The following is a 72,089-nucleotide window of genomic DNA, read 5'->3' as shown; positions in this document are numbered from 1 at the left end:
ATTCCAAAAAGAAGATTGATTCCTAGATCATCAGAGTTCAGGCTAGCTGACTTCTCGACTGTGGAGAGCTCTTCATCGATGAAGTCACAATCGAGGAACACCTCGAATCCCGGTTCATGGATCCCATTATGGACAAATGGTTCAGGGAATTCATAGCATGGGAAGTCTTCCCCTTCTTTGATGTACTGGCCGTTGAGAGTGAACGGATATGGATCCATGGTCATTTCCGTTTTCGTGATTTGAGCGTTGTTGCGAGCCTTCATTTTCAACGCAGCTTGTTTCAGATCTTCCTTTGTCGGCTCGAATCCTAAGCCGAAAGTATCCTTCTTGAGCGCACCAGGATGGCCCCAAGATTTAGCCATTTTCTTCTTGAGCCCAAGGGTCATTCCAGGGAAGTGACCTTGCTTCTTCAAAATGGCGTTGATACTGGTGTTTGAATAGGGATCGAAGTCAAGATGGCACTTTTCCTCTTCTTCGATCACAAGAACATCATCTAATGAAAACCCCCAAAGATCTTCATCTTCCTCGTTGTGTTCAACATGGACGATGGGAGTATCAATAACTTGAATGCGCATAGGAGAAGCATCGATGGTAATCGGAAACCCTCCAACTATGGCTTTCACTTTCTGATGAAGCGATGAGGGAATCGCCTTTAGCTCATGAAGCCAAGGGCGTCCTAATAACAGATTGAAAGAGGCCTTAATGTCCACCACCTGAAATTTGGTGCGACGTTCAATAGCCCCAGTAGTTATATTCAGTACGATAGTACCCACGGCTTGACGGCGAGTATTATCGTAAGCTCGAATCCCTTGAGTGGAGGGAGTCAACTCTTCATTCTTTATACCCAACTTCCTTGCAGTACGGAGTGGGCACACATTGATTGCAGAGCCATTATCAACCAGGCTCATAGGAACATTCATCTGCCTACACACTACAGTGAGGTGTAAGGCTTTATTATGTTGGTCCCCTTCCGGGGGTAGATCCTTATCAGAAAAGGAAATCAGATTGCTAGTACTCGGCAGCTCGGTAGTGAGAAAGTTGACCAATCCTTGAGGAGTCATGTCATCATCGACTCCTATTTTTACCAGAGCATTCATCACAGCCTTTCGATGCTCGTGGGAAGTGGCCAAAAGCTTCCATACATTCATTTCCACCTTGGTCTTTTGCAGTTGTTTGACCACATCGCTATTCACAGGGTCGATGGGGTCAACTATCGGATTTGATTGTGGTGGAGGTGGAGGTGGGTTAGGTTGTTGCAACCGTCCACTTCTGGTGAGAACCTTGACCTCAAGGTCCCCCCAGACATCTTCACTGGTGCCGAGAGATGATCAGGCTATGTCCTTGAGATAGACGTCTTCATCATCACTATCCCAGATCCCATTCACTTCTTCAGTGCTTGAGATAAATACAACTTCCGGCAGAGGCTCATTCACATATTGAATGAGTATCGACGGATCAAAGGAGACTTCATCTCCCATGATAGCCAGAGCATCAGAAAGAGGACCTGTTTGAATGTTAGGCTTCTTGCCCCCTGGAGGGACAGGAAGTTGGTTAGCATCAATCAGGTCTTGGATTGCGTCTTTCAAACTCCAACACTTCTCAGTGTTATGACCCTTGCCTTGGTGATACTTGCAATAAGCGTTGGGGTCATATTTAGCGGTCCTATTCTCAGGTCGAGGTTCTGGAAATGGTCTGATTGGCATAATCAGTCCCTGACCATGAAGACGGTCATAAGCAGCATCATAAGTCATTCCCAAAGGCGTATAAACCCTCCTTTGCCTTTGGAATCTTTGAGGAGGAGCATTAAGGGCCAGCACATCATTGATGTTGATATTGTTGGTAGCATTATTGGGCTTAGAAGACGAAGAAGAAGGAGTGTCGTTCTTCTTGTTTTTCCAAGTGCTGTTGTTATTGTTGCTACCAACAGACTTCATCAGTTCGTCTTCGATATTGATTCCAATATCGTATACAGCATCAAAGGTACTTAAAGGCAGAAACTTCAGGTGTTGCTTGTACTTATGAGTCAGGTTGGCAATGAACAAGCGAACCATTTCCTTCTCCTTGGGAGGATCCACCAAGAGCGCAGCTGTTTCTCTCCACCTGCTTAGGTAAGTGGTGAAGCCTTCATTCTCTTTCTGTTTGAGAATGGAGAGTTCACGTTCAGAAGTCTTGGCTTGGATATTACACTTGTACCGATTCATAAAGCTTTCAGTAACATCCTCCCAGGTCGCGACATTCTTGGATTCCAGAGAATAGAACCACTGTTGACAGGCATGTTCTAAGGAAAGAGGAAACACCGTAGGGAAGAGTGTCACATCTACTCCCTTAAGATCCATAGTTGCAGAAAAAGCCTTCAAATGGAAAAGTGGATTATCAGTAGGCTTGAACTTGGGAATATCAGCAGTGGAAAACTTCTTAGGAAGCTTCTCTCTTATAGACGAGGAGGTGATAGACTGTTCCACATAAGTGAACTCTTTGGAAATCTTGCTCATCTGTTCCTTAATCTTGTCCATCGCAGCAGTAGTGACACTGTTTTGCTTGTCTTGCTCTACAGTGCTGACTCTAGTAGTGAGTATCTGCATCATGTCAGACAATCTTTCGATTGTCCTGTTGAGGTTCTCGATGTCTTCCTTAGTGGCCATTGGTTGAAAGTAGACTGGAGACGGATCTTGTGGAGATGATTGAGGTGGTTTCCTTGTACGCCTCTTTGGTATAAGAGGTTGTTGAGGTATGGACTCGAACCGTAACAATCTACCCTTGCTTCTTGCCCAAGTGCTGTGACACCGAAACAAACACACCTTTAATGACCAAACTTGACCTTAACCTATCCGGATTAAAAAAAGAAAAAATTATTTTATTTTATTGAACTCTACTTATTAAAAAATAAAACATGGGAGGATACCATCTGACTTCTAAAAAAAAACGACACAAAAAACGAAACTTCCCTAAAATACGGTCAAAAGTGGTGCATGACTAAAAAAAAAAGTGTGTGGACATAATATGTGAGTGATTAGGTGAGGCTATAGACGTGTGTTTTGACCGTATAGCTAGACACAACTCAATACTGGACACAAAAATCGAGAAAAAAGACTGACGGGACACTTTCCTGGGCAACGTGTCACGGTGCAGACTGTCGTGACACGGTGCAGTCTACCGTCAGACGGTAGACATTCCCGTGTCACGGCACTGTTCACCGTGACACGGCAGAACATGTCGTGACACGGTGCGCAGTTCCAGGTCAGTTTTTGTGATTTTTCAGATTTTAATCGATTTTAAGTTCGTACTAATTACTATGTGAGAATAAAAACCCTCGGTCATGGGTTAAACAAAAAGAGCAAACGCATGAGTGTTAGCACCAAATAACCACATAGCATTTAGGCACGATGACGTAAAAAAAGTTCGCAACCTAAAGTCAAGATCTATGTTCAACTATTGGTCAAGCTTTTGGGTGTCAAAAGGGTACCATGGTTAAGAGTTTGGACGCGTTAGCAAGGCAGCCTCCCTTGAGGGTGTATGCCAACGGGCGGCTCCGCGAGTTCGTGATGAAATCGAACTCGACTCCATGGTTTGGGTGGATTTAATGACTCGGATGAACCCTTATTGCCATGAGCGTTTTTGGGTTGATAGAGCTTAAATCCCCCGGGGCTAAGACGCATGTAGAACACATACGTTTTTTAGAAAAATTGAAGGAAGTCGACTGTGAGAAAAGAAAATAAACCACCGGTCAGATTTTAGGACTGCCAAGACACGGCAGACTCTGCTGTGACACGGCAGTCAGAAAATCTGACTGGTGCCCTGTTTGCTTTTGCGCGCAACCGAGTTATCCAATTTTTCCTACGGGACAGACCTGAATGCGACGTTAAAACGTCTATGCAGATGCAAAAATGCCAAATTAATCACAGGAATATTTTTTCAAGAATCTTTCAAGTCTCATCCACTCATCTTAATTAAATACCGATCACTCAAATCGATAAATAATTAAGAATCCTCCCCAGTGGAGTCGCCAAATTGTAGGCGTCGTTCGAAGTGCGCCTACGTTAAAGCATGTTGTGAATATGCTTGGCACTCATAGGAAGTGGGAATTGACATTACGATTAGGGACAACGATTAGGGACAAATAAAGTAGGGAGCTGCCAACAAGTTTTTAAGGAACTTGTAAACCGTTCACGGATCATAAAAGGCAACCACGATAAGGGACAACGATAGGCAACAACGATTGACCCGTGAAGGTTACACCCCATTCATAATCCATGAGATTACTAACTCCATATGGTTCGGAACCACGAAAGGAGGATCGGGGATGATGGTACGAAGTGAGTCATGGAGTCACATTCGCCCGTATTGGCCTCTACTTGATTCTTATATTGAAAAGCATTCCTGTGATCTCAAAAGCATACAAACAATAATTCAATTCGCTCCAAACTATTATTTAGCTAAATTGGTTCAAAATTAATGCACACATAATTCTAAAAATTTGGTGATCACTTCAATTAATAATAATATTAAAAGGATCCTAAACCGGTTGTCCAAATTATCTTATTAGTCGTGATTTTCAATCACATATTCCCATTAAACATGCAATATGGTGATCAAAATAAATAATAGAATCAATATTAATATAAAAACCAATTTAATCATAATTCCAACAACATATAAATCGTTAGAAAAACAATAATAATAAAAAGAGCATGATCCTTACTTTGAATCTGTTTGTTTGCAACTACAAAATAATAAACGAGTTAGTAACTTCAAGGAAATAATAAAACAACAATGAAATTAAATCAAATAAAATATGGTTGGTTTTGGGGCCAAACCCTCAAACGATTCTACCTTTCACGCCTTGGCTTAAGGACAGAACCTCGAGTAAAATATGTACTCCTTTGAGTGCTTGAAGAAGGAATTTTGAAGTGAAAAGGGTAGGCTAGTGTTTAGGTTGAGAGCATAGAAGAGAGAAAATAAGAATAATAGAATTCTGGTTGCCCCGTACATCAGAAATGAGGGGGTATTTATAGGGAAATGTGCTGAGGGAGCACACGGAACCCTAAAATGACAAAAACCCTAAAAAACTATCCCGTGACACGGTCAGACTGTACCGTAACACGGTTAGACTGTACCGTCAGACGGTACACATTCCCGTGACACGGTCAGTTTTGGAGTGACGCGGGAAATTTTCAGAAAACGGAACAGAAAACGCATTAAGGGTTTACGCGGAAAGGACACAGAACATCCCGTGTCACGGCAGACCTCCCGTGTCACGGGAAGTCCCACCGTCAGACGGGAAGGGTTCCCGTGACGCGGTCAGGCTGTACCGTGACACGGTCAGTTCCAGTCCATTTTTCCGTCTAAATTCATTTTTAACCCTAATTTCTTTCGGCTTTTTAAGTGCCGATTGATAATTTCGGGCTTTTTTCTAACTTTTATTATTCGGACTAAAATAATAAAATAAAATAAAATAAAATAAAATGTTTGGGCCAAAAATAAATAATAAAATAATAAGGTTTGGGTTTAAAATTAATTAACAAGCTTGGGCTAAAATTAAAGCTATGCTTTTACCAAACACCAAGACTGATCCATAGACCTTTCAAAAATATGAATTTAGTAAAATACGATTTTTTAAGCACTCTCGAGATTAAATATTAAACCCGACCAACAGTGGCGGTGAAAGGTTATTTATCATCGGGTTTGGTTTTGGGGAGACATTTTTAGGTGTCTACACCTAGATCCTTTTTATATATTATTTTCTCCCTGTTCTTGATCTCCATAGTTTAGTTTATTATTCAAATTCACATAATTGGTTACCTAATAATCTAGATCATATTAGTTAATTAGGAATAGAAAGATCCGTTTCTCTGTGGATTAGACCCTACTTCCCTATCTACATTAGTTAGAGGATTTAGGTATTACTTTTGATTTGGGGATATGACTTTACCCTGTCAAAATTTGGCGCCGTTGCCGGGGAAACAGTTCTATTTTTATTTCTGATTATTTTTGTTGTCTAGGTTATTTTCTCTTTGTCTCAGAGAACGTTAGTTCTCTGAGGCAAATCTCATATTTTCTTCTATTTTTTGTTTATGCTCAGGTGTTCCAGATCAGGGTACATCACATTCGATCCTGAGATCGAACGTTCCTTCCATAGACAGAAAAAACTCTACAAGCAAATTCTGGCGGATTCTGGTGATAATAATAATCACCGCGATCCTCCAACAGGTTCTAGCAATTCAGAGGCATCATCAGACGCAGAATCAGAGATGGCGGTTCCAAAGAAGCTTAGTGATTACTCACAACCCAAGCTTACAGATTTCCCACATCTCACCCCTACTCCGGCTCTTGATGGGGTTCAATTCGAAATTAAACCTCAATTTAAAACGATGATAGAGAGGAAGAAATTCAGTGGAGCCAAGGGTGAAGACCCAAATCTTCACATTGCCGACTATTGTCAATATTGCAACACCATCAAGCAAGCCGGGGTCACTCAAGACTAAATCAGGGAGATTCTCTTTCCCTTCTCTTTAACTGGAAAAGCTAAATTGTGGTTTAATGGCTTAAATAGAACTGCACTTGGTATAACTGACTGGGAAACTCTTGTTTTGAATTTTTATAACAAGTATTATCCTGCAGAGAGAACAGCCGTACTACGGAGTGCGATTCAGAACTTTGCCCAAGAAGCCGATGAATCCTTATATGAGGCTTGGGAGAGGTTCAAGGATCTACAAAGAGACTGCCCCCACCATAATTTAGCACAATGGCAGTTAATCCTAGCCTTTTATAATGGCCTTGGAAATTCTTCTCGAATAATTTTAGATTCTACAGCTAGTGGGAGATTTATGAATCTTGATGTTGAAGATGCAGGTCAGGTTATTGAAGACATGGCGATACACAATTCCCAATATGGGAATCCTAGAGGATTTGCTAACAAGGGGAAACATAGTGTCGACTCTGTATCCTTTTTACAAGCTCAACTGACCTCTATATGCCAAAAACTAGATAATCTGAGCACTGCTAATGTAGCTAAAGTTTCTGCGATTAATAAAAATTCTAATCAGGCTTTCTATGAAAATTGTCTAGGTCATTGGGAGCAAGATTCCAGGAGTTCCGTGGAGCAAGTTAATGCCTTTCAAGCTTATAAGCAGAATAACCCATACTCCAACACCTACAATCCTAGGTATCGGAACCATCCGTACCTTTCCTACCTGAGTACTAATGTTCAAAATCCACCACCACAAGAACCACAAGCGCCACAACAACAACAGCAGAAATATTACCATCCCAATGCTGGCTAGAAGAACTAACCATAACAACCCTCCTCATCTTCTGACCCTTCTCTGATGGAAATTAGAGCAATGTTGGTTAATATGCAAAAGCACATGCAGAGTAGAGATGCGACAATTGATCAAATTCTAGCACATAATAAAATTGTAGATAATCAAATTGCGCAACTTTCCGCTACTCTACAAGCCCGCCAACAGGGAGCTCTGCCGGCACAGCCGACCAGGCCTACGGATCAAGCATATGCAATTACTCTAAGGAGTGGTTCAAACTATGAAGGGCCCCCTATGCTCAGAGTTGATGAACTTGTTTCACTAAATAATGCTAATCTTGATTCCGTTAAACCAAACAATGTAATTAATAGCCCTGTAGGGCTAAAGGATAATACTAACATATCTAATTCTACATTGCAGGGTATGACTCCAGAGAAGGTGGCTACTCCAGATAAGAGCAATAATGCTCCAAAGCCAATTATCAAACTTCCATTCCCCAATCGTCAATTGAAGACAAATTTGGATAAGCAGTTTGGTAAGTTCCTGGAGGTGGTAAAAGATTTGAAGGTAACGGTTCCCTTCACTGAATTAATCACACAAATTCCTTCATATGCAAAATTTATGAAAGAAATATTGACAAGGAAAAGGTCTATTAGTGAGGTAGAGACAGTAGCTTTCACTGCAGAGTGTAGTGCCGTACTTCAAAATAAGTCTCCGCCTAAATTAAAAGATCCGGGTAGTTTCTACATCCCTTTTCATATAGGCAATCTAATGATTGATAATGCATTGTGTGATTTAGGTGCTAGCGTTAGTGTCATGCCGTTATCTGTGTGTTCCAAGTTAAATATGGGTAAATTAAAAGCTACCAATATAATTCTACAAATGGCCAACCGCTCTTTCAAATACCCCTTAGGTGTTTTAGAGGATGTCCCCGTTAGAGTAGGTAAATTTTATATACCTGTTGATTTTGTTGTTCTTGATATGGCTGAGGATGTGCAAACCCCAATTATTTTGGGTAGACCATTCCTTAACACTGCAGGAGCAATCATAGATGTGAGAAGTGGTAAGTTAACACTATCAGTAGGGGATGATAAAGTTATTTTTAATCTTAATAATATCCCTAAAAGCTCCATGACTGAGGAGAAATGTTTTAGTGTTAATGTGGTTGAGAATTATTCTAACAAGCCCCAAGCTCTTGAAAAAGATCCCTTGGAGGCGGTATCTTGTGTTGCATCCCTTTCAGATGAGATAGACAAATGGCAGAAGGAAGTCGATGCAATAGAAAGAGCACTTTACACTGTTGGTCTTGGTTTCGAGGATGAAAAGGTGGAGCCGATCAAGCAAGTTATGCGATTTGAGCCTACGGTAAGTGTTCCGCCAGGTCGAGTTGCAAGTGTTGAATACAATGACAATTTGAAGCAACTTTCGATCAAAGAAGGATCTTTAGTGTGTAGCATTGAAGATCTCCCAGTCCAAGTTAGGGAGGATCCACCTGATAAGGTGATTTGGCGTCCCACAGGGTATGTCAGGAATCCGCGTCGTAGCCTAAACACCGCTAGACCGGGTGAGAAACCACCCGATCAAGCGTTAGGCCAAAGGTCCTAGTTATTGTCCTTGGTAAGAAGGTCGTGCGGGACCTAGATAAACCAGCGCTTTGCGGGAGGCAACCCGTGTTTTTATTGCTTTTTAGACTAGTTTTTCTTTCCTTTTTTCTTATAAGAGGAGAGATGAGGGAATTTAACGAGTTTTATGAGTGTTCGTACAGGTTTGAAGGAAAAGAGTTAGCCAAATTTTAGAGAAAAGAAGAAAATAAAAATTCGATAATTTAGCCTCGGGCCCGACCGGGCGAAGCTCACCCGACCGGGCGCGAGAGCAAGTCTTCAAAATCAAGTACTTTCGCCCGATCGGGCGCGAAACTCGTCGTATACGGACTAAATTGTTCGCCCGATCGGGCGAATCTCGCCCGACCGGGTGCGAGAAGAGGCAAAAATTATCTCATTAGATCGCCTGACCATGCGCGAGTGTTGAGGAAAATCGAGTATCAGATCGCTCGATCGGGCGAAAGGCGCCTGACCGGGGGCGAGAACCTCCGAAAATATAAATACTAGATCGCCCGACCGGGCGATCCACCGCCCGATCGGGCGCGATTGGGTTCCGCGTCCTCTTCTTCTTTCTTTTCTTCTTTCTTCCTTCATTTCTTCTTTCCTCCATTACTTTCTCTCTCTAAAACTCAAATTTTCTCTACCTTCTCTCTAAGATTTCTCCTTCATCCCTTAACCGAATTCAAAACTTTTTACGTATTTGTAATCCTCTCTTCATCCTCTACATTTCCATATAAAAATTTTCAGATTTTATTCAAATAAATTTTCAAACCCATTTTCTAACATGGCTTCAAAGAGGGCTAGGTCCATTTTCGGTAGGAGCTCCAGTTCGAGGGAGGAATACGACCCAGATTTGCAACTTCCATACTGGCCGACGATCCGTATTGCTAGCCGAGAGCAAAAGGAGCGGCTGGAATACTTAATCGGTCGTGAGGTAATTCCTTCTCAGTGGTTACACCGCTCTACTCTAGAATCATTTGGTTCGTATGATTTTGTAAAACGATTTTTAAATGACATTGGCATGAGAAAATTTGTTGATATGCACTATCCTACTTTCCGAGAACTTACTTGTGAATTCCTGTCTTCTTTACATGTTGTTAGTAGTAGAAATGGGCCAAATTTATTTTTTTAGGTTGAACAATAGGAATATTAGTTTAACTTTTGTAGAATTTTGTAAATTATTTGAATTAAATTCTGAACTATCTCACCAATGGCATGCGGACTATAAAATGGGTGACATATATCATGCTTTGACTGGTTTGCCTACTCCTGACCCCCAACATGCTAGTATCAAACCTATTCACCACCCTGTCCCAAAAATCTGGCGAAGATTTGCGGGTTTGTGTTTTTTAGGTAGGAACGAGCCCCATAATGCCCAATCTAACGAACTAGCTGTCATAGGACACTATGTGTATGGGTACGGGAAATTGAACATAGGTAGGTTTATTGTTCACCATTTGAGTAGGCATGCCACGGCTAGCACCACATCAAAAAAACCCCATCCGTTTAGGAGGCCTTATCACTCGGATAGCAGTGAAAAAGGCCAGTTTTGTAGTGGATGGACCCCACCAGCTGACCAACTGTGGACTAGATACCTATATGACTGCTAGGTATTTTGAGGAGTTGGGGTGGGTTCGACCGGATAGCGAGCAGACACCCTTTTGGTGTATTAGGACTGGGAGCGAGCAACCTTTGCCTATTTTTCCCCTACCCAGTCCTGACTTGACCGCTTTTCCCCCAGGGCAACCATCTTACACATATGATGTTTTAGTTGCCAACGCTAGGGGCAGGCACCACCACCACCAGTTCCACCACCCCAGCCTTAGCCCGAGGTGGCATTCTCTCCACCTTGTATGTCTCACTACGTCCCTCATGTTGACTTTGACCCAGTTTGGGACCTTCAGAGTATAGGTAAGGCCTTAGGACGTATCGAGCATTACCATACTGACTTTAGGAGGATGGTAGGCTCCATAGACCATAGGTTAGGGTAACTAGAGATGAACCAGGGTAGAGCTCTCTACCCTATGTATGATGACTATGCTCGTCGGGGCAATATTCCCGACGACGCTATTCACCCTAACTGGTTTCAGCCTCCACCCCAGGGATACGATAGGGATCCCACTGCCCGTGGTATTTACATTGACTATTCTTCCTTCTACGGGTACGGCCAGGACATTCCTTTCGGGGGACCGGCGGGGGGGAGTTTTCATGCTGATTATTTTGGTGGTAGCTCTTCTAGTGCAGGTGGCAGTGGAGGTGCGGGTTTTGTCTCGATGGATGAGGATGATCAGGACTAGCTATGCTGGGCTAGTTCCCGAGCCACTGAGGACATTGTCTGATTCTGGCTTGGGGGAGATTTTGGTTTGGTATCTTTCTTTTTCCTCTTTTCTTTTATTTTTGGTGTGTTTTCTTAGGTTAGATTTCTTGCTTTCTAGGTTAGTTTTATTGCTTTCTTATATATGAAAATACAAAAAAAAAAAAAAAAAAAAATTCAAAAATACGTTCCAATAAATTGTAAATTATGCTTCCCTGTTCCCCTTACTTGAGAAAATTGTTTTGATTCTTGGTATTTGATGATAGGCATTGTGGATTAGTTAATCATGATTTGATGTTTGATTGCCTTGAAACCTTAACATGCGTCAATTTTGTCCAACTACTTGTGAATATAGTGCTTGACTAGTTGATTTGGTTAGGATTGTGTGATAGTTCCATAGTTCCTGGTATGTCAATGAATTTGAGTATTGGTTTGCAACTATTAGTAAGATTTATATGATTCGTTATTATGCACATTGTGGAGGACGAAGGCATTTGTTCTTTTAGGTAGCCTCCAGATATTGTAGATACATTTGTTCCCTTCTTGCTACCCATGTTGTTGCCTTGACTTTTTGTTGTTTTATTAGCCATATTACAAGCCTATTTTGCCCCATTGGTTACTAGTCCCAAGCTTGGCTTGGGGGAGCTATTAGTGAGTGAGGTGAGGGAGTTTGTGGTGTGCCTATTATTTGCACAACTTGGGTGGGCTTTTGAGAAGTTGTTTTGTTGTTGATCATGTTTATTTTTTATGAGTTTGAGAGTTATACTTTCTTGAAAAAAATAAAGCATGATGTTATGAAAAAAAAAAAAGAAAGAGAAGTTCAAGAAAAAAAATGTGAAAAATAAGTGAACTTCAATAAAAAAAAAAATAATAAAAAAAAAAGAAAAAAAAAAGTGTTCAAATGTTCTAGTTTGAGGTTGATCAAAAGAAAAATAATAGAGCTTCAATGAAAAAATTCAAGTTTGGAAATAAAGTTTGTTTATTCACTCCGCTTCTTCATTATTATATTTTTATGAGTGATATGTAAGAGTTGGGATTGTTTATTATGATTGGAGTATATTTGGTTGATGTTAGAGTTGGTTATGTATGAGATGTTGATCATTATTTATTTTGATCATGGGTTTTGATAGGATTTGCTCCCTTAAGAATAGCTTTTCTCTCACTTATTCCCAAATTTATCCTACCCTTTACCCTAGCCTTACATTACAAGCTTTAAAAACCTTCTGACCTTTGTGCATAAAATTGTATGAATGTGAAAGTGTTGTTTATCAATGCAAGTTATGATTTGGCATATTTCGAGTCGACTAGTTGGATTGAGCGTTCATTGTTTTATACACACGAGAGTGTGAGTTGGGAGGGCATTGTTCACATAAAGGGTTGGTTGGAGAGCGATCGAGTACTGTAGACACCCAAATGTGTCTCCCCAAAACCAAACCCAGTGATGAGTGCCTTTCATGTCGAATCATAATCGAATGAAACGAAAGTGTGGAAGGGTCTAGTGTTGCGGAAAGTTTTATTTCTTTTCTTTTCTCTTCTCCCTGTTTTTGAAAACTTTATTTTAAGAAAACAGTCAATCCAGTTTGGTTGGTCCATGATATGGATCCAATAGTGGCGTAGTTGGATGGGGTTTGCAAAGACCTTTCTAACGATATATTATAAGCCCAATTCCGATGAATATTGAGGAATTTATGGCCATTTTACTAAACTGGGCCTGGTTTGAGTTTTAAGTACGGCCCAATGATCTAGGGGAGGGCCTAATATGATTTATCATTCCTAATGTAATTAGGAATGGTTTTGGTCTTCTAGAACATTCTAGAAGGTTTTATCATTCTTAATTCAATTAGGATTCTTCCGAGTTTTAATTAGATCAAATAGCATTTTCGACTGAAATTATATTATTTTATCTTCCAGTACGGGAAATTTATCAGATTTTCGAAAACGCGTTGAAAGCCGGTTTGGCGTCCAACCCCAGGCCTTGGCGCCTGGCGCTAGCCACTGGTCCTGGCGCCAATGAGCCAGGGCTGGCGCCAAGTTAGTTTTGTGGTCTTCAGACTCTGTTTTGATAAATTATCTTTTTTGGATGATTTTCTCTATAAATATCGTATCAAAAACTCCGTTTTCAATCATCAAGGGTCACCAATTCTCTTTATTCTTAAGTTTTGATCAACTATCTTCGTCATCGATCATCAACTCTCTTCATTCCCAAAATTATTCAATTCTTTTCAATAACATTCATTCATTCATGCATTCTTTCTTCTTTGCTTTTTAATACAAAATTCCACATTCACAAGATCTAGAAACACCTAGCCATATTCGAAGTTGCCTTCGCCCTAGACGTGAAAGGTTTAATTTCTGAGGGTTTGGTCCCAAATCTCTCTTTCAATTATTTAATTTAATTGTTTGTTTATTATTTTCCTTGAAGTTACTAACGTGTGTATTTTGTAATTAGAAAGAGGTACGAGGCATCCAAGTAAGTACTTTATTGGTTTTTATTGATATTATGATGTAGATATCATGTTTACATTGTTATTTTGATTCCTAGTATCATGTCTAAGGTAATTTTAATATTAAATATGATTGCTATGGTGCCTTTTATTCTCTTCCTAATATTTATTCTTGTTAGTATCATGCCTAGGATCTTGCTATGCTTTAACATAATTTATTTTTATGATGATATTATCATTATTATAATTATTATTCATGATATTGATTATTTATTATTATGTTGCTTGATATTTATTTATTGCTTGATCACCTTTATTGTGTATTTAAAGGGAATTGGTATTTGCAATCACGCTTAATAAGATAATTAATAATCTTGTTAGGTTAATTATGATTATAATTCAAGTGATCGCCAATAATAGTTTGTTTGTGCATTAAATTCAACCAACATAGATTAAACAGGTTTAGGGTTAATCCTATTGATTGCATGTTAGTCAGAAAGCGCACATGAATACGATCAGAATAAAGTAGAGGCCTATTATTAGGGCAGGTTCAATCTCTTTTAGGTTGGATTTGTACCATCATCCCCGAACCCTTATTTGGTTCATGACCTTATGGAGTTGACGATCTCTTGGATCGTTAAGGGGTGTAACCTTCACCTCGTGAACGGTTTACAAGTTCCTTAAAAACTTGTTGGCGACTCTTTTGCTCTATCTTCTTCCCTTTTGGACGCCACCGTACTTTAGTGTATGATCACAGTGGGGTTCAAGCTAGTGGGATTTTAAAGGCTTGAAAGTATTCCCCACAGTTTTTGGCGACTCCACTGGGGAGGATTTCTATTTTAATTCCCGAATTTGTTTCGGCAATGATTTAGAATGAGTGGATGAGACTCGAAAAGTTCTAAGTATTTCATGTGCGTAATTTTGATTAACATTGTGGCATATGCATAAAAAGGTTCTCATTGGAAAGACCATCCGTAATGAGTCAAAAACATAAGGATTTTACACGTAGGAAATTTGAGAAATGTCTTTCACAACTAGGACTGAAATAACACCGCGCGAAACAAGATGATTTTATTGAGCACAGAAAGCTGCTGAGGCATGTGGGAAGTAGCGTCAGGGGCCAGAGCTTGGCGCCAAACTTTTAGCCGTAGCGCTAGACGCCAGTATTGGCGCCAGGCGCTACAGTTAAAATTTGGCGCCAGTCTCTGTTTGCTGGCGCCAATTTCCCCCAATACCGAGCCAGAAATATGCGTTCTAATTTCGACCGGTTTTTCGTATTGTTTGCTCGATCCTACAACCTGATTGAATTTTTTCTCACTTTTCTGAAACCCATATGTGTTCTACATATGGACATAACCCTCTGGGAATCCATGCTCTATCTACCTGATTGAACGCTCCTGGCAACAAAGGGTACATCTGAGAGGTTGAATTCACCAAACCATGGAAGTGAGTTTTTTCTAAAAACTCGCGGTGTTCTATCCACACGCGTTAACCCTTCACGGTTAGGCTTCTACGCGGTGCATCTGAACAATTAACCATGGACCCTATTTGACTAAACCATATCCCGAACTTTAGAGAACTAGAGCCATGGTTAGGTTGCGAACTCATTGCATCATATTGTGCCTACTTGACTAATTGTGCATTATTTGTTGTGCATATATATCCTATGCTCCTCCTAACCGTTTGTTGATTTGTGTTGAGATTTAAATTAATGACTTAAAGAACTTTGCCTAATTAATTAATTAATTAATTAATTCGAGTCCATAACGTTTTTTCTTCTTTTAATCGGAATTGACCTAGTACGACTTTAGGCATACCCCAGTTGACTAATAATACCGAAAACAGTCCCGGATCGAGGCTCCAAAGTTGGTGCCAAAATCTGAGCTGTAGCGCCACTGTATGGTGTGTAGCGCCAGACATTTACTAAAACGTCTGGCGCCAACCACCATATTGTGACGCCAGTCCTGTCGCTTGGCCGACAGTTCGGATTATTTGTCGAGTCATCACCTAATGTCTAATTAATCAGATTCCTGTTTAATTCGGTTAATTTTGCCAGCAATAATGCTTAATTGAATTAATATTCGAGTTTAGGCACTAAGTCCCATGGTCTTACACAAGAGTCCAAGCATGTCACTTACACTCAATACACACACCAATACACATGTCTTGACCATGATTAAGGGAGTCTTGTGTGCGCGCGTTATTTTTTCGTCATTTTTTTTTAGGGGGGGTAAGTCGGATATTAATCCTCCAATAAATAATAGTACTTAAGTTCCCTAAACACATGTACATTATTGCTCCCTAAAAATATGCATACTTTCTTTTTTTAAAAAAAATAAAAGCCATAAAGTCAAACTGATTCGAGTCAAGTAATTAAAACGCAAACTGGCTTAATTTACAGCGCGTGGTCAAGAAAGGAAGGGCGATTAATCAAAGATAACCTCTTCGTACAAGTCTAACTTTTCGACAAACCTATAGCTCGCAAGAGGAAAGCAAGAGTTATAATGGCAACTCAGGAAGAAGTTAATGATCTCAAGAACCAACTGGCTACTGTAACTGAGACACTGAAACTTCTCGCACTTAAGATCGAGGACCCCGCGAAGCAACAACAAATGGACCTCATGCAAGAAAGCCTAAGCAAGTTGTCCAGTGACTACAAGTTTCAAGAACTCACATCCCAAGGGGTCTCAGTAGATAAGGATCTTCTTCCGCAGAAGTTCAATGCCAACGACATCCCAAAGTTTAGAGCAATCGACAACCCATACTTCCATCTAAGGGCATTTGAAACAAGAATGAGTATCAAGGGTATCGATAAGAAAGTCTTCCCTTCTTTGTTCTCGCTATCTCTCGAGACCGTTTGCCAACAATGGTTCTTTTCTCTTGAAAAAGAAAAGACCTCTACCTGGGAATCCATAGCAAACGCTTTCGTCGATAGGTACAAGTGCAACGTTCAAGTCGAAACTGACCATAGAGAACTTGAAATCCTCAAACAGAAGGAGAATGAAGGCTTCACATCTTTCTTTAACAAGTGGAGAGAAACCTCAGCTAAAATGATCGAGGTACCCAGTGAAAAAGAGTCTGTGAGATTGTTCATTAAAAACCTCCAAGAAAAATATTCAAAACATCTTAAATATCAAAACAACCTTCATACCTTTAAGGCTGTTTATGATATTGGGATTAATATTGAAGATGACTTAGCTAAGTCTAAAGCCGCCAACAATAACTCCAACAGTGGCTGGAAAGGAAAGAAGAACGAAAATCCTTCTTCTTCCAAAACCGCCCACTCAAATAATGTTAGCACCTTTAATCTAGGAGAAGTCCTCGCCATGAACAATCAAGGACAAAAGAAACCCTTTAGGAGAAACTTCACTCCTATTGGCATGAGTTATGACACCGCGTTTGATCGGCTAAATGCAAAAGGTCTTATAACTCCTATTGGACCATTTGGAGATCCACCAGTCGAGAAGAGGTCGCCTAATTGGAACCCTAATGCGCATTGCAAATATCATCAAGGTAGGGGCCACTCACCTGAAAGCTGTTGGAAGCTTAAGGAAGCTATTCAAGACTTAATTGACAGTAACAAGCTGTCGTTGCCTCCTGCCAGTAAGAAACCGAGTATTGACAACGCACCTCTAGCCCACACATTGGCTATCTCCGATGAAGAAAGCGAAGTTGACCCTTCATCTCTCATTAAACCTGTCAAAGAAACCAATGTCGAAGAGGAAGAAGAAGAGACCTTTTTCGATGTCGAAGATAATCTTCCAGAACTAGCAAATGAGGTAGAGATACAAATACTCACACTGTATCTGAGGGAGACATCGCAACTGTTACGTGAAAATCTCAAAATTTTGAATGAACTTCACAAGGAATATGATAAAGAACCTAAGAGAGAATTCACACCAGTAAAAATGACTTATGAGGCAAAATACTTTCCATTACAAGTCACCGAAAGACCCAAGAAGAGCAATAAAATTTATACTCCAATTGGGATCCCGTATGCACAAATGTTTAAAATGCTCTCCGAGAGTGGCAAGGTCAAACCTCTCGAACCGAGACCATTTGAATCATTAAAAAGGACAGATAGATATTACTGTCAATACCATCAGTCAGGAGGACACACCCTAGAAAACTGCTTCAAGTTCAAGGATTTGGTGCAGAAAATGATTGACAGAAAGGAATTAGTCCAAGTTCAGCAAGAAGAGGACATAAATGTTAATGGAGTATGGGACAGTGATGAAGAAGATGTCTATCTAAAAGACATATTAGAACCTTCACCTTATGTATCATACACCACGGACGACATTTGGGCTGAAGAAGATTCATCAATAGACGTCCTCACAAGATCCGGGAGAATACAATCTCCCGTTTCAACACAACCCATGCCTACTGTACAACAAGTTCCCATACCTATCATCGAAGACAATGACATCGTTAAACAATTCAAGAAAACAAAAGTGGAGATGAATGTATGGAAGCTTCTGGCAACATCTCGAGAACATAGGTTGGCTGTGATGAATGCCTTGGATAAAATCGGGATAGATTCTAACACTACTTCTGAGGGACTAGCTAACTTCCTCACGAGTGATCTCCCTAGTCCAATTAATTTAATCACCTTCTCTGATAAAGATTTACCCCCGGAAGGTGACAAGCACTACAAGGCATTAAACCTCACAGTAGTCTGCAAAAGAATGAATGTTCCCATGACTCTTGTAGACAATGGATCGGCTATTAATGTCTGTCCACTTAGGACTGCAAGGATGCTTGGCATAAAAGATGAGGATTTAACTCCTTCCACACAAGGAATAAGAGCTTACGATAACACTCGACGTCAAGCTCTTGGCAAAATAACTCTAAATGTGACGGCAGGAGCAATAGAACATGCTACTACTTTTCAAGTGGTAGACATCAAAGCCTCATTCAATCTGTTGTTAGGACGCCCTTGGCTCCATGACCTAAAGGCCGTCCCTTCATCTCTCCACCAACAAGTGAAAGCCATAGTTGGAGGAATACCCATCACTATTGATGCTTCGCCAATGAGGATCAAATCAATAGAAAATCCAATCATCAACGTGGAGCATGACGAAGATGATGAAGACCTATGGGGCTTTAACGAAGAAGTCTCCTTAATCCAAGAGGATGAAAGGACATCTCTTTGCCACAACCCCCATTCCAACATGATTATCAACACTATGCTAAAGAAACAAGGACACTTCCCTGGGATGACATTAGGAAAGAAGAAGGGGATAGCAAAATCGATAGAGTCACCTGGCCTCCCTAAACTAGATACTTTCGGACTTGGTTTCGAACCGACTCGGAAAGATCTCAAGCGAGCCCAGGATAAACTGAAAGCACGTAGGGACGCTCGCATTCAAAAGAAAGCAATTCCAATGGATCAGTACCCTCTTACACTTAATGGACAGTTTATAAAAGAAGGAGAAGACTATCCATGCCATGAATTTCCCGAACCATTTGTTGTAAATGGCATACGACAACCAGGATTCGAGATTTTCTTGGATTGCTACTTCACTGACGAAATCCCAACTCCCGTCCACAAGGAGAAAGCACCTCCATGCTTTGACTTTAACATCATGGGATTACTGTTTGGGCGAGAAAAGAATGAGCCAGTTTATGAGGAAGATAACTCCTCACTCATTCAAACGGTCCTACAAAGCGAAAACTTCGACCCCTCAAAGCTAATTACTCCAGCTGAAGAATTACTACAAGGGTGGCGCAAGACTATCAAGGTGACCACTTTGAGTGGGAGGAAGATATCAATCACGACAGGACAAGGGCCAATGTTTGAAGAATCGTCAGAGTCAGAGTCAGAGTCTGAGTCAGAGTCCTTCCCCATAGAACCTTCTAAGTCTTTAGCTATAACGCCTCCCTTTCCTTGTTCTTTTCCTAGGATAGTTAATGACCCAGTCCCTGAGGACATATCACTCTTTGATGTAATGATCTCAGAGTATAATAATATCGCTCATTCTTCTTACTTTTCGTGTTCTTCCCTAACCCAAGATGACGAACTTTGCTTAGCTAACGATGGAAAAGATAAAGAAATTATTAAAGCAATGGAAACACTTGAAAAGAAAACACCATTAATTGAAGAGACTGAAACAGTTGACATCTCAAATGATTCAACTCATAAAAGAGAAGTTAAAATCGGGCTAACATTGAATAAACAAGAAAGAACCGATTTAATTAACTTGCTTAAAGAATTTATCGATGTATTTGCTTGGTCATATGAAGATATGCCAGGCATTAACAGAGAAATAGCTCAACACACTATACCATTAATTCCAGGAATGAAACCTGTAAAGCAAAAGTTACGTCGAATGAAACCCGACGTAGCACTTAAAATAAAAGAAGAAGTTCAAAAACAAATAACTGCAGGTTTCATCAGGTATCCAAATACCCCGAATGGGTCGCCAACGTCGTCCCAGTTCCAAAAAAAGACGGAAGGGTAAGGATGTGTGTCGACTATCGAGATCTAAATAAGGCAAGTCCAAAAGACGACTTCCCTTTGCCACACATCGATATTCTGGTAGACAACACAGCAAATCACGCACTTCTCTCGCTCATGGACGGATACGATTGGTACAATCAGATTCTCATGGCGGAAGAAGACATGGAGAAGACAACTTTTATCACACCATGGGGCACTTACTGTTACACGGTAATGCCATTTGGGTTAAAAAACGCAGGTGCTACTTACCAACGTGCAGCAACTGCCTTTCTCCATGACATGATGCACAAAGAAGTTGAAGTATATGTCGACGACATGATTGTGAAATCAAAGGACCGTCCAGACCATCAAGTAGCCTTAAGGAAATTTTTCGAAAGGTTAAGAAAATACAATATGAGGTTGAATCCATCAAAATGTGCTTTTGGAGTCACCTCAGGCAAGCTCTTGGGGTACGTCATAAGCTCTAGAGGAATAGAGATAGATCCAACCAAGATTAAAGCAATCATGTCAATGCCATCGCCCAAAACCGAGAAACAGATTTGAGGATTCATTGGTCGGTTGCAATACATAAGTAGGTTCATATCAAAACTAACAACGATATGTGAACCAATCTTCAAAAAGCTCAAGAAGAATGTACCAGTAATATGGGATGACGAGTGTCAAAAAGCCTTTGACCGGATCAAAGCCTATCTCGCAAATCCTCCCGTATTAGCGCCGGCACTTCCCGGAATACCTCTTAGGTTATATTTGACGGTTACCAAAGAGACAATGGGAGCTATGTTAGCACAAGAGGTAGAAAACAAAGAGAATGCAATCTATTACTTAAGTAAGAAGATGCTTGAATACAAAACACGCTATACACCACTCGAGAAATTGTGCCTCGCTTTGGTGTGGGCCACAACTAAGTTGAGACATTACATGTTGGTGCATACCGTTTTCGTGGTATCTCGATTGGATCCACTCAAATACTTGTTCGAGAAATCAACACTCAATGGACGTATTTCAAGGTGGATATTCAACTTAGCCCAGTTCGATGTACGGTTTATGCCACAAAAAGCTATTAAAGGATCTGTGGTGTCAGACTTTCTGGCAGATTTTCCAATAGAAGACTCGACACCAATACAGGACAACGAATTTCCAGATGAAGATTTGATGGTCACCGAAGATGATACTTGGACCTTGTATTTCGACGGAGCCTCAAACCAAAAGGGATGTGGTGTCGGAGTGCTACTAGTATCACCCAAAGAAGAACACGTCCCAATCTCAATAAAGCTTGATTTCGACGTTACCAACAATGCTGCTGAATATGAAGCATGTGTGGTAGGCCTTGAAACAGCCCTGGCATTGGGAGTAAAGAAGTTAAGGATATTCGGAGATTCCTCTCTAATCATCAATCAAATATCTAAAAGGTGGAAAGTAAGGAGTGAAAGCCTAGCCCCTTACCAAACTTATCTGGAAACTCTTACCGATCAGTTAGAGAAGGTGGAATACACATATCTACCTAGAGAAGAAAATCAATTTGCTGATGCCTTGGCAAGATTAGCCTCAATGGTTAGGATTCCCACGGATATCGAGCAAATGCCTCTAACTATCGAAAAAAGGCACAAACCAGCATATATACAGGCTATAGAAGACGACGACCCAGTCCAAGACGAAGATGAAGAACAAGAAGAAGAACCATGGTACACAGACATTCTCAACTATGTCACTAATGGAGAATACCCTCCTCATGCTGACAAAAGAGCAAAACGAGCCTTGAGACTTTTGGCTTCTCAATATGTACTCATAGACAACGAGCTACATAAAAGGGTACCTAAAGGTCGAGCTCTCCTATGTGTAGGGAAGATGGATGCACAAAGAATAATGAGAATGGTCCACGAAGGAATCTGTGGAACTCATATAAATGGCAAAATGTTAGTCCAGAAAATAATGCGAGAAGGGTATTATTGGACTACCATGAATAGGGACTGACATCAATATGTAAAAAGATGCCCTAAGTGTCAAATTTATGCCAACTTACAACACGTTCCTCCATCTTTGCTCTACACCTACACATCACCATGGCCATTTTCTACATGGGGAATTGACATAATTGGCAAGATCGCTCCTCCAGGGACAGGAGGCCATGAATTTATTCTAGTAGCAATTGATTACTTTACGAAGTGGGTTGAAGCGCAATCATATGCTAAACTCACCGCAAAACATGTAGTACTCTTTATCGAAAGGAATATCATTTGTCGATATGGAGTCCCGCATGAAATGATAAGTGACAATGGAACTCATTTTCAAGCCGAATGTGAAGATTTGCTACACAAATATGGTATCCAACATCATCATTCGTCCCCTTATAGACCTCAAGCAAACGGAGCAGTCGAGGCAGCTAATAAGAATTTAAAGACTATCATCGAGAAAATGACAGAGAATTATAAGGATTGGCCTGACAAGCTTCACTTTGCATTGTGGGGTTATTGCACGTCAATCCGTACGTCAACAGGAAATACACCATTTTATTTGGTATATGGAATGGATTCCGTACAACCTGTCGAACTAGAAATACCATCTCTACGTATTGCACTAGAAAGTAAACTCGATGAAGTCGAATGGACTAGGGCACGATATGAAGAATTGATCCTACTCGACGAAAAACGACTAGAAGCTCTACACCACACTCAGTGCTATCAAACTCGTATGGCTAGACATTTTAATAAGAAGGTCAAGACAAGAAATATCAAAATAGGAGATTTGGTATTAAAAGCGCTAAGGAAAAATGTTTTAGATCCAAGGGGAAAGTTCAGACCTAATTGGTCTGGCCCCTACATTGTCAAAACAATCCTGTCAGGTGGTGCAGCAAAATTAACTGACATGGATGGCAATGAATTCTCAAACATGACCAATCTTGACCAACTTAAAAAATACTACCCATAATTACTTGAGTAGGACACTCAAGAGAGCTACGTTCGGCCTGATTCCTTAGGAAAGGATACGTAGGCAACCCATTACGGGTGCGGCCACTTTATTTTTCGACATCTCCGCGTTCCAGAATCAACAAAAACTCAACAAAAGTCGGAAAAGCAACTGGCGTCACAGAACAGAGCCTGGCGCCAGCAAAAAGCCATTAGCGCCAGACGACGGTATTGGCGCCTGGCGCCAGACCTCAATAGCTGGCGCCAATCTGCAATTATTGACGCCAATTCAGTAATAAAATCTGGGCGAATTTCGGTGTTTTTTTTCGGAAAATTTTCGACTTCCGTACTCGAAGAATTTCTGGAAAATCAATTTTTTCGGTTTTTTCATTGCTTTAATAAAATAAATTTAAAGTAACAATTTAATTGAAAGCTGAAATTTCATTAATGAAATAAAATTGCATTGTTAATGGAATTTAAATAAGGCTGAAATAAATTAATTTTAAATAAAAAAATTAACAATCTAATAAATCTAAAGCTAAGCAATGTTCTAGTCTTTCTTCTCCTTCTTTGCCCTTTTCCAATTCTTTTCCGTTTCCTCCTCTTCATCCATTACTTTAGCTAGTAGGCATCCTTTAGAGGACCTACATTCAATTTTAGAATAGATTGTTTCTCCTTCAGCTAGCACCCCATGCTTCTTTTCCACCCAAGCCTTCTTGTCTATAGCTTTCCTTTTCCCTTTGTCTTTAGTAGTATTCTTCTTCTTAGGCATTGTAGGTGTCTTGAACTCAATTCTTGCACCTAAGTGTTCCTTGGCCGGTGTCACCCTGTCACCTAGACGATTCTTCACATCGGTCCTACCCTGATCAATTGAAGACTTCTTCAACAACCACTTCTTTACATCATTAGGTAAAGAAGGGGGAACCTTTTGGGTAATCACTTCCCATAAAGGTCTAGCGCTCCAGTAAGTGTCAAATTTATCTACTTCTTGAGATATGGGATACTCATAGGGAGGACGAAGATCCCCGGAAGGAATATTTTGAAGCAAGCCATATTGTCTTTTTACTCTGCAGGGATAATAATATGTCACGCGAGACAAGCTTGGAAGACGGCAGAAAGGTTGCTTGTTAACACCAACCATCCTTCTTATTTTCCACCATGGGATGACCCACTTGTTAGCGAAATCACGTGATTCAAAGACTTTCTTCCACCCATGGCGCCCAATTTTAGGGATGCGTTTCTTTCTTCTCACAATGCAAGTGGGCGTATAACTTTCAATGTCGTCCGGAGGGCTAATTAATCCTAACCTTTCCATTAGCCACATCTGTAAAAAATTCCAATGCAAATAAATTAATATTACAATACAAAAATATATTTTTTGATTTCTGTAATTAAAAATATTATTTTTCTACCTGTAATAAAATTGGAGAACCGCGAAGAGGTGCCTTTGGGTCCCTTTTCAACTCATCTAGACTAATCATAGTCTCTCCAACTATCAATGGCATTGGATTTCTCCCTGATTCAATTTGTTCTAGCACAGTGGTTATAATTGATTGACCCTCATTAATTTTACCACTACTAAGACAATATTGATTAAGCATGCAGAATAAAAACGCCCTTCTTCTATATATGTGAAAAGATTCAGAAAGCGGTTTATCAAAATAATAGCGTGCGAATTCTTTTAAGTTCACTGCATTGCCATCTACTATTTTTGATAAATCCCTTTCCTTCAAGTTAAAGAAGCGCTCGAAATCCTTATAGTAATATGCATCTACCCTAGGGATTACTATCAGGTCTATTGCAGGGAAGCCTAAAATAGCACCAAATTCCTCTGGCAAAGGGCTAATTTCATCATACCCTATTCTAAAACAATGTGTATCAATGTTCCAATATTCTAAAGCGGTATGTATGAAGTCTATGTCTAGATCTACCCCTTTTATGCCATATATTCCCCCCAAGTGAAATTAATCCAATTTTTTTCTTTCTCTAGCATTGAGAGATCGACACCATTCATGAGAATATTGGGTGAAGGTTTTGGTGGCTAAAGACATGATAATTATTTTTTCTAAAGGGGAAGAATAATTTTTTTGCTGGAATTATGTGAATAATCGGCTGAGCAGGGGGCTATTTATGCACAAATTACGAGGAATTTCAACCTGACTGGAATACGTAGTCAGCGTCAATTGGCGTCACACACCCGAAATTGGCGTCACCCATCTGCTATTGGCGCCACACGCTAGAAATAGCGCCTGGTGCCACGAGCCAAAGCTGGCGCCAGCTGGCGCCAAGTCAGCAGGACAGCCGCGCGTGCTCAGTTTGCGTTTTTATATTAAATTGGAGTCGTTTAATGGCTTTATGACCCCGTTTTAATTTCTTCTAAATATATTTTTCTATCCTTTTATTAATTAATTAATTATTTTTAGTTAATTTTTATTTTCTCTTGAGTTTATATTAAAATCCAAAAATCAGCCTTTTTCTCCGTTTTATTTTTCCTTTTTATTTTTCCTTTTGGGGGAGAGAGTCGGATAATACCCTCCATCAATAATAAAAATGACGGAATTTTTGCGCATAATTGTCATCACATTTGCACACACTAACATACACTAACATAATAGTAGATAAATTCGCAATAACAGAATGTACAGAGTGTCTAAATAACAAGTCAAAGGCAAAGTTCTATAAAAAGTCAAAATAAAATGCATATACAGAAGCAAACTACGGCGCCGGAGGACGTAGGCCCATCATGCCATAAAACTGCGCCGTCCGAGGAGTCACCTCTCCACCAACTCCGGCCTCAGCACCAGCTCCAGTCTCCGTAGGAGGAGGGAAACTCAAAACAGGACCGCTCCAGCCAAGGTCAACTTGAGGCTGAGACCGCGGAGGCTGCTGCGATGACGAACCAACCTCGTACATCCCACCACCTCTGAAAGCCGAAGTAGCCTCTCCTACCGGTGCAGCAGGAGCACCCTCAGAAGAAGACCCTGAGCCCTCAGCAACATCGGCTCGAGCAGCCTCAGAACGACCACCTCTACCTCCAGACGAAGTACGACGACGTCTCGAGCTAGACCTCGCCGGCTCTCTCCGCCCCTCAGGCCTCGTACGGGTGTGAGAAGCAATCGGCTGACCCTGCAAAAAGGATTAAATCAGAAACAAGGCAAAAACTGAAGCCATAATGCAGAAATAATAAGTAAAGAAAAGTTACCTCTCGGACGGCGTCGTCTCGACGACAGGTAGCCGCGTTCCTCATCCGAACGAGTTGGCTCCGGAAGGCATCTATGCATCGTGCCATAGCCGAAACCACCTCACGTGAGAACTGTCAAGGAAAGTTAAAACAGTAAAAATGCATGATAACTGAATGCAAAATTCTGAATTAGAAATAGACTTACCCTGGTCTGGTGACGAGGAATCGACCGCTCCACGAAGCGCTCGCCCTCAGGAGCCGGAGAAATCATCTCCTCGATCGGCCCGTACATCCCCTGGTAGTGGATGGACATACGGGGTGGCACAAACTCAGTGGGACCATCCTGCTAAGACAGAAAGAAATCAGCAAGGTATTACTTGGGGGCTACTTAGCGAAAAACAAGAAGTTAAGAATCTTACCCTCACATCCTCGGCCGGCACGGGGGCTGAAGCTAACAAAGGAAGTAGCTCCTAAGCATAACTCCGCCCAAGGATCACATGGGACCGCCAAAGGGAACCAGACTCCTCGGCCATGCTCGATAACTCTCTCTCGTCGAACATGTGACGTGGTGGAGGAGCAGGAACAATCAAAATATCGGAAGAGTGTTGTCTAGCAACTCTCTCTCCTAAGTATACAACCGCTCTATAGGTCCCCAAAAAGTAGCGACGCTCGGCAAAGTACCGTGCGGCTAATCCAGGGACTGTCCAACCACCCCATGGTCGGTATACTACCTCAGGTCCCTACAAGAATACCAATCACATAAGAACATGTCTAAAACGTTGCAGAAGAGCAAGATAAACACTAAAATCGTACCGAGATGATCCGACTCCGGACATGTGCAGTAGACAGGTCCACATGGTGGCCGCCCCAAGAGGCGCTCACCGGATACCCCCTCGGCGATGGTCTCGCCGGCGCAATGGAAGGAAAGTACTCATAGAACCAGATCTACAAAAAAGCTAAAGCATGAGTAAATGCTGCCTAACATATAGGGCTAAACTTTATAGGGAATAATGTTTACCTCTACGACTTTCCAGAAAGCAGACAGAGCAACATTCGTCCTAAAGGACCGGTGGCGACACGAGTCCCTCAGTGGACGAACGAAGTCAGTATAGGCCAAGCTGGCCTAATCATAAGTCCCGATCCGCCGGAGATCGCGAACAGCAGGAAGGTAGTAAAGCAATGCCCTACTACCCCTGTCAGGGGAGAATGTCCCTGACAACAACATCAGCACAAAGATGCGCACCCGCTGCTCTCAGGTGGTCGCATCGTCATCAAGAGCCGCTGCCAGCGTCGAGCGGCGAATTCCCCTAGCACTGAACTGAGTTGTCTCGACCTCAGCTCGGGCCCGAACAGCAATCGGCCCCAATAGTTCCTCGACCTCTGGAGAAAATACATCGATACTGCCGTCGAATGGCAGTGGCACAGAAGAGAACTCCAGTCCTGTAATGAGACTGAAGTCTGTAGGAGTGACCATCATCTCACCCCAAGGAAAATGAAAAGTGTTGGTGGTATCCTAGAAGAACTCCACCAGAGCACGTACTACGTGGTGACCCCCGCTGGAGGCAACCATAGCCTCGGAGGTCTCAAACAGGGCAACCAGTCCGCAAGACTCCCATAGAAGTCTCGTCTCTCGATCTCTGGCGATATGCATCCTATACAAATCGCCTAGACCATCACAGCCAGAGTCGTGATGTCGTGTCCTCCCAGGCTCTGTTCCCCGTCTCACCCTCTCAGAAATGTGGTGGACAGGGGCAAAGAACAAGGTCTGCTCATCCCACTCTGGGAGCTGACCAAGCAAAGTGGACGGTGTAGTGTCGTCCTCCACGGGCTCATGCTCCCGTCTAGTGTTTCGGGACCGTGAACCTGAGCTTCGTTGTCTAGCCATGCTACATTGTGCAAAATCATCATAAATTAAGGTTCTATAGTATCTAAAGGTTCGTCTAGCCGCATGATACTATGTTCGCAAAAAAAAACAGAGTACGTAGTACTAAAACAGAGCACAAATTCAAATTGAGCATGACAGCACTTTTTCAAGCAATCAAACAATTTCTTGCAACACTATAGTGATTATTGTGACAAATTGAACAAGAATTGCTAGCAAAAACAACGAGAACGAGCCACATTGTTCTTCACGACCCTAAGAGGTCCAACAATGGTGGATTGCTCATTTCTTCACCAAATTGAGTCAAACAAGTCTCAAATTACTCCCAAGGCAATATACAAACATAAACAAGCAATTTCATGGCATAAAACTTGATAAACAAAGCAAATTGAGCATTATAAGTTTCGAATTTTCATGAAATTCGTGAATGAACATGCCAAAAATTCATAAAAACCGGTGTGAGTTGGAGGAAAACTTACATAGATCGGGAATATGGATGAGAAGAGCTTTGATTTGCAACAAATTTGAGCGAATTCGGTTGAGAAACGAATAAGCAACGATCAATTGAAGTTTCGACTTCTTTCGAGCAGCGTTCGCAACAAACCAGAGCACGAAATGAACTGAAAACGGGAATTTAAAGTGATTCCCGTGTTGGCGCCAGACGCCAATATCAGCGCATGGCGCTAATGATATAAAGTTGGCGCTGATTGATTTTCAGCGACGCCAAAGCAGCCAGCCACCTGTTGGGGTTGTGCTAGCTTCCTGCAACATATTTTGGGTTCCTTGGTACGCCAGTTAGCCCCTCTAAGCAATTTGACATGATTAAGTAATCGGCTTGATTACGTAAAGTGATCGATCTGATGGAAGGATCGTCTCACTTAGCTTAAAGCGCCTAAGCATTGGCTCACTAGCAAAAAGCACCGACATACAGGTTCATTGGCAAAAAGCACCGACATATAGGTTCAAGAGTAGAAGAGCGCCGACATACAGGCATAGCAAAAGCAAAGTTCAGGCGAACTTTTAAAGATCGACAGGCGTGGATCTTCGGTATTTTCCTTTGGGAGATTATCGCATCAAATGAGGATTACTTCAAGAGAAGATGTCTTCGACATCGTTCCCTAGCTTGCGGAAGGTTGTCACAAACAACTGAGGGTAATTTCAGGGCGAAATTGTCTTCGATCATAATTCCTGAGGCATGGAAGATGATCATAATGCGGATGAGAATTATTTCAAGAGAAATAATTTTCGATGATATACCCTTGGACGTGGAATATTATCATAGCGGAGAGGATAGTTTCAGGCGAAGCAATCTTCTAATTGGAAGCAGTTACAAGGCGTAGCGGTTTTCAAGCGGGATGACGTTCTCTAGCTTGCAGGAGATCATCAAAAAAAGCAGCAACAGCAACAATCGGTTACTTTCAGAGACGTGTGCTCGACGGTGCAAGATACGCGTTTCTTAACTCTCTTATCTGTTTAACTAATGCTAGTTTTGCAGGTATCGGCGTTACAAGATTGATTTAGGATCGCAGAACGTTCTGAATCATTCTCCGTCCCTATCAATACTTTGACTTTTGTTTTCGAAACTTGCGTTTCTCCAAACTCAGTCAAAGTGGGGGCTTCTGTAGACACCCAAATGTGTCTCCCCAAAACCAAACCCAGTGATGAGTGCCTTTCACGTCGAATCATAATCGAATGAAACGAAAGTGTGGAAGGGTCTAGTGTTGCGGAAAGTTTTATTTCTTTTCTTTTCTCTTCTCCCTGTTTTTGAAAACTTTATTTTAAGAAAACAGCCAATCCAGTTTGGTTGGTCCATGATATGGGTCCAATAGTGGTTTAGTTGGATGGGGTTTGCAAAGACCTTTCTAACGATATATTATAAGCCCAATTCCGATGAATATTGAGGAATTTATGGCCATTTTACTAAACTGGGTCTGGTTTGAGTTTTAAGTACGGCCCAATGATCTAGGGGAGGGCCTAATATGATTTATCATTCCTAATGTAATTAGGAATGGTTTTGGTCTTCTAGAACATTCTAGAAGGTTTTATCATTCTTAATTCAATTAGGATTCTTCAGAGTTTTAATTAGATCAAATAGCATTTTCGACTGAAATTATATTATTTTATCTTCCAGTACGGGAAATTTATCAGATTTTCGAAAACGCGTTGAAAGCCGGTTTGGCGTCCAACCCCAGGCCTTGGCGCCTGGAATCAGGATTGGCGTCAGACGCCAGCATTGGCGCCTGGCGCTAGCCACTGGTCCTGGCGCCAATGAGCCAGGGCTGGCGCCAAGTTAGTTTTGTGGTCTTCAGACTCTGTTTTGATAAATTATCTTTTTTGGATGATTTTCTCTATAAATATCGTATCAAAAACTCCGTTTTCAATCATCAAGGGTCACCAATTCTCTTTATTCTTAAGTTTTGATCAACTATCTTCGTCATCGATCATCAACTCTCTTCATTCCCAAAATTATTCAATTCTTTTCAATAACATTCATTCATTCATGCATTCTTTCTTCTTTGCTTTTTAATACAAAATTCCACATTCACAAGATCTAGAAACACCTAGCCATATTCGAAGTTTCCTTCGCCCTAGACGTGAAAGGTTTAATTTCTGAGGGTTTGGTCCCAAATCTCTCTTTCAATTATTTAATTTAATTGTTTGTTTATTATTTTCCTTGAAGTTACTAACGTGTGTATTTTGTAATTAGAAAGAGGTACGAGGCATCCAAGTAAGTACTTTATTGGTTTTTATTGATATTATGATGTAGATATCATGTTTACATTGTTATTTTGATTCCTAGTATCATGTCTAGGGTAATTTTAATATTAAATATGATTGCTATGGTGCCTTTTATTCTCTTCCTAATATTTATTCTTGTTAGTATCATGCCTAGGATCTTGCTATGCTTTAACATAATTTATTTTTATGATGATATTATCATTATTATAATTATTATTCATGATATTGATTATTTATTATTATGTTGCTTGATATTTATTTATTGCTTGATCACCTTTATTGTGTATTTAAAGGGAATTGGTATTTGCAATCACGCTTAATAAGATAATTAATAATCTTGTTAGGTTAATTATGATTATAATTCAAGTGATCGCCAATAATAGTTTGTTTGTGCATTAAATTCAACCAACATAGATTAAACAGGTTTAGGGTTAATCCTATTGATTGCATGTTAGTCAGAAAGCGCACATGAATACGATCAGAATAAAGTAGAGGCCTATTATTAGGGCAGGTTCAATCTCTTTTAGGCTGGATTTGTACCATCATCCCCGAACCCTTATTTGGTTCATGACCTTATGGAGTTGACGATCTCTTGGATCGTTAAGGGGTGTAACCTTCACCTCGTGAACGGTTTACAAGTTCCTTAAAAACTTGTTGGCGACTCTTTTGCTCTATCTTCTTCCCTTTTGGACGCCACCGTACTTTAGTGTATGATCACAGTGGGGTTCAAGCTAGTGGGATTTTAAAGGCTTGAAAATATTCCCCACAAGTACATCTTTTACTCGCCACAAAAATGAGAGTTGAGTGCGTGAGCACTAGTCTTGAAGTCTATATGCTCTTGTGGTTTGCTCTATTTGAAAATTGTTAGGGAAGATTGGTAATTAGATGGATTTGATTGGTTGATTTTGAAGCATGTTTATTTGATTTACCCTGGATCGTTTGTGCATGAGTTTTACTTTTGGGGTGAAGCATATTTATTGATTTATTGATGAGATCTTTGCTTAGGGACAAGCAAAGGTTTGGCTTGGGGGAGTTTGATGTGTCTATTTTATATAGTATTTTACCCCCGTCCCTTGGTCGTAATTAGTAGTGTTTTTGGCTCTTTAGAGCCACTTTTATTACTAATTGGTGTTTTCGTAGATTTGGTTGACTTTTGCAGGGATTTATGCTTTTGGAGTATTTTTCCCGAGATATTTTGGAGCAATCACGAACATTGGAGAAGCACGACCTGATTCTATAGCCCAGGGCCGGTTAGAGCCATCGAACCGGTGATTAAGGGCTCGGTATAGGTGATACCGGGGCATTTGGACCAAGTATTCAAGACCGGAAGAGGAAACCCAGATTAGCCCGAAGAATTGGAGCCCAATCGTAGTCCAAATAGTGGCCCAAGTGAGCCGCCCGGCCAAAGAGGCTGGCGCCCGGAGGCGCACCCGGTCGGACGGGAGAAGCTTAGGTTGGCGCCCGGTGACGCGCCCGGCCGGGCGCGAGATTAGTATTGAGGAAGCAAAAAGGCGCGCCCGATCAGGCGGTGCCTCGCCCGATCGGGCGCGTGTATTTATTAGGGGACGATTAGCGTCATTTTAGTTTGTTTTAGTTTAGGATTTGTACGGAGTATAAATACTCCTCCGTAATACGATTTGAGCTCTCTCTCTCCTTTTTCCTTTTACTCTTTCTTTACTCTCTTAATTGTTTTTTTTTAAGATTCTCTCCCTCTTAAACCTTTGTTCGTAATTCATTCTTAATTCCAGAATTATTTTGGTAACGATTTCTCTACTCTTAATCTTAGTTGTTTATTTCATTCCTTTAATCATGTCTTGTTTTATTGCTTTGATTAGTTTAGTTTCTATTATGTGTGAGTAGTTTTCTTTCTGGGGTTTTGGGGATCCTTAAATAATATGAAGGGGTAATTTATTGTTGTTGATTGTCAATGCTAGATTAATTTCCTATTGATTGATTTAATGCTCTGTGACTAGATTAGGCCTGATCTTTTATACATGAGTTTGACAATATTGATTCGAGATTCGACAGATGAGAATTGATGTTTAGGTCTAGTTTCAATAGGCAGGTTAATTTATAAATGGTTAGGTCGAGATTCGAAAGATGAGATTTAATACCGATAAATTAATTGTGTGATTATAATACGTAGCGAAAGCCCTTTATAATCTGATTAATATATGCATTGATGAATGATTATTATATTTTACCCTGGAATATTATTTATTGGTGAACCTATGCCCTAGATCCTTTTTATATATTATTTTCTCCCTATTCTTGATCTCCATAGTTTAGTTTATTATTCAAATTCACATAATTGGTTACCTAATAATCTAGATCATATTAGTTAATTAGGAATAGAAAGATCCGTTTCTCTGTGGATTAGACCCTACTTCCCTATCTACATTAGTTAGAGGATTTAGGTATTACTTTTGATTTGGGGATACGACTTTACCCTGTTAGAAATCAGTCCCAATAAGCTTAAAGTTACACACTATTTCGACCTTCTTCAAAAAAAAAAAAAAAAAAAAAAAAAAAAAAAAAAAAAAAAAAAAAAAAAAACCTTGGATAGAATCAAAGGATGGCAAGCTAAGCTTCTCAATATTGCTGGTAGGAAAACCTTAATCAAATTTGTCCTAAACTCCTACCCGGTCTATGCTAGGCAAACTAACTTGCTTCCTATTTCTATGATTCATTCTCTTGAAAAAAATTGTAGAAAATATTTATGGAATAAAGTTGATAGATCAAGGTACATTCCAAGGACTAGTTGGTCTACTGTCACTAAACCTATGGCTATTGGAGGATTGGGGATTTGGCGTTTAAGAGAGTGGAACATAACCTTTATGGCTAAGTTGGGGTGGCATATGCTTACTGACCATTCTAAACTTTGGATTAGGATCTTTAATGACAAATATCTCCATCGTGAAGCTCTTTTCGATTGTGAACCAAAAACCTATCACTCCCCTATTTGGAGAGATTTGTTGAAAGGAAGAGTTGTTCTAGCCTCGGGAATGATTATTGGTAAAGGAAATGGTGAGTCAACCTCCCTTTGGTATCGCCATTGGATTGGTAAAAAGCCCCTTTATCATTATCTCAATGGTAATGTCCCCCCTTCCAAAGCTCATTGGGCTATCTCTAATATTATAAGAAACAAAGCCTGGTTTCTTGATGATATTAGGCATCTCCTTCCTGATTCAACTCTTAATCTCATTCGCTCAACTCCTATTTCCACAAACTCGGATTTGGAGGATTTTATAAAGTGGGCACCCTCTAAGGATGGGGATTTCTCGATCAAGTCTGCTTATCATCTTCAATGTTCCTTATCTCATTCCAGTGACATTCGCCAAGCCTCTCAAAATTCCATATGGAAAAAGATCTAGAAAATTAAGACTCCTCATAAGTATAATATGCTTTTATGGCATTGTACTCACTCTATACTTCCAGTAGCCGCTTCCCTTTCCATCCTTATTCCTGCCATTTCCTCCACTTGCTGCAGATGCAGTTTATTTGAGGAAACTCATCTTCAGCTCTTCAAAGATTGTATCTCTTCTTCCATCTTGTGGAATTATAGTCTACAAAGGCTTCCGGTTCCAAAAAATTTCGATTTCTCTTCTTTTTAAAAACTTGGATTGGGATGGTTGGATATCTTTTAATTTATTTTACTCTGATAATTGGAAGATGATCTTTTGCACTTGTCTTTGGCATGTTTGGAAGGATCGAAATGCTGATGTGTTTGAGCTAAAAATGTTTCGGCCAATTCATACTTACGGAAAATTCTTTGTTGACTACCACACAAATGCTCATATTCTGCAGGGGAAAGCAAAAATGGATGCTAAGGATCGGTCAATCTCTAACTGGATTCCCCCAAGAGAAGGTTTCATGAAATTAAACACTGACGGGGCTTGGAAACATTCAGAACTTGCTTCTGGTGGTGGGGTTATTCGTAGGAGCAATGGTCATTGGTTCTTTGGATTTTCTAGTAAGTATAATGCTGTCTCTTCTCTGGCAGCTGAGTTATTTGCTATGCATGAAGGTCTCAACATTGCTATTGAATTCAGAGTTAAGAAAATTGAATTGGAAACTGATTCTGAGTACCTTGAAAGCTTTTCAACTATGTGGATCATGTTCCACATAATGAATTATATGCATTGATCAATGATGTAGCAGAAATCTTGAGGACTAATGGTAACATTGTTATTCGCCATGTTCCAAGAGAAAGAAATACTTTGGCTCATAGCCTTGCTGCTTATGGCTTGGAGATGAACCTTGGCCACAAAGATCATTTCCTGGTTCCTCCATTTGCAAAGCACATCTATGATGGAGCCTCTTCTTCATTAGGGTAGTTGTTTTTCCAGTTGGTTCTCGTCGGTGTGGATGTCTCCTTTTGGTGTTGATGATGTTGAAGTTAGTGTTGTTCATAATCTACTAGAACTAGTTTGCTTTACTTTGTTTATTTCTAAGTTTATGTTTGTATTATAATTATCTCTCTAGTTCCTATCCTTATGATAGTGATACTAATCGGATTTGTACTAGGTGTCAGAATCAATACTCCAATCCCAGCTTAATGTTTTGGACTTGTGAAGTCTGGGCTAATAGGAAATTGGCTTTTGCTGTAAAATACTTTAAGGCTATAAGCTAGTAATATAAGATCTTCGTTTTGTGTTAAAAATATACAAGACTTTTATCAATATTTTGGTGCTTTTTGGAATTAGTTACGTAGTAAAATAAATTTCATCTTATAAGTTTTGATTTATTCGACTTTTTTTGATTGAGCTTTAAGGCGAATTATCTTAATTAAACCAATAAATACTTATTAAAATATCAATATTTATATTGTCTTTAAAAAAAAACCTTATAATTTTGTGAGGAAAAAATTATTGTACTAATTTTGTTTGGAATAATCAAAAGGTGTTTTATTTTTGGTAGACTGATGAAAGTTCATATTATTCTTCACAATTTTCGCAAATTTTAAGATACACCATGGTGCCTATACTTTTGAACATTTAGTAAAAAAATATGAACAATTGCAAATTTTGAACATGTAATAAAAACATATGAACATCGCATATTTTGAACATGTAGTTAAAAAAACTGAACAATCGCAATGCATCACGACTATACTTTTGAATATTTAGTTAAAAAATCTGAACAATCGTGAATTTTGAACATTTAGTAAAAAAATCTGAACATTGCAATTTTTGAACATTTAATAAAAAAAATTTGAACAATCGCAATGCACCACACACAAATACTTTTGAATATTTAGTAAAAAAATATGAACAATAACAAATTTTGAACATTTAGTTAAAAAAAAAACGAACAATCGCAAATTTTGAATTATTACGAGTCAAACAAATTTTGAAAGAAGTTTGTCTGACTCGTAATAATTCAATAGTTTTATAATATAAACTGAACATTTATTGTATAAAAAATGAACATTTCTTTAAAAAATATGAATATAAAAATTGCATGTTTATGTTCAGTTTTTGTGACGTGTTCATATTTTTTTTTTTACTAAATGTTCATTTTTTTTGTAAAATGTTCAAATTTTTTACTAAATGTTCAAAAGTATAGATGTGGTGCACATGGTGCACATATACTAATTGCACAATTTTTCCTTTTTACTTTGGTTGTGTTTGGGCCTAATTTTCTTACACATAAAAGCCCATATGAATTTGAGGTGAATTATTAAATGAACCTGATTAATATGGTTGTTTTATTAATAAATAACAAAGGTCATTATAATAAAAATAAGGTCAGTATATTGAAATAAACTCATTTTGGTAATATATAGGTAATAGGCTATAAGAGGTTAATTTTTTTAATGAAATATTTTATATACTGATCAACATGAATAATAAAGGTCACTATGTTAAAATGAGGATCACAACGTCGTATTCAAATTCACAATAATATTAAACGTTATTTAATAAAGGTTACCACCTTAAAAATAAGGTTACTATGTTAAAAATAAGGGTCATTATGTTCAATATAATGTCAGTTACGTGTGTATAAATCTTGGGTCCACAATAATATTATTGTGGACCAGGTTCACACAAGATTTTTTGATGATTTTAATCGCATCAAAGTATAATCTAATTCAGGGTATCAACTTTTACTTAGAATATCTTCATCCTTTATTCTACACTTCCGATTTTCTGTTCCAAAGTAACGAAGGAAACTAAACAAAGATCGTTCAAAGATCAATGCCCTTACATGTATAAAATATTTTGCTTAAGATGCAAGATTCACAGTACCAGGCAGTCTACATGAACAATTGCATCATACAATCAGATTAGAGATGATTTGCATAGCCATGGCCAATTGTTATTTGCCAAACACGACAAAGCAAACAAAATGACTTCAAACAGCTTGCATAATGTCAAGAGTGTTAAATCATACAAATCGCAAACCTTTTTATTCCCTGTAAAATACATTTCATATTGTAACCAATTGAATATGCATGAACTATCTACGAGTTCATATCACATCTGATAAATAATAAAAGCATAAGTACATCATTGCTCATAACATGAGCCTGGACCTGTAGGTGGACGTCGAGCATAGAAGTTAGTAAGAGGAGCAGCTTGAACACCACGCATGTTCAGGAGGCATCTGAAGTAATGCAATCGGGGTAGTGCTGTTTTGTTAATGTTTTCTAACGTTGTAGCTTCTCTCGTACTCCATAAGCGTTCTAAATAAAAAGGTTGGTTGACAATCAGGAGAAAATTAGGCAGAAGCATATACACGTATAATTCAAACTGCAGCCACTACCCTGTCAAGCGGGGCAGAATTTATGATATTGAGACAATGGATGAGCAATCTAGCAAGCAGATTGCTTTATACACAGATTATGACAGCTAAGGCAATGAGACAGAGACAAGACTAAGTTAGAAACCTATACGTCGTTACCTTTTGGAAGAACAGAAGAAACAAATCAAAGTTAAAACAGTTAATTTACTTACTGCACAAAAACCACTGAAACAAACAAATGAGACTAGGACCGGGTGTAATTTATTGACCCAGGCTTGTAAGTGAACTACTATCAACTGCAAGTACAAAATCTATTGGTGGTCCCTCAAAACTTCAAAATCCCATGATAAAGCCATAAATTATGTAAAGTGATCCAATATATTTGGAGACGGGTTTCTGCGAAGTAGGATGCCTCAATGCTAGCAACACAGATGAGAATTTATATCTAGCTACAGGCGTGGCAAGATTGAATGGTGACGTAGGACACCTTGAAGCTAGAGTAAGACAGATTAAAAACAGTTAATATCAAAGTTACAGTACATGTGAAAAAGTAGACTAGTAGCCTAGTAGGTGGGATGACCTGAGAAGGCTGAGATCCAACCAACCCAAGTAACAGGGTTTGGTTTGATTTAGAATATTAATCCATGTTCATTTAAGGCGCTATAAACTACACGGTAGTAAAGGAACTTAACAAAACTACTTTCTTTTGGTCTGGTTTTAGGGTTAAGTCCTTAAAAAGACAAGTTCACCATCACCATCACCTTCATCTTCACCTTTGGCAATTCTAGGAAACTTGCCATAGTTTAATCTATGACCTTCAGATCACAAAGAGCGCCTCAAGTTTAAAACTAGCTAGCTCACGCTCTAATGATAGTAGGGGGGCTGTCCAGCACCACATCACAATTATTAATTTATTATTGGCATAAATGCCATCAACTCAAATCACGTCAAAGGTCAATGCCGAGTACTTTGTTGCCAAATAATTCACAAGGAGTAAGAGAGGGGAATTCCAAACTGGTCAGTATGATCAACACACACCAAATTTTTTTTTCTTCAAAAGATGTGATCACTAAATGTACCTGCAGCAGCAGCAGCTCGTGGCCATATTGTTTGCTGAATATCTGAAGTATCAGCTGTCTCACCCCACATGCATACTTCTCCTCCAAGAATCATCTTTTGCTGAGTAACATTAGTAATTCCCTCCAAGGGATCTGCCTCATAAACAGGTTGCCAAGGGACGTCTAGATGATCAAGGTACCAAACACCTTGATTGCTAAATATACATCTAAATCCTTTAGCCACAGCCTTGGGACAGATTCCAGAAACCAGCCTACCACCAATTTGCACTTGTTACATAATTATAGTCAATCAAAATATCTTATAAAGTAACAAGACATAAAACTCTAGATTTGACTGAGATGCAACTTACCAGTTATGCACAACTGTTCTTGGATTCAGCTTCGAGGGGAATGATCTGAATGTTTCTTCCCTGAAAAGAAAATATCATCGATCCAAATCAAGTGTTTCTCATCCAATATGAAAGCAAAGAGTGACACAATGCAATCTCGTCACACGACTCGAAAAAACAAGTTGTGGAAGCACACAAATGAAACAGAATTTGTCGGCAACTTGTGTAATATTGTTTTTCATTACAAAGACGAACTTCCATGCTTAATAACTGATGTTAACTTATGTCATGACACTTCACACATATGCAACCTTATTTCCTTTTTCCACAGCACCTTTTGTCATGCTGTGGGGTTGAAAACAGAAGTTTGGTCTTAGACCATTACTTTATAATTACAAAGAAAAAAAAAAAAAAAAAACAATGGTCTTGTTCTTCAATAAAAAGACGAACATTTTGAAATGATGAATCTAATACAAAAGGTTTAACATAGTAAACAACACACGTAGGGAATATGATCACTCTAAGAAAACCTTTACTTTGTCAGCCAAACCAACAAACAAAGCATATTAAAGAACTTTTGTTTTATTTTATTTTATTTTTTTATTCTTAAACTTGTTAAAGGGAAGCTGCCTCATTCTTATCTTTCTAGATATGCCTCTCGGCATCAGAGGTAACCACATAGGTTGTGTCATATGCTTGTGAATAGGACTTCTGATGCTTTGTTTGACACCCATGGACAAACATTTATGTGTAGATAACTAGATACACAAATACTAAAGATACACATACTAGATATACAAATAGGCTTACCAGTTGACAGGTGTCCGATTGTTTGAAATAGCTATTTCCTGAGCTCTTAGCACAAAATATTGGTAGGCGTCATTATGAGTCATGTTATGGTCTATTAACCTGCATTTTTTTAAAAAAAAATAATAATAAAAAAAAAATTTAAAAATTAAAAAAATTATGATTACCATGGGAAAATTAGTCTAATGCCATGGTAGAAAAGTATATATTACAAAAATAAATACAGGAAGAGGGATAAAGAAAGAGAGTGGGATGAAAGGAGGGAAGGGGAGAGAAAGAAGGCACTGCTTGACTTAATAAAGTTTAAAAACTTCATTTCCCTCAACAAATGACCACAGACAAAGTATTGGTATCCAGACAGATTTAGCCAAGAATAAAATGTTGATCAAGACGTAAGAAATTCATCATCGATCTAATTTTCCTGGAAATTTATTCCTCAAGCTTACAAGTACTACAGCCCTTCTGGTATAAGTGTTTCCATAGCCTTGCCTTTATATTATTCAAATATATCAACCCATCAGATAGTGCCAGGTTTCTCAACAACTATTATCAGAATCTTTGTACAGATATTTTCAACAATAATGAAAGACAATCCTACACTGTTTCAAGAAGCAAACTGGGTTCCAAGTTAACAAAACATTAACAGGTCTGTGACTCTTTACATGCATATCATTAGTCTCAGGAATTCACCACAAAACTTATGAGTACAATGTAAATAACAAGGGTGGTCAATATGGGTACAGTTACAATGATGAGTTTCTCATTCAGTTTCCAAACTTCTGGACAACCCCACAATATCCTGAGAATAATACAGTCTAGAAGGTACATCTGCTTGCACTCTTATATCTAACTTAGCCTAATTCCAGAAAACTTGTTAAAGGGTAGAACATGTTTCAACTCCTGGAAAAAATGGCTAAAGAGTAAGAGAATTTCTTAGTAGTCAACGGCTTCTTACCTCTGAAAATAATTGTTATATTGTTCCAACCCATCAAAATTAAGAATTCACCAAGATTTTACCAAAAAAAAACCCTTCATATTAGTTGTACTTTTCTAATTTTTATTTATCCACACCATATACATTAGAAAATCCAATCACAAATTATTCCTATACTAACTTTGTCCATGTATCTTTTTTCCAAACACTCTGTAGTATAGTAGTATGTAACTCATGTTTCCAAACAACAGGACCATTATAGAGAAAAACAATACATTAACACCACCACAACTACCAACAACACTATATTGTAATATAATAGAGAGTGAGGGTGAGAACACTTGAACAAGAAGAGAAAACACACTTTACTGAAGAATAATATATAACGGCAAGCAAGTCATGAAAACTTATATCTACACATGATGGGAGAGAAAAGTGTTGGAATAGTGTCATTTAATCAAGAGGCATTTCTCTAGATAGCTAGTCTAAAAATTCAATCATAGAGTATTAGTTAATTCAAATATTCAATTATATTCAGCGATTGGAAACGTTTGGCTAGAACAATGTATAAAAAATCTCGCTGAAGCGATAAGGGTTATGCAGCGCCTAGGTGCGCCTGCGCCTAGGTGCGCCTCTTTGAAGTGAGGCACAATATATAAACTGTTAAAAAAAATTGGCAGAAATTTGCTTCAGGTGCGCCTCCGGTGTGCAATTAATGCCTTGCCCATGCCAAAATAAGCGCTTAACCCCTATAGCCCAATCTTATATGGTATAATAATAACAATAATAATAAAAAAAATAAATAAATAAAAAAAAAAAAAAAAAAGGGAGGAAGTACATATGTTTTCTATTTTCCTATCAAAGCAAAAGCCCTAATCCTAAACATCTAGTCATGAGTGTGAGTGGGGATATTAAATCTTACTTCTACCTTAATCTATGCGAACAAACTCATTGGAGATTCAATATTTGTTGTGTGGACACCCTCACACTGTAATTTAACGGATTGGAGAGGAAGAACTATATTGTTATTATTCATTAAGTTCATAATCAACATGTGCATAAATCTTTTGTTATTTTTTTCGCAAAATTGTATTTTTACATCAACTAACAAAAGGTCACTTGGAAGAAAGGGTCATGCTCAATGGCCCTACATGTAAGAGCAGGAGATCCCCTCCACCTAACTTGGGATCAGCAACAAAAACTTCAAACCAAGGGTCATATCCTTAATAAGTTGAGCGAGGGCCGCTTTCCCCCCCCCCCCCCCCCCCCCCTTTTCAAATCTTCTTGGGTCTACTTCTTTCACTTAAAATTCCTTAAATTCTTCTAATTGAAGCATCTGAAGGTATCCTACTCCCCCCTCTGAACAAGTCCTAGCATCTAAGCCTCCTCTCTCACATTTCGTCTTCAATAAAGATCAACACTCCGTATGTTGTTAAACTTTGTTCTTAATTCACTATCTTCTATCAAGGTCCCACTATCCAATCATAATGCCACAAAAGCTTAAATTGGACTATCAAGCGTAGAGGATGAACTGACAGAAATTTATGCACCTGGAAAGAAAGAAGTCAGTAAGATTGTGATGGTGAGAGCTTAAAAAGTTACAAGCGTCAAGAGCTCAAGTTCCTTTTTTCGGGCTAGGTTGTATAGCTCGAGTCAAGTTTTAGGTTCCCTATGCACTTGATTGATTTTTTTATTTAATTATGTTGTGATTAAATGTAACATGATTTTGACCTTGGCATAGTTTTGAACCTCAGCAGGTACATATCAAATATTTAACTTGCAAAACCTGAATATCCAAAGTTTTAGAAAGCTAATATGTGCCAACATAGAGAGCTTAAATGGCTGCTACAGGCAATTATAAGCCAATACAGCACAATATAACATTCATAAGACCTGGACCACAATCCATTACACACCACAATGACGTATGCTTCTGTGATGTATAACTAACCTGGCCATCCTTTTTGTACATTGGTAGTACCTTTATGGTATTATTTTTGTATCTTTTATTGTTAGTCATTAAAATGTACAGAAAATTCTAGATATTGACACCATTAAAAAACCGGAAGTAACGGTATAATTCAAAATTTTACACTACAGAACAGGAAATTGTGACAAAAGGGAAAAGAAAAGTACTATAACGAAAGTATACCATTGCTTTATGTGTGCTGTAGAATTCCAACACTCTGCCAAAGATAAAACACACAAATTATTTGATAATAAGCAGACACCACAAATGGAAAAGTTTTCAAAGCACAACATTCCTATAAGCAATTTACAACCATGAATGCCAAGATTTTTTATTTTTTTTTTATTTTAAATTTTAACTGAGGCTGTGAACAAATAAAAAGGTCATGAAACATCAGAAAAGAAACCTATCATAAACCCAAGAGTAGGAAAAAAAAAAGGGATTACTTTCTTTTTTTGTTTAGACAAAAAGTACTATTCATAGATTGACATAAGAGTCCTTCTTGAACATATCACAGGGGAAAAGTAACAATTGCTGAGTTCTAATGTCTAAGCATTACCTAGTAAATACAAAACGATAATCTCCTATTAGAAGGCGATATTGATTATGAGACCAGTTTCCATAGATTAGAAGAATATAAGAGTATAAGAGAAGGAACCTCTTCATAATTCTATAAGAAGTCACCAGTTCACCACCATAAGATTCTCCTGAAAATTTTTCTTCAACACCTGTTAAAATCATTTTTAAAAGAAGCATTGATACCTGCCTTAGGCTGATTCCCAAAAAAGGTTTAGATTAAGAAACACCTCACCAAATATCTGTACAAACATAGCCCAAAAGCTTGCAGTCCCACTCAGCAAAGTAGTTTCACCTATACCATAGGTTATCATATGTTCTCATTGTCAAAATTGGAGGCTATGGAGTTTCTTACATCGATATTGAAGATCATAAAGGCATGGGCACCTATAACAAAAGATTGACAAGAACAAACTGATCTACTTTGCAATTTGATGCTTCTGCATTATACAAAGTATTTGTGTTTTATCCTTAAACTTTTGGGGACATTTAGTAAGTGAAGTAAATCCCATATTAGTTTCATAGGATGTTAATTCTTAGAAGTGAAATAACAAGTCATTTTGAGAATTCTCACCAGCGCGCACCAGCACACACCAGCCTTTGATCCTGGGCTAGGCGATGGTCTGCTGCGTGCCAGCAAGCACCTAAGCATGGTGGGCGATGACTTATGGCGCACCAATGAGCATCTAGGCCTGCTGGGCGATGATTCAATGTGCACATTTGAGCTAGGCCAACCCATGGTGGGCGATGATTTTGTTGTGCGTTGCAGCCCCTTGTCTTCATGGGCGATGATTCAACCCTCGACCAATGGCTCCGGACTTTTTTGATCGCATTTGCACGTCTTTCCGGCATGAAAATAGGGATGTTTTGGCATTCGTATGTCTTGTGGGCGATGAAGTATCTTCGGAACCTTCTATCATTATTAAGAATGCTTAAAAGTGACCCATCTCGTCATTTGCTGAAAGCAATGTTGCCCGTTACTTAGTAAATTTTGACAAAAAACATCGGGAGGTCATAACTTGGTCCTCGGGTGTCCGAATCGAACAATTTTTTTTTTCAACTTGTGTATTTTTCGAGATCTTCGCAGCTACGAAGTCCGTAGGAGCTTCGGCCCAACGAAATTGCGAAAAAGGGCCTCTAGCATGGTGAAAATGCCATTTTTCTTATTACGGTCTCACTTTGAGGCATGGCTTGGAATGGTGTTGTGCTCGGATCACCCTATAATGAGCCACTAGGATGGGCGATGATATAATTGACGCTTTCTAAGAGCCCCTTGGGTGGGGAATGATAAGAGATAGTCTTTTGTATACGATTTCATATAATTATATGTATTCTTTGTACTCTTCTGCATGAGTAACAAGTGTCTATGACATCCTCCTTCCGCATGAGTGACAAGTGTCTGTGACACCCTTGTTTTGCATGAGTGACACGTGTCTTTTAGCTCATTTTGAGGCAAATATTTCTCTTTATATAGCCAAATTCTCAAACATTTCTCATCCACATTTTCATTCTCAAAAGATTTCTAGTGAGAGAAAGTAGTGGAGGAAGGCGTTTGTAATGCGAGTCGGTAGAAGGAGGCTTGTACACTCTTGTTCGGAGGTAGACGAGGCGTTATTCGTGGTTCAACATTGGCAGGAGTTCCATTTAGTTAAAAGACGCTTTCTATTAAGGTACGCCCTTGTTCTTTTATGTTTTCTTTCTTTAATGGCTTCATCGTCAAGTTCCTCTAGCATTAGACTGCCATGGCGGGTTAAGCAAGGTGAACGCGCCGTGGAAGTAGCAAAAGATTGTTCTGCTACCTCCGGCATCCCTTATGCTGATGTGTTGCCGGATTTTCCCCGCGGGTCTCCATACTCGTCATATGAGGAGGACTATGGCCTTCTCAGAGGGAGACGGTTTATTTGATAGGCACCTTGTAAATGGTGTAGTTACAATAATGGAGGCTGCGGAAAACCAAGGCAATGAAGATCGCAATCACCAAGGTACCGTACAACAATATCAACCGATTGGGGGAGGCTTATAGGCTTATGGGTTGAGGGCGGTGTTACGCACCACCTAGACCAATATTCACGGTGTGTGGGGTACGCTCCTGATGACAGGGACACCCCCGCGACTCCACCTTCGTGTATTTGGAATTATGGAAGCAGGGAATGCGCTTTCCCTCCACCCCTTTGTGAGGACTCTGTTACGGGAGTACAACATAGTCATTTGCAATTTAACGCCCAACTCTTGGCTAAAAGTGTACTCCATTTTTGTGGTGTGTTCCATGATAGGTTGATCGCCAACTCTACGGAGAAACTTATTTACGTTAATCCCCTCCAAGGATAATTTTGGTACTGGTTGTGGACATTTCGCATCCGCTATGGTTTCAAAGACAGCGAGATCAAAGATCAAACGTCAAAAACTAGCGTGGTCAGGTTTGTTTATTGTCGTATTAGGGATATCCCATTGGTTCCGAATTTAGGGGAGCCCAACTTGAGTTTGAATTACGACATTCCTCCAATGACGAAGAAGGAGGTTGTAGTTGCGCTTTGTCTAGAAACTAGGGTTTCATTATCAAAGGCGACCTTGAGTTACCCATGACCTGAATACCCGACAAGGCCTTTCTAGAGGACGAGAGGAAGCTTTGTTTAGTAGGCCTTGGCTTCCGCTCGCAGGGTATAATGAGAGGGGGTCTTTCGCACGCATTATAATTATAGATGCCTTTGCGTTGTTGACTCCTAAATCTCTTCCAACTTTTGAGCAGCCCTCGGATTCAGAGGCATTGAAGAACCAGAAAGTCTTGGCCCCGCAAGCTGCCGCGGTGAGGAAGCAGCTAAAAAAGGGAAATGCCTCCCTCCACCTTTGGAAAGTTTTCTTGGCTGACTTTGAATGCATTTGGTGGTTTGAATCTGTAATTTTTGCAAAGGACCCACGGAAGAGTTACTTCAGCCGCGGTCGAGGTACTAGGGCAAAGTTCCACTATTGCTCCTAAGGATCAGGAACATCAGCCTTCAATAATGCTAGTAGGCAATGAACCAGATGGTGCCATCCCCTCGGCTTCCGTCAAGCCCTAAAAGGAAGAGGCGCGATGATGGCAGTAGTTCATATAGTAGGGCCTCTTTTTGGGACCTCCAAAATTCGGGTAAGGAGGCGAGTGTCGAGTCAGCCTTAAGTCACCTTTATTCGAGTGTTGACGCGGACCACTTCAAGGACTTAGATCACCAAAGTGAATTTAAGATCATGCAGCAGTCGTGGGCTGAGGTTATTGACCCCCTTTTTCCTTATTATTTTTTTTTCTTTTTTTTTTTTTTTTACGTTGTGACTAACATGCCTTCACTACAGTATTTGGTACGGGCCGCCGTGTTTGCTTAGTATGGGCTTAATGAGGAACGCCTAACCAAGAGAGGGACCAGGCCATTCAAGAAATCACCTCGTTGAAGCAACAAGTTGCCGACCTAGAATCGCAGCTTAAAGAGATGACACACCTTAAGCAACAGGCTCTCTAGAGGGTGACCCGGATCAAAAGAGAGCGGAAGGAGGCTAGAGATAAGTTGAAGACGGCCGGTGGATTTGAAGTCGACAAAGGAAAAGTTGGCCATTAAGGGGCAGTTGAAGACGGCTGGCACTCAGCAAGAGATGGCGAAGGCTTGGCTCTTAACAACAGACGAGCAGGCCCACATTGCAGAGTGTGTTGAAGCCAATGAGTTAGGGCAAGAAACGAGCGTTCGTCGTTTTCAAGCCGCCTTTGAACTTCTTCACCCAACTCTCGAGTTTGGGCCTCTCTATGACAAGTACCAAGAAATCCGCCACAGAGAGCTTGATAAGATGATGAAGAATTTCTCGGTTTGTGATGAAGAACAAGATAGTCAAGCCCAGGAGCACCCACCGACTGGTGACCAATACTAAGTGGGCAATGATCAATACCACGCGCTAAAAGCAAACTATTTTGAGGAGCCTCCTACTCTTATTCACACCATGACGAGTTCCCTCGTTTTATTGCTTTTCCTTGTGTTCTTGTACTTCTTTATTTCCATGTAGATTTGCATTTGAAGTAATATCAATGAGAAAACAAACTGTGTTATGGCTAACTTATGTTTATTGTTATGTTTGATGCCTTTTGGGGCTCGGATCATCGCCCATCCAAAGGGCTCATCAGCGCCAAGGGGTGTTAAACACATATCGCCCACCCAAGGGGCTCGGCTGCCCAAAGGGCATCAAACATAACAATAAACACAAGTTAGCCATAACACAATTTGTTTTCTCATTGATATTACTTCAAATGCAAGTCTACATGGAAATAAAGAAATACAAGAACACAAGGAAAAGCAATAAAACGAGGGAACTAGTCATGGTGTGAATAAGAGTTGGAGGCACCCTCCTCAGAATAGTTTGCTTTTAGCACATGGTATTGATCATTACCCACTTGGGATTCGTCGCCCGTCGGTGGGTGCTCTTGGGCTTGACTACCATGTTCTTTATCACAAACCGAGAAATTTTTTCTCGTCTCATCGAGCTCTCTTTGGCGGATTTCTTGGTACTTGTCATAGAGAGGCCCAAACTGGAGAATTGGGTGAACAAGTTCAAAGGCAGCCTGAAAACGACGAATGCCTGTTTCTTGCCTTAACTCATTGGCTTCACACACTCTGCAATGTGGGCCTACTCGTCTGTTGTTAAGAACCAAGCCTTCGCCATCTCTTGCTGAGTGACAGCGTCTTCATGTGCCCCACTGGCCAACTTTTCCTTTGTCGACTCCAAATCCGCTAGCCATCTTCAACTTATCTCTAGCCTCCTTCCGCTCCGATCCGCGTCACCCTCAAGAGAGCCTGTTGCTTAAGGTGTGTCACCTCTTTCAACTGCGATTATAGGTCGGCAACTTACTGCTTCAACGCGGTCACTTCTTGAATGCCTGGTCCCTCCCTTGGGTTAGGCGTTCCACATTAAGCCCATGCTTGGCAAACGCGGCGGCCTGTACCAAATACTGTAGTGAAGGCATGTTAGTCACAACGCAAAACAATAACAATAACAATAACAATAACAATAACAATAACAATAACAATAACAATAACAATAACAATAACAATAACAATAACAATAACAATAACAATAACAATAACAATAACAATAACAATAACAATAATAATAATAAGGGGGTAAATAATCTTAGTCCGCGACTGCTGCATGATCTTAAATTCACTTTGGTGATCCAAGTCCTTGAGGTGGTCCGCGTCAATGCTCGAATAAAGGTGACTTAAGGCTAACTCAGCACGCGCCTCCTTACTCGAATTTTGGAGGTCCCAAAAACAGGCCCTGCTAGATGAACTACTTCCATCATCGCGCCTCTTCCTTTTGGGGCTTGACGGACGCTAAGGGGATGGTACCATCTGGTCATTGCCTTCTTGCATTATTGACGGCTGACGTTCCTGATCCTCAAGAGCCGTAGTGGAACTTGCCCTAATTCATCGACCACGGCTGAAGTAAATGCATTCAAAGTCAACCAAGAGAACTTACCGAAGGTGGGGGGAGGTATTTCCCTTTTTTAGCTGCTTCCTTACCGCGGCAACTTGCTGGGCCATGACTTTATGGTTCTTCAACGCCTCTGAATCCATAGATCCGAGGGTTGCACAAAAGTTGGAAGAGATTTAGGAGTCAACAACGCAAAGGCATCTATAATGATAATACGTGCAAAAGACCCCCTCTCATCATACCCTGCGAGCAGAAGCCAAGGCCTACTAAACAAAGCTTCCTCTCATCCTATAAAATGGCCTCGTCGGGTATCCAGGTCATGGGTAACTGAACAAGGTTGCCATTGATCATGAAACCCTAGTTTCTAGACAAAGCGCAACTACAGCCTCCTTCGTTATTGGAGGAATGTCGTAATTCAAACTCAAGTTGGGCTCCCCTAAATTCGAAACCAATGGGATGTCCCAACTACGACAGTAAATAAACAAACATAAACTGACCACGCCAGTTTTTGACGTTTGATGTTTGATCTCACACCACTTTAAAGCCATTAAGGATGCAAAATGTCCACTAACCAGTACCAAAATTATCCTTGGAGGGGATCAACGTGAACAAGTTTCTCCAAAGCCTTAGAGTCGGAGATCAACCTATCATGGAACACACCATTAAAAAGGAGTACACTTTTAGCTAAGAGTTGGGCGTCAAATTGCAAATGGCTATATTGTACTCCCGTAATAGAGTCCTCACAAAGGGGTGGAGGGAAAGCGCATTCCCTGCTTCAATAATTCCAAATACACGGCAGTGCACCACGGAGGTGGAGTCGCGGGGGTGTCCTCGTCATCAGGAGCGTACCCCACATATACCGGTCGGTTACACCATATTTCTCGGCCATTGACCGTGAATATTGGTCTAGGTGGTGTGTCGCCCTCAACCCATAAGCCTGCAGGCCTCCCCCAATCGGCTGATATTGCTCTACGTTGCCCTAGTGATTGCGATCTTCATTTCCTTGGTCTTCCACAGCCTCCATTATTGTAAATACACCATTTACAATGTGCATATTAAATAAATTGTCTCCCTTTGAGGTGCCCCAGGCACCTCACAGGGCCATAGTGCTCCTCGTATGACAAGTATGGAGACCCGCCGGGAAAATCCGGCAACACATCGGCACAAGGGATGCCGGAGGTAGCAGAACAATCTTTTGCTACTTCCACGGCGGGCTTACCTTGCTCAACCCACCATGTCAGTCTAATGCTAGATGAACTTAACGATGAAGCCATTAAATAAAGAAAGCATAATATAACAAGGGCGTACCTTAATCGAAAGCGTCTTTCAATTAAATGGAGCTCCTGCCAATGTTGAACCAAGAATACCGCCTCGTCTACCTTCGAACAAGAGCGTACAAGCCTCCTTCTACTGACTCGTGTTACAAACGCCTTCCTCCACTACTTTCTCTCACTAGAAATCTTTTAAGAATGAAAATGTGGATGAGAAATGTATGCGAATTTGGCTTTATAAAAAGAAATGTTTGCCTCAAAATGAGCTAAAAGACACTTGTCACTCATGCAAAAGAAGGTTGTCACAAACACTTGTCACTCATGCAGAAGGAGGATGTCATAGACGCTTGTTACTCATGCAGAAAAGTACAAAGAATACATATAATTATACGAAATCGTATACAAAAGAATATCTCTTATCATTGCCTACCCAAGGGGCTCTTAGAAAGCGTCAATTATATCATCGCCCATCCTAGGGGCTCATTATAGGGTGATCCGAGCAGGACACCATTCCAAGCCATGCCTCATAGTGAGACCGTAATTAGAAAAATGGCATTTTCACCATGCTAGAGGCCCTTTTTCGCAATTTCGTTGGGCTGAAGCTCCTACGGACATCGTAGCTGCAAAGATCTCGAAAAATACACAAGTTAAAAAAAAAATTGTTCAATTCGAACACCCGAGGACCAGGTTATGACCTTCCGATGTTTTTGTCAAAATTTACTAAGTAACGGGCAACATTGCTTTCAGCAAATGACGAGATGGGTCACTTTTAAGCATTCTTAATAATGATAGAAGGTTTCCAAGACACTTCATCGCCCACAAGACACACGAATGCCAAAACATCCCTATTTTCATGCTGGAAAGACGTGCAAACGGGATTAAAAAAGTCCAGAGCCATTGGTCGAGGGTTGAATCATTGCCCATGAAGACAAGGGGCTGCAACGCACGACAAAATCATCGCCCACCATGGGTTGGCCTAGCTCAAATGTGCACATTGAATCATCGCCCAGCAGGCCTAGATGCTCATTGGTGCGCCACAAGTCATCGCCCACCAGGTGAGGATCAATGGTGCGCTACATCATCGCCCAGCAGCCTCCTGCCAAGAATCATCGCCTAGCAGCCTGCGAGGCACCATCGCCTAGCGGCCTGCGAGGCACAGCAACCTTAGGCCACCATCGCCTGGCAGCCTGCCAGGCAACATCAACACGAGGGTTATGCTAGACTAAAAAAAATTATTTTTAAATTATTGTTACGAGGATGTTACTCGAGCACAGTCCATGTCACCGAGCCGGTTGATTTCATTCAATCCATGTCTTTCCGACAAACTCCCAAACCGCGTTAAATACAGAGTTGATTGACTTCACCATCGGAGGGCTTTCTCAGGAACACCCTCCCGAGGTAGTTGACTTTCGTTGTTTTGCAAGACTCGGTTTAACCAGGCGAGCAGGCTCCCCCACAACTCATATCCAGAATTCTTTTACGGAAACAACAAGGGATTCTTTTAACAATTTTACTGAGCTATCCCTCAATGATAAACTCACCCTAAGAAAACTTGCTATTTACCAAAGGACTTGTCCCTCCCTGCACTCGTCTTCCCTTTGCTCTTAATTTCTCTCTAAAGTCTAAACTCTCTATTAGTCCAACTACAAAGTGCAATGGGTCAGCCCAGGCCTTTGATCACATATGCTCGAAGAAAGCCCAAGAAGAAATTGCCAGCAACTTGATAAGTGGGAAATTCTGTTGAGAAAGTTTGTTATGGGTTTCAGGGTACTTTGGGAATTTTGGGAAATAAGTTTGTTAATCTTAGCCATAGAAGATACTAGATGCTAAGTATCTGATTATATATAGAGGTTTCTGTATTAGGGAGAATATGCTGATTATTGTATTGAGTATTTTGTTGGAGAGATTCCTTCCTCTCGAAAGAAGGTTAGCTGTATTGGTTAATTACTCTGATTAACAATACAACATATCAGTTTGGCCTACCTTCCTTCTCTGTGTGTGCATTTTTGTGCTCTGTTCTATTCCAGGTTCTAGCAATTTGGTATCAGAGCGGCCACGATCGTCGCCGGAATTCGGGATGGCTCGCCTTAACCATGGACAACGTTTGGATCTCCTAGAACAGGAGATAGCTGGAGTTCCAGGTCGAGTGGCTGAAGAAATCGCCTCGGCCCTGGCTGCATTTAAGGTGGATCTCACGAGTCAACTTGCTGCCAGCTCAGAGAAGACTCGATCGGAGAATCGAGCACCCGGATTGAATGGATCCCCTCATCAATGGGATAATCCGTTCGCCGGATCGCAACCGCAGCTGGAGCTTGGCGCGGGTGGAATTCATGGTTGTCAGTCCAATTGGAAGGTAAGGAAGCTCGATTTGCCCATTTTTTATGGTAATAATCCGGATGGCTGGATTCTTAGGGCTGAGCGGTTCTTCCATTTTTACCGGCTCAGCGCGGAGGACCAATTGGAGGCAGCGGTGGTGGCTCTCGACGGGGATGCTCTGTTGTGGTATCAATGGGAGCACCGTCGCCATCCTTTGCTCACTTGGGAATCCCTGAAGGATGCTCTGTTGTGGTATCAATGGGATGCTCTGTTGTGGTATCAACTTATTCTCAGGCGATTTCGCACCACTGCCACGGGAACGCTCCACGAGCAGTGGTTGGCCCACCGATCGGCACGGTGGCCGACTATCGGCGTCGTTTCATTGAGTTACTTGCTCCTCTGGAAGGTGTCCCTGAAGAAATAGCTAAGGGGCAATATATAAATGGGCTAGAGGAGAGGATCCGAGTTGAGGTCCGGATCCTAGACCCGGTCACATTGGATCAAGCCATGGAGCTATCAATGCGGGTTGAAGAAAAAATGCGGGTCAGCCCACGGCCCAGATCTGGAGGATCTTTACCCAATTGGAAAACCCCCTATCCAACTCAGCGTTTTACCTCCACTCTCACCCAAAACACATACCCAAACCAAAACACAAATCCGAACCTAACCAACTCCTCCCAATCTCAGCCAACCCGACTCAATAGCAACCCCCCAAACACCACCGGCGGAATAAGGCGGCTATCGGACAGGGAGGTACAGCAGAAACGCGAGATGGGTCTATGTTTCAGATGTGACGAGAAATGGAACTTAAACCACCGTTGCCGCCGCCGAGAACTCAGTGTCCTCCTCACTGTTGACGACAGCGATGATGATGAGAACGTTGAATCTGGTGAGTTTGCTGCTGTCGAGTTCTCAGACCCCACCTCTCCTGTTTCTTCCCCGATTCCTTCTCCTACCACACCTATTACTTCACCTTCACTTAACCCACAACCCGGAGTTTCGCTGTGCTCAGTTATGGGGATTACTAGCCCTAAAACGATGCGGATGATAGGCACCATTAATGGGGGCAAGGTGGTGGTCATGGTCGACCCTAGAACGACCCATAATTTCATTTCAGCAGCTGTCGCACGCCACTTACAAGTTCCACTCTCGGATTCGAAGAGTTTTGGAGTCACTCTAGGCATGGGTGAGACTGTTCATGGTGAGGGAATAAGCAGGGGTGTGATGCTGGAACTACAAGAGGTCTCTATTGTTGAGGACTTCCTTATCTTGCCTTTGGGAAACTCTGATGTAATATTGGGAATTCAGTGGCTAGAGAAATTGGGTACCATTGCTTCAAATTGGAAGAATCAGACGTTGAGGTTCCAAGTGGGTGGTGAGATGGTGACCTTAAAAGGAGACCCACAGCTCGAGCGTACTTGTATTTCTCTCAAGGCAATGGTTAAGACTCTGCAACGCGGAGGTCAGGGTGTTCTCTTGGAGTTCAACCATTTTGACAGTGAACCTCAAATAGAGGCTCAGATTCCAGTCTCATTCAAGGCCCTCACCGATGAATTTCAGCATGACGGTCTGCCTCCCTCAAGACCAATTGAACACACCATCACTCTGAAGAAGGGGACTAATCCGATCAGTGTACGGCCGTACAGGTACCCACAGTACCAGAAAGATGAAATTGAGAGGCTGGTGCAAGACATGCTTAAGACTGGGATAATCCAACCTTCTTCCAGTGCTTTTTCCAGTCCAGTTCTTGTTAAAAAGAAGGACGGATCATGGCGATTCTGTGTCGACTATAGGGCACTTAATAAGGAGACAATTCCCGATAAGTTTCCTATCCCCGTGATCGACGAATTACTTGATGAACTCCACGGGGCTAAGGTGTTCACAAAATTAGACCTCAAGTCAGGGTACCATCAGATTCGAGTGAAACAAGAAGATGTGCCTAAAACAGTTTTTTGTACTCACGAAGGCCACTACGAATTTCTCGTAATGCCTTTTGGGCTTACAAATGCCCCGACTACTTTTCAGTCCCTAATGAACGAGGTGTTCAGTCCTTTTCTCAGGAAGTTCGTTCTGGTTTTTTTTTTATGATATACTCATCTATAGTAAGTCTATGGATGAGCACTACCACCACTTGCAACAAGTGTTACAAACCTTGGCTTCACATTCCCTCTATGCCAATATGAAAAAGTGTGACATAGGCAAAGAAAAAGTAGCCTATCTCGGCCATGTTATTTCAGCTTTGGGCGTAGAAGTGGATGCTTCAAAAATTCATGCCATGGTTAATTGGCCAGTACCTATGAATCTCAAGGACTTACGGGGATTTCTAGGCCTCACGGGCTATTATAGAAAATTCATTCGCGGATATGCTGAAATAGCTAAGCCCTTGACTGATCAGCTACGAAAGGATTGCTGGGGGTGGACTGCCGAGGCCACTCAAGCTTTTGAAGCCTTGAAAATGGCTATGACCAGGGCACCAATTTTGGCTATGCCAAATTTCTCCCTGCCCTTTGTCATCGAAACTGATGCATCTAGCTTCGGATTAGGGGCAGTGTTGTTACAGGGAATTCACCCTATTGCGTATTTCAGTAAAGCCTTGGGAATTGGAGCTCAAGCAAAGCCAATTTATGAGAAGGAGTTGATGGCCATCGTGTTTGCTATAGAGAAATGGAGGCATTATTTATTGGGGAGGAAATTCATTGTGCGCACAGATCAAAAGAGTTTGCGTTTCTTATTGGAGCAGCGAGAGGTTGGTCATGCTTATCAGAAATGGGTAAGCAAGTTACTTGGGTACACCTTTGATATCCACTACAAGCCAGGACCCACCAATAAGGTAGCTGATGCCTTATCACGGCAACAAACCCCTGACATTGAGTGTGCTCCCTTGGTCACAGCTTGTGGAGTGAGCTGGGAATACATAAAAGCTTACATTGACAAAGATGAGGGGCTACAGAAATTGATATCTCAGTTGGGAAAAGGGGAAATAGCTCCAAAATGGTTCTCTCTTGACAATGGGGTGCTGAAATACAAGGGCAGGATTGTGGTCCCAAGCAAATCAGAGCTCACAGCTCGTTTGCTCAAAGAGTATCATGACTCCCCAGTCATGCTGGTGATTTGAAGACTTATCAGCGTTAATGTCACGTTTGTCAACAACACAAGGTCTTCACTCTCTCTCCCTTGGGGCTGCTTCAACCTCTACCTATCCCCGATAAAGTTTGGGAGGACATCTCCATGGATTTCGTAGAGGGTTTGCCTAAGTCGGGGGGATGGGACTCAATCTTGGTGGTAGTAGATCGACTCACAAAATATGGTCACTTCATACCTTTGAAGCATCCTTACACTGCTCAAGGGGTGGCTCTCTGTTTCTTGAAAGAGGTGGTCAGGCTACATGGCATTCCTTCTCCATTGTCTCAGATCAAGACAAGATATTTCTCAGTATTTTCTGGTCTGAGTTGTTCAAGCTTCAAGGCACACAGTTGAGGAGAAGTACAGCTTATCACCCCGAAACAGACGGGCAGACGGAGGTCCTTAATAAAGGTGTGGAATCATATCTCCGTTGTTTTGTGAATGGCAAGCCTAAGAGTTGGGCAACGTGGTTGCCATGAGCTGAGTATTGGTATAATACAGCATTCCACACAGCCACTAATTGCACCCCCTTTAAGGCCTTGTATGGCAGGGAACCTCCACACTTAGTGCGTTTTGTTCCTGGCAGCACTTGTGTCTCTTCCATTGAGGATCAATTGCTGGAAAGAGATGCTGTATTGGATGAATTGAAGTATCACTTGGTTAAGGCACAATGCTACATGAAGCAATATGAAGATAAGAGTAGAAGGGATGGTGAATTTCAAGTTGGGGAATTGGTGTACTTGAAACTGCAACCATATAGGCAGCAGTCCTTGGCAAAGAGGAAGAATGAGAAGCTTTCTCCGAGGTACTATGGCCCTTACCCTATTCTGCAGAAGGTTGGACAGGTGGCCTACAGGCTACGGTTACCTGATTCAGCCAAAATTCATCCTGTCTTTCATATCTCCCAGCTGAAAAAGGCCTTAGGAACAGGACATTCACCCACCCAGCTTCCCTCTCGGCTTAATTCTGACTTAGTTCTTGATGTTGAGCCAGAAGCAGTACTTGGAGTGAGATCTTCTCAGCAGGCAGTTGAAGTCTTAATCAAATGGAAAGGGTTGCAAGACTTTGAGGCCACTTGGGAGCAATTCTCTGAGATAGATGTCAGATTTCCCTCTTTCCACCTTGAGGACAAGGTGCATGTTTGGGAAGGGGGTATTGCAAGGGGTCAGCCCAGGCCTTTGATCACATATGCTCGAAGAAAGCCCAAGAAGAAATTGCCAGCAACTTGATAAGTGGGAAATTCTGTTGAGAAAGTTTGTTATGGGTTTCAGGGTACTTTGGGAATTTTGGGAAATAAGTTTGTTAATCTTAGCCATAGAAGATACTAGACGCTAAGTATCTGATTATATATAGAGGTTTCTGTATTAGGGAGAATATGTTGATTATTGTATTGAGTATTTTGTTGGAGAGATTCCTTCCTCTCGAAAGAAGGTTAGCTGTATTGGTTAATTACTCTGATTAACAATACAACATATCAGTTTGGCCTACCTTCCTTCTCTGTGTGTGCATTTTTGTGCTCTGTTCTATTCCAGGTTCTAGCACAAAGCTCAAGGTTGTTATGTAACCTAAAGGTTGTTCCATTTCTTGCCTTGTTGAGTTGAAAGCTATCCATATCATGTGTTATATACTATTTTATTACCCCATCAGCAGTTATGTCCATTGTTAAAGCCATATCCATATGAATACAAATATATCACATATTCACATATACGAAAGCCATAAAAGTTTCAACTTTAAAGTCATATGTAATCACTTTTAGGTATAAAGTCTCTCTCAAAATGACAAGTTTAAATGCATATCTCCATGTACACTCTAAACAATGTCCCAGAACTCTTGAATCTACATTCTATAATAATGAATTGAAGCTTTTCAACTTCTAAATTTAAACACAATGGTAGTAAAGTGTGACATAACACTTGCGAGATACTGCTTCCACAAAATCCTTTAATGTTATAGCAGTAGGAACCCCAAGGCCGACTTCTTTGAGTTCTTTCTATGATACCAGCAGCTTCAACAAGACAATTTACAAATCCCATATACAACTAGCAGCAAGGGCATGTACTCTGTTTTCCTATTCTTTAAAAGACCACCTCAAACCATAAAGTTTGGCTGCTTTTCTGTACTCCACAAAAGTCACACTATCTTTCTATTGGTGTTGGGGAATACACTGACGTAAACAGAGCAGACTTTTTACTCTTATTGGTAGCGTAAATTAGTATTAAGAAATTTACATCCATAGTGACTTGAGCCGGCCTGAGGTATGGATCAGAAGGTTGGCAGCGGTATAATCATATCCAGTAAAGCGAAATTGATTCGAAAAAACACTTGGTAGCACTTAATCCTTATCCAATTTCATATCCTATTTAAGTATATAAAGATTCTTGTGTTCCTTGTATCATATTTCCACTAATCTACACTAGTTAAGGATATGGCAGCATACATCCCTAGCGTAAAAGCCAAATCCACATGGAGTTGCAGTGGTTCTTGTGGTCCTACATTAATTATAGGAAAAATTGACTTTTGCTACCACTAAAACACACCACTTTGATTTTTGCTACCCGTCTAAAATTTTACTTTATTTTACTACCACCTAAAACCTAAAAATTTAGATTTTGCTACCACTTAACAATTTCGTTATTATTTCCGTTTGTGGGGCCTACTTATTTCACCTTGCTGCTATCACCTTAACCTCCACCCCACATATTCATTATGCTTCACCACACCTTCACCCACACAAATCCACCAATAACTCCCCTACCAACGCCACCTTGCAGCATCATCAAGTTGCAGCTCCCCTACCAACGCCACCTTGCAGCATCACCTGTTCAAACCAAGCAGCAGCCCAGCCACCAACAAACCAACGGGGCTGCCCCAATTACAACCCCGCAGCTATGCTCCTACACATACTTGACAGCAACACTACCCACATCGACCACCATCACCGTCGCACCAAGTCTTATCCCTCAATCTCATTGCCATCGGCAACCGTTAAACACCAACAACAGAACTCCTACTTGGCACTTGCTGCCCCATTTTCAACAAATCCTCCACCACACCTCTCATAACCACCTCACCAGTATCAACCCACAAACCAACCAAGACAATCACGACAGTACTATTTTTCCACCGCGCTGCTCCGCCGTTTACACAACCCCAACGCAACAAGCAGCACCCGCAACACAATCACCTCGCCACAACCCCCACTCCAACCAATACCTTTTATTTTATTTTATTTTTTTTCTTGCAATTCAACTATAATTGGTTACTCGATTTTAATCGAACTATTTCAATTTAATTCAACTTAATTTAAGATTTGAAAAAATAATCTTCAAATTAATTGGGATTTGAAGAGGACGCTTCTTTTAATAGACCAATTTCAATTCGAGGCTGAATTTCTTCAATTAATCTAATGGCTGAGAATCTCAGATTACTTGGTGCTTGGTGCATGTTGCCGGAGAGTGGTTAGGGGTTTAGGATGGGCTGTTGTGAGGAGGTTCGTGGAGAGAGAGGAAGAAGAGAATGGAATGAGGTAAGTAAGTGGGGCCCATAAACGGAAATAGTAACAGAACTGTTAAGTAGTAGCAAAATCAATATTTTTAGGTTTTTGATGGTAGTAAAATAAAATAAAATTTAAGATGGGTAGTAAAAATCAAAATGATACATTTTAGTGGTAGCAAAAGTCAAATTTTCCTTAATAATAATTGCTAATGGATCATAATAATAGAGATCAATAGTATTAGATCTCAGACTTGCAGTTTTGTAACAGATATAAAAGTTATCTCCGTCCATCTAAAATTCACCCTTTGTATACATTAACCACGAACCAGAAAAATCAACAAATAAAAAATAAAAAAATATATAAAAAACAAAGCTCCTACCTATACCTCCAAGAGTAAAATAGCTCAAAAATTATGAACATATAGTTCAAATTGTGAGCATAGAATTCATGACCTTTGAACTAAGAACAACTTTTAACAGCATGTGAGACTTAATAATTTTGTGTAATAGAGCTTTTACTTTCTTGGGTACATAATATTAAGGCAAAACTTTTTCTTTCTTTAATACTTCTCAGTCCATTCACCTTTGAAACTTTTAAAAGTCGAGTTGTATCTGATTAATATTTGATGATGATTGGATTTCTTCTTAATTATTTCTTACTAAATGTAATATAATAATTTCTAAATTGAAAGACAAAAAAATGGATGGAAGAAAACAAAAGGACCCTTTTGATGGATAATTGAACAGAATCTAAGACATCCTGAAAGGTGATGTCAAAGTTTTTTTTTTTTTTATAATAAGGTGGTTTTGGACGAAAAGAATATAAAATTAAATAAGCCGGTTTTTTTCAAAATTTCAATAACAAAAGATGGATTTCAGCAAATTTTCCTAGAATCTTACCCACGTTTGGCCTTTCAATTTTGTGGTGAAACTAAGAGTGGTAATTTTGTCCCAATCTACCACTTAACTTAGCTTCAAATTATAACAAAAATACAAGATATTTAAACACCATCTTCCATGAAGAAATTAAAAAATTATAGTGAAAATGAGTGAGTTTTTGCATCACCTAGTCAGAAAGAAAAGGCATGATACGAAAACGAGCATAGAGATTTAGTGCTACAGTGATAGTAAATTAAATTAACCATATAAATTTTGTGAAGATAGACACCTTTCCTACCAATTTATTTTTTGAAAGACATTAAAGAAGAAATAGAAGTACATTTTGTCTTGAAAATCATTTACTTGATCGATCAAGGATTCTAATCTATGGCATAATGTATTACAGGAAGCTTTAAAAGTATACCTGTATTAACCTCATCGCCTCCCAAGTGGAATAGCTCAAATGGAAAGATTTTTCCCATATCTGCATATTGCAAATAGTAGCCGTTAAACATATCGCAAAAACAAAAAAAAAAAAAAAAAAAAAAAAAAAAACAAAAAAGGGACCAGCTATAGGCTAATGTAGCAACAATTTCTTTAGTATGGAAGATAGATAACAATAGCATGTAATTCTAAACTTTCTACAAGGTCGTTTTTGTTTTTTTACTATATCACTAAATCTGTAATAACTATAAGGGATAAATGCTGGCGCACTACTTACGAGTATTTTAGAATTACAGTGGAACTAAAGAAAGGAATTGTACTCCTCCAAAAAAAAAAAAGGGAATTGTACATGTAATAATGTTTTTTTTATTGGAATTTTAATAATTTTGGTTTTCTTTTTTTAACAGGAAATTTTAATGAGGTTTGAGGGTCTATTTGATCAGTTTAGTTTTGATAAAGGTTTACTCTGTGATACTCTTCAAAAAAAAAAAAAAAAAAAGGGTTTATTACGTGATACGAGTGGAAATGTCGAGTTGGTGCGTTTTAATAATTTTCCACTAGGTGTTGTAACGTTGGCTGAGATGGACTTTTCCTCTTAAATTAATGAAGCTCTATCCTTCTTTCAAAAAAAAAAAACGTGATACGAAGATCTGACCTGTCAAAATACCAGAAACCACATCAAAAGTAAAGTTTTTGGAGACATCAAGTGGCTCTTTACAGGAAGAAGAAGGCCAAAGATCAGGATATCCAACACCCCTGCATAAAAAAATTATCCCTATGAGATTAAGATTGGAGCTAACCTATAGAAGTACTCAATATAATAAGATTCACGAAACATGAGCAAACAAAACTCACGAAATAACCTACGGTGAGGAAGAAGTGAAGAATTTTCATGTTTACTAATTCTATCAGTTTATTACAGCTTTAGCTATCAAAAATAAAGGAACAGCTTCAAGATAATCAGAAATCGACATGCATCAAAATTAGTTTAGAGAAAATGCAAATATACTGCAAAATATTTACTTGTCCCTGATGAAAAACTCTGAGCTATCAGCACAGAGCCACAGACAGTCGGACGAAAAACATGAGCAAACATAACTCACAAATCACAATATAACACACGGTGTGGAAGAAGGGAAGAACAAATACTAATCATATCAGCTTTTTTTTTTCTTTTTTTGAAAAGATATTAATCATACCAGTTTATTACAGCTTTAATAACTAAACGAAAGGGACAGCTTCAAGAAATTGACGTGCATAGAAGCAGTTTTGAGCAAATAAACAATATACTACAGAATACTACCTTTCTCTAATGGTCACATTGATAGAAAAAATTTCCAGGGGCCATTTTTTCAATCAAAAAAAATTTAAAAACCAAGCATGGGATGAACACAGGCAGAGCTACGATTTAATTTTCCATAAGAATAGAGATTATAAATAAAAACAAATATTTTGCAAGTAAATTAATATCTTGGGTAACTTTAACAGAAAAGGGATTTGCCCTTTTGAGCTAGCCAATTCTACAGATTCTTAAGCTTTTTCATAAACAGAAATTAAAGGGGCGCACAAGGAGATTACATACCATGATTCCGCATGACCAGGAACATCTATCTCTGGCATGACATGGATGCCTGACACAAGTGCAAGTATCATAAGGCAAAGCCATACAAAAAATTAAAAAATATGCATATATACAGACATACAGCACATGCAAAGGCCCTTTGCTTAAAAGGTGCTAGGCACTCCAAGAAACAAAAGGTTTCTGTCTTTCTGAGGTGCGAGGTATGACAAGGTACGCAACTCTTTAAAAATGTTGTTTTCTTGGAGGATTACATTTCAAGGAGCAGTGCAAGTAGCAACAGAAATAGGAGGGAGAGAGAATAATCAAAGTAATAAACGAAGGGATAAAGAATAAAGGGAAGGGTGCTCCATTTTCCTCATAGCACCCAGCATTGCTCAAGATAACGAGGGTGGTACCTCGCTGTCAATTAGGCTAAGGCAAGCTACAGGAGCTTTTTTCAAAAAAAGCCAAGGGCCAAGAAGATCATCCACGTGCAGGAAGTAGACACACACTAAAATCTGGCATCTAATTATATTGTTTAGCACAAAATGAAACAATTTTAAGGCAGCCCATAAAAGAAAAAGAAAAGTGATACTTCGAGGATAACACAAGATATATAGCAAAAGATACATCATACCTCTTGTTTTTGCAAAGCTGCATGTGAGCCATCACATAGATGCAAAGGTTGAAGGAGAAAATTTCAGTCAGTGAATGTAGAATCAAGCTTTCACAAAGTCTATAACCAAACAGGGAGGGGGTGAGGAGGGAAGAAGAATGTCGGACAGGTAGATCATAATGATGCTAAATAGATAGGTGACTACAATGAACAATAGCAGCAAAATGAATAAGGACAATCAAAACATCAGCAATACAGCATGCCCCGTAGATCAAACCTACTAGGGAAAAGTAATCAGATCTAGTTTGTAAATTAAGGATAAACCGGTACCATATAAATATATAATACATAGTACTCAGATCAAATCATGAATGACATTACTGACATGTTTTTTATAGGGTATATTGGAAGATATAGTAGGTTTTCCTGGATTTCGTTTACCAAGATCCCAAAAAGAGGACCAGTTTATCCCAGGAATATATCAAATGCATAAATTAAGGATAAACCAATAACATATAATACATACTACTCAGATCAATTTATGAATGACATTACTGACATGTATTTTATAGGGTATATTGGAAAATATAGTAGGTTTTCCTGTATTTCATTTACCAAGATCCCAAAAAGAGGACCAGTTTATCCCAGGAATATATCAAATGCATAAATCCTGTACCAAACATACTAGTCAGATCAAATTATGAATGACATTATTGACATGTTTTACAGGGTATATTGGTAGCTATAGTAGGATTTCCTTTACCAAGATCCCAAAAAGAGGACCGGTTTATCCCAGGAATATGTCAAATGCATATTTACCGATCCAATCCGGCCTAAACTTGGAACCGGACCTGAAAATGTAGGTTTAATTTGTTCCACTTCAGTCCCATAAAATCATCGATTCCAATTTCCAGTCTGGACTTGGCGCACAGGCCTAAAATACTATTTACCTCCTAAGTCTTAAGTCAACTAGCAATGGTGCATAAGAAAAAAACAATAATAATAAATTGCTAATGAATTTTATCGATAAAAAGATGGCTTATGCCAAGGTAGTGAAGGTACCAAAGGATGTACTTTGGTGGGAATTGACAAATAAGGGTGTATCACATACAGGAATATCAACATTATTAAACATATGTGCGGTGGAATGAGGACAAACGTTAGAATTGGTTCAAAGGGTCCAATGATTTTCCGATTAAGACCAGAATACAAAAGGATCTACAAAATTATTTTCTCTTGGCAACAATTATGGTCTTATAAACAAGAAGAAATTCACACAAAAAAAGTGTCATAGACTCATGTATGTTGTTGCAGATCATATTTTGTTTAGATGGATGAGCCTTGAACATGTGCTAAGAATACGTTTGCACGGTGCACACAACTATGGTAACAGACAGGAGCTTTGAGGAGGCACAGTTAAAAATGAAACAGAGCATTTGGTGTGCAATTTGGCATGGAAGACACCAATCAAGGTGTTGTAAAGCTAGAAATCAGTGAGTACTTCATATATTTGGGATCTATATTTAGGGAAAAAAAGGCAATGTCGACCCAGATGTTCTGCACATATTCAAGTTTGACTAACTCATATCCAGAGCAAGCACCTAGAAATAGAGTGTGAATCTTTCTCTAAAAGGGACAAAGAATTCTTCTAGGATTTCTGTTTGGTGGGCATGGTGGCTTTACAATACTCATCCGAATGCTGGGATTTTTTTTTTTTTTTTTTTTTTTTGAACAAATAGTCAAGAGAGATTAACATGGTACAATGCTTATTTTGAGATAGGGGTGTGTTGAACATGATGAGATAGAATCCACAATTAACAATTCGCACTAGTGCCAAAATGACATATTTTAAAAAAAAAAAAAAAAATTAAGAAGAACACATATTTACGCTAAGGGGTGGTTATTGGACAAAGTAACCAATGGGTATAAGGTTAATGTAACAGGGGGTATTTTATACTTAACTCCAAAGTATTGGATTTCTATAACTCTCATTTCCTTAACACCCTCCTCCTTTTCCGTAAGATGTCTTACTGAATGGGAAAATAAATAGTTTCTTGCATTGCTTACCATTACATATTACTCCCTCCGTCACATAATACTTGACACAGTTCCCATTTTCATCCGTCCCAGAATGCTTGACACGTTACTAAATATGGAATGTGACCACTAATAAAATAATATTTTCCCACATTTTCTCTCCCCTCACCTACCCCACTCCCACCCCACTTGTTTTCTTGTAATATAAAAATACAAAAGAGAATCGTTTTTACAATAAACAAATGTTTTAAATAGACCCACTTGTAGTTTTCTTAAACTATGTGTCCACTCCAATGTCCCAAGTATTATGAGACGGAGGGAGTACTACATACGTCTTGATTTTAACATAAAATCCAATGCAATTTCAACAACATTTAGGAAAAGATATATTGAAAAACATTTGACAAACGTTGCAGGGAAAATGACTAACATTAAGAGACTAAAGTTCCTCGGTGTAACAAAGAAAATACTTTACAAACTAAACAAGAAAGGTTGTCATTATTTGAACTTAACAATTTATAATGAAGGCTGAAGTGAGAGCTTACTTGACAATTTCATAAGCATCCTCAACTGTGTACCGCTCCCACCTTGAGTATGAACCCTTCCACAAATTTGGATATGAAGGAGTTTCAAGAGGAAAAGACTCCTCATCCACGATATGCCAATGAAGAACATTCTACTGAATAAAATTTTAAACATTAGGAACCAAATGAAGCAGCAAGACAAGACAGCTTTTGTCAAATACACCAAAAAGTAAAGAAAAATAAAAAAGAAGCAACAACAAAAGAAAAGTTGACAAGAAGCAAAGCTTACAAGTTTAGCATATGACATGGAATCAATAATTTGCTTAATAACATCTATTGGTAAATAATGCCGAGAAGTATCTGCAAGAAAGCAACAACTGTAAAAAAGAGATAGTGATAGATAACAGATTCAACCAAGCCAATTACTTATTTAATTGCTTTCCTTTTCCAGTTTCCATTAGTGGCAGCTCAAAGAACATTAGACATTATTGGGATAGCAAACTGAATCTAAGGCCCAAAAATACCCAATTGAAATCTTACAGATTCCTTTAGATATGGCTTAGGCTTACCTATAAGAAGTCCTCGGTATGCAAACCTCGGTTCATCTTGAACATACCAAGGAGCCTTCATTACTTTTACAGTCTTTGATTCATAATGAAATGTGCACAACTGGCTGAAAGTCTGCATGACAATATTAAAAGGAAGGTTCATGAATTTAAATAGAAGGAGAGAGACTGGGAGAGTGGGAGGGATGTTTAAAGTACCAACATGATACTGAAGAGGGGAATAATGAAATCTGATTAATGTAAAGGAAATAAGAAGAAAGTGTTCTAGATGAACTTTCATCAAATTATGGGAGAATAATACTTCCTAAACTTTTTCTAATTCCATCTTTCTCATTTTAAGTAGAAAAGATACCAACAAAAGGAAAAATATATCCCGCTTCCATTTGATCATTAGATTGTTTTATATTGTGTGAAACATCCAATGACAATGCACTAAGTACATAAAAAGAGCCATCACATCCAAGTCAACCAAAGGAAGTTGTGTTTGTTGAGTGGCTCAAGTCTTCATTTAGGTCATGCTTGGATTAGGGAAAATGAATTAAGGGGTAATAAAAGTCAAACTATGAAAAACATAAATGACTAGAGGTAGCGTTGTGGGAGATAAAGTGTACAAATGAAATAAAGTTGTTGTGACATGAGAAAAAGAGAGAAATGAAATAATCATTACCCTCATACCCTAATGTAACTATTACCACCAAAATGAGGGCAATAGTTCCCTTTTCTTTACCTCTCACCACACCATCACTACATAATCCCCTTACAATCACACCATTAATCTCTCCTTTTCCTTATATTCACATTCATTTTCTTAAATTTGACTTTCATTACCCTAGTAATACATCACTCTCAATCCAAGCATGCCCTTGAAATGTGAGTATGCATGTGAGTTATTCCAAATTGGAGAAGATGAGATAAAACTACCACCTTATGAAGGAGTAACTTCCGTTGTCAAATGGCTTTGATGGAACCTCACTTAGACTTTCAATTTGTAAATTGTCGAACTCTCCTTTGTGAGAGCAGCCGAGAGTCCGAGACTACACCCGATCCAAACGACTCAAAATTTAACCCAAACCGTTGACCCAAATTGACAGGTCTAGCCAAGACACACATACAGATACAGACCATACACTCATACAGTAACATCAACAAATATTTTATAATATGGTACACAAGCAATATGAAATGCAGTTTTGAGCATATGACATAGCTCGGCAAAAAAGACGTATTCACATAATGCAATAATCAATTTCAGCCCGCACAATCACACCCTTGCAAAAAATATACTACGTAGTAGTCGAAAATGACATAGCCTACAAATCTACAATCCTAAATGCGTACTCTCATAGGCGCTTATTGATCCATAGTTGCAGCATACTACAAAGTTTACTGTGAAACAACTACACCAATTAAAAATTGATTTGGCATTTTAAAAAAAACTCCACTTCCCAAGCAACCCTTTAAACTCAGAAACACAGAGAAGTTTGACATTCCATGACATTTTACAGTCATGGCATAACAATTACAGTTCGGCATACGAACGACTTAAGGAGCGAAAACGGCCTAATCATTAGCACTTAAAAGCAAATTCATAGCCACAAAAGTACTAAAAATCCATACCTCCAACGCCCGCAATGCACCATACACGGTATTGGCCTACAAAGCAAGCAAGAAATGCAATCAGCCCTTCTACTTCTATCTTAATAATCACTCCGAAAATCCTCAATCGTTGAAGTAAAAATCACAGCAAAACTTACCTCGATTTCAGCAAATCCAACAATTGAGTGATTATCTCTCCCAGAAATCCTCAAAACATAGCTCTCATCCACTCCAAATTGAAGCTAACAACATCAAAATTCAACAACATCAACCAAAATTCCAACCAATCAAAACTCAAAACCTTAAAAAAAATTCAAAACCTCTTCATCAGAAGAACGAACAACGATCTGAACAACACTGATATCAAAAACCGGCGTCCGAAGTGATCGAAATCCGGCAGGAACAGTCGTTGCATGTGAGAAGATGATGCGTTTGTAGCGAAGAAATGCGGCGGAGATGATCGGAGAATTGCCGGAGAAGGAGAGAGAAAGGTCGGGATCGACGGTGAGAGTATCGGCGCCGGAAGTGAAATTTGCCGGCAATGGCCAAATGTAGACGAGAGAGTCAACATCGTCGGAAAGTGGAGAAGATGACGAGAGAGAAAGTAGTGTGGTGGTTGTAAGGAGGAGAGAGAAAATGACGGCGGAGGTTGACGGAAGAAGCATGGTTAATGGCGGTTTTTTCTGTGTCTGGTACTCCGATATTTTTTTGGATAATGATTGGTGTGACTGTATGTGTGAGTATAATTGTACAACTGGAATGTTGTGAATTTGAAGAGTGTAAGATATCTCAATTTTACCGGCTTTTGTTTGTTTGACTTTTTAAGATAGGATTGTTTGTTATACTACCTATTAGAACTTTTGAAGTTCAAAAAAGATGATAGAAAGATTGGATTTTTCACCTAATCTTTCTAAGTTATTTTTTAATTTATATATTTATAAAAATTTTCAAATTTATCATATACATTAGAGTTTTATAAAAATTTTCAACAGTTAAATGTGGTTGTCATGTTAATTATATCACGTGATAGCATGTTATTGGTTTTCTTTTAAATTAATTTAATTATTATAAAAAAAAAAAAAAAAAAAAAACTTTAAAAAAAAAAAATTTTAAAAAAAAAACAAAAACCACCTATAACCCTGTGCCCCTACCAGTGAGCCACCTTAGCCCAGCCACATATCCACAGCCGCCACCCAGCACAACTTCCCCACCGCCGGCACCTAGATTGCCTCTTCACCGCGCTAGCGCCGGCAATCCCCTCAACTTGACCCCTCCCTCTACTTCACCCATAAAAACTCATCCTCAATTTTCCACCTTAGCCAAACATTAGTAAACCACCCCAAAACACTGTCACCAACAGCCCAGCTGATCCCCTCCCCCACATTTGTCATTCGCCGGCAGGCCAAGCCCCCTCCTCCACATTGCGTCGCCACCTTAGCAAAAAATAACCACCACAAAACCCTAAAAATCCTGAAATCGAAATCCTAAAAATCAAAATCAAAGGTTTCGATTCTAGGGCTTCGGCGAGATGATTCAAGGGTGGAGGTGACAGGGAGAGGGGCGGTTTGGATTCGCCGCGCGCGGCCGTGTACCATGGTGGGGAGGGGAAGGGTTTTCGAGGGAGAAAGCATGTGGTTTGAGTTCACCGGTGCCGATTTGGGTGGAAGGGTGTCAGGTTTGGGGTGGCGCCGACCTGGGGGGTTCAGACGGTGTGAGGCATGTGACGATGATGGGGTTGCGCTGGTGGTGGTAGTGGTGGCTTGGTGATTTTTTTATTTTATTTTTTGATATTTAAATGTATAATTATTTAAAATTACAAAAAATAAAATAAAATAACAGCTAATAAATGCCTGCCACGTGGCATATTTATCCCTAATGACAAACAGATGCGTCCGTTAGTCATTAGGAATTTACTGACATTTTTGTTTAACTCAAGGGTATATGAAGAATTTGAGAAATTTCATGGGTATATGGTGAATAAAAAAAATAACTCAGGGCATTTGGTGAAAAAGCCGTAGAAAGATTAATATTGTGGTTGTATTTTAGTGGTAAGAATTTCACGTTGTGGGAGACTTGGGCTCGAGCATGACTCGGGTATTACCTAGTTATTTTTGTAGTTTCTATACTTATATACACTTACATTTAAACTGATCACATGCTTAGAGGCGCACGCAATGCGTGCACAATTCTTTTGCAATTTTTTTTGGAGACAAAGTATATTTATTATTTGACATGCATAAATGATATTGTTCTTGGAGATAAAGTTTATTTATCATTTGACATGCATAAATGATACTCCCTCCGTTTCAATTTGTTAGTCCCATATACTATTTTGGGCGTTTCAAAAAGATATACCCATATTGAATGTATTCCACTTTTAACTTAGTTTTTATTTCCTATTTTATTCATATTAAATTCTGATAGGTTAGATTAATTGATTGTGAATTAATGACATGACTCTAAGTAAAGAAATTACTCCCTTGATTTATGCAAATATGACTAAAACTTTCTTAACAAAATAAAAAATAAAAAATTAAATAAGGCAAAACTATTTATGAATTGTTTTTTAATTTAATGTTAGATTCCAAATATTATCCTTTTCTTATTTTATGTGATTGATTCCATAAGCGACTATCATATTGAAACGGAGGGTGTATTGTTCAATTACTTTTTTTTTTAACCCATACATAATGTTCTCTCTTCGACCCATAAATTACTATATAGTAGAAACAAAAATGTCATTACTGACATGGCCACGTTATATATATAGAAAAATTATTATCTAAAAAAGATACTCACCTTTTCCTTTCATACAATACTTACAATATTAATTGTATTGTCTAAAACTAAAAATAACTCATTATTATTTTTTTTAGAAAACAACATTTACAGGCGTCATTGCTAAATTCTCCGGTTTCAAATTTAGGTTCAAAGGTTAGTAAGAACTCCATCGGTCCCCAAGAGGCAAGAGCGTTTGATTTTTTACATTTATACATATTTAAATTATATGTGAATGTGAACAACTATTAAAAGCAATGGTAAAATTATTAGCAAAAGTTTAAAATATATAGGAGATTGGATTTATAAGTTGATAATAACACATGGTGAGAGCAACTCACAATTTTATTCTCAATTGAAAAATAAGCTCAAAACACCGTAGCAATGTAATAACAATACATGCAATTGGTAAGTCCATATATCTTTGAATGATGATACATATTAATTCTAATTAAAATTCACTAAAAACTAAGAATTTAAATATTTAGAATAAGCATTAAAAAAAGAGTAAAAATGAAAACTAAGGGTTTGTTTGGCATTGTTTTCTGTTTTCAGTTTTTTTTGTAGTAATAACGATAGTAATAGTAATATACTAATAGTAATATTAATAGTAATAATAATAGTAGTAATAATAATAATACTTGTAATAGTAATAATAGTAGTAGTAGTAATAATAGTAATAATAGTTGTAAATTGATTGACTTTGCAGATTTTTTGTTATTTTTATAATAATAATAATAATAATAATAATAATAATAATAATAAGCATGTATACTACTACTACTATTATTCCAATAGTAGATTTGTAGAAGAAACACTCTCAACCTCGAGAAAAAAATCCATGAAAAAATAATTACAGAGTAAAATAAAAAGTTCCAAATTCATTACAATAACCTCTTCTTTTACCCTCTCTGCAAAAGGCAGAATCACCATTTTGTATACATCTCATCAGTTCCTTTACTCAATAAAACTCGGTCACCATTAATAATGGTGATAGTAAGAAGATTAAAAAATTGCTCGTATCCGAAAATTTACGACGGCGATAGTACCAATTATAAAAAAAATTGCCCATGGAGTTTTGGTTAATGATGAGGGAAGAATTTCCAAATATCCGAAGTTTCTTTACTCCCAATGCCAAAGTAGTTTCGAGGCCTACCACACACATACGCTTCATATTCCGCTGCATTGTTGGTAACGTCGCAATCTAGCTTGATTGAGATTGGGACATGTTCTTCCTTAGGTGATACTAATAGGTCTCCTACTCCACATCCTGTAGACACCCATTTGTGTCTCCCCAAAACCAAACCCAGTGATGAGTACCTTTCGCGTCGAATCATAATCGAATGAAGTGAAAGTGTGGAAAGTTTAGTGTTGCGGATAGTTTTAATTTCTTTTCTCTTCTCTCTGTTTTTGAAAACTTATTTTAAGAAAACAGCCAATCCAGTTTGGTTGGTCCATGATATGGGTCCAATAGTAGTGTAGTTGGATGGGGCTTGACAAGAACTTTTCAACGATATATTATAAGCCCAATTCCGATGAATATTGAGGAAGTTATGGCCAATTTACTGAACTGGACCCGGTTTGAGCCTTATATGCGGCCCAATGATCTAGAGGAGGGCCTAATATGGATTTATCTTTCCTAATGCAATTAGGAATGGTTTTAGTCTTCTAGATTCTTCTAGAAGGTTCTTTTCATTCCTAATTTAATTAGCATTGATAAATTGACTTTTGTTGGGTTTTCAGAGTTTTAATTAAAATCAAAGAACATATTTTGAGGAAGATACGATTTTATCCTCCTGTACGGCAATTTTTATCTGATTTTAAGAAAACGCGTGAATTTCCATATCAGCGCCAAACGCCAGTTGTAGCGCCTGGCGCTAGCATTGGCGCCTGGCGCTAATGTTGGCGTCTGGCGCCAGGCCAATAGCCAGCGTTGGCGCTAATCAGATTTTACCTGCAACAGAACTCTGTTTTGATATTTTATCTTTTTGGCTGATTTTCTTTATAAATAACGTCGTAAAACACCGTTTTCATTCACGAATTCTCATCAACAATCATCAATTCTCTCTCATTCTCTTCAATAATCATATACCAACTCTCATCAAGTTACTCTCTCTCTCTCTTTTTCTAAACTAGCCTTTTACATACAAAATTCCGCATTCATTAGATCTAGATACACCTAGCCATATTCGAAGTTGCCTTCGCCCT

General features: G+C 39.4%; 1 protein-coding gene and 1 non-coding gene across 2 annotated transcripts; both read right to left on the bottom strand.

Annotated features, from left to right (window-relative positions):
- Positions 1 to 6,629: 6,629 nt before the first annotated feature.
- Positions 6,630 to 6,736, bottom strand: LOC145556919 (small nucleolar RNA R71). Its single transcript, XR_014092014.1, has one exon. It is a non-coding gene; the product is annotated as a small nucleolar RNA R71 (small nucleolar RNA).
- A 30,402-nt stretch (positions 6,737 to 37,138) lies between these two features.
- LOC145641865 (beta-hexosaminidase 1-like) lies at positions 37,139 to 68,490 on the bottom strand. Its single transcript, XM_081692871.1, has 15 exons — positions 67,424 to 68,490; positions 67,262 to 67,345; positions 67,125 to 67,160; positions 65,511 to 65,622; positions 65,231 to 65,301; positions 64,963 to 65,093; positions 62,402 to 62,418; positions 61,786 to 61,834; positions 60,859 to 60,959; positions 60,184 to 60,243; positions 42,835 to 42,868; positions 39,752 to 39,850; positions 38,963 to 39,022; positions 38,613 to 38,863; positions 37,139 to 37,474 (listed from the first exon to the last, which is right to left on the bottom strand). Exons 1-15 carry the CDS (start codon positions 67,766 to 67,768, stop codon positions 37,299 to 37,301), a joined length of 1,626 nt encoding a protein of 541 aa, XP_081548997.1. The 5' UTR covers positions 67,769 to 68,490; the 3' UTR covers positions 37,139 to 37,298.
- Positions 68,491 to 72,089: the final 3,599 nt, after the last annotated feature.

Source organism: Chenopodium album, chromosome 8 (assembly GCF_948465745.1).
Source record: "Chenopodium album chromosome 8, dcCheAlbu1.1, whole genome shotgun sequence".
NCBI lineage: Eukaryota > Viridiplantae > Streptophyta > Magnoliopsida > Caryophyllales > Amaranthaceae > Chenopodium > Chenopodium album.
The sequence above is the reverse complement of the archived record's forward strand: the minus strand, read 5'-3'. Positions and strand labels throughout refer to the sequence as shown.

Bases quoted from the DNA above. Each gene is read 5' to 3' on its own strand.
- LOC145641865 (XM_081692871.1), bottom strand. From the start codon at position 67,768: ATGCTTCTTCCGTCAACCTCCGCCGTCATTTTCTCTCTCCTCCTTACA. The intron at 65,302-65,510 runs GTAAGCCTAAGC...GCTTTCTTGCAG, and splicing joins ATACCGAGGACTTCTTATAG to ATACTTCTCGGCATTATTTA. The intron at 39,851-42,834 runs GTATACTTTCGT...AAAAAAATGCAG, and splicing joins ACAGCACACATAAAGCAATG to GTTAATAGACCATAACATGA.